The 72,089-nt window shown below is 35.0% G+C and overlaps 1 long non-coding RNA gene across 2 annotated transcripts; it reads right to left on the reverse strand.

The window, feature by feature from the left end:
* Positions 1-12,659: 12,659 nt before the first annotated feature.
* Positions 12,660-46,884, reverse strand: LOC147912257 (uncharacterized). 2 transcript variants are annotated; one of them, XR_015550139.1, is made up of 4 exons: positions 46,727-46,884; positions 18,899-19,034; positions 17,164-17,286; positions 12,660-15,216 (listed from the first exon to the last, which is right to left on the reverse strand). It is a non-coding gene; the product is annotated as an uncharacterized LOC147912257 (long non-coding RNA). The 2 variants fall into 2 exon arrangements; XR_015550140.1 differs by lacking the exon at positions 46,727-46,884 and adding an exon at positions 20,584-20,651.
* Between the last annotated feature and the right edge of the window lie 25,205 nt (positions 46,885-72,089).

Below are 72,089 nucleotides of genomic sequence, written 5' to 3' on the forward strand. Positions count from 1 at the left end.
TAATCAGTCTGCATCTAGATGCTGTCCGGGATGCTCTCCAGGACATAAAAGAGCCAGTGGTCACTTCCTCAACTTTTTTGTCTGGCTCCCTCCAACAATAAAACCTAAGTTGCTGTGCCAGGGTGAGGATTATGGCGACAGCATTTCTCCGACTCTCCTACCTGTTTCAATGTGGGTATTTCCTTAGCCACTCAATGTGTAGGAGTTGCTCAGCTAGTTTCTGAATTTCTCTTAGAGGGAATTTATCTATGTGTAGCTATATATTTGGTACGTCCAAGGAAAAGAGAAAGTCAAGAGCCTCCAATGTAATCATCTTGGTGACATCATTTTTTTTTTTAAGAGTTTAATTTTTTAGAGCAGTTTTAGGTTTAAAAAATTGAGAGAGAGGTACAGAGATTTTCCATATACTCCCTGTTTCCACTCATGCATAGCCTCCCCCAGTATCAACATCACTTACCAGAATAGTATATTTTTTACCAAAGATGAACCTACATTGACATATCACAATTATCCAAAGTCCATAGTTTACTTTAGGCTTCACTTTTGGTGTTGTACATAATATGAGTTTGGACAAATGTATGATGACTTACATCCATCACTGTAATATCATACAGAGTATTTTCACTGGCCTGACATTCCTCTGTGCTTTGCCTATGCATCTGCCCCCGTGCCCTCACAACCACTGATCTTTTTATTGCCTCCACAGTTTTGCCTTTTCCAAATATCATATAGCTAGAATCATACAGTATAATCTTTTTCATATTGGCTTCTTTCCCTTAGTAACATGCATTTAAGTTTCCTCTATGTCTTTTCATGGCTTGAAAGCTCATTTCTTTTCAGCACTGAATAATATTCTGTTGTCTAGATGTACCACAGTGTACTTATCCCTGCTCCTACTGAAGGACATCTTGGTTCCTTCCAAGTTTTATCAATTATGAATAAAGCTACTATAAACATCCTTGTACAGGTTTATGTGTGGACATGGGGTTTCAGCTCATTTGGGTAAATACCAAGGGCTACAATTATTTGATCTTACAGTAAGAATATGTTAAGTTTTGTAAGAAACTGCTAAAATGTCTTCTAAAGTGGCTGTACCATTTTGTATTCCCACCAGCAATGAATGAGACTTCCTGTTGCCCCACATCCTCATCAGCATTTGGTGTTGTCAGTGTCCCAGAGATCGACAACTGTAATAGATGTGTAGTGGTATCACATTGTTTTAATTTTCATTTCTAATGACATGTGATATGGAGCATCATTTTATATGCTCATTTGCCATCTTAATATCTTCTTTGGTGAAGTGTCTATTAATGTCTTTGGTCCATTTTTTAATTGGGTTGTTTGATTTCTTATAGTTGAGTTTTAAGCATTTTTTGCATGTTTTGCATAACTGTTCTTTTTCAGATGTATCTTTGGCAAATATTTTCTCTGAGTCTCTGGCTTGTCTTCTCATTCTCTTGATAATGTCTTTTGAAGGGCAGAAGTTTTTAATTTTAATGAAGTCTAGCTTATCAATTATTTCTTTAATGGATTATATCTTTGGTATTGTATCTAAAATGGCATTATCATACCCAAATCATCTAGATTTTCCCCTATGTTATCTTCTATGAGTTTTATAGTTTTGTATTTTACATTTAGGTCTATGATCCATTTGGAGTTAATTTTTGTGAAGAGTAGAAAGTCTATGTGTGGATTCATTTTTACTTTTTTTCATGAGGATGTCCAGTTGTTTTAGCACTATTTGTTGAGGAACTATCTTTGCTCCATTGTATTCTTTTTGTTCCTTTGTCAAAGGTCAGTTGACTATATTTACAGGGATCTATTTCTGGGCTGTCTATTCTGTTACATTGATCTATTTTTCTATTCTTCTGCCAATACTGTATACCCTTGATTATTATATCTTTATAGTGAGTCTTAAAGTTGAGCAGCATCAGGCCTCCAAGTCTGTTCTTCTCCTTCAATATTATGTTGCCTATTCTAGGTCTTTCACCTCTCCATATAAACTTTAGAATCTGTTTGTTAATATGTAAAAAATAACTTGCTGAAATTTTGATTGGTATTGCATTGAATCTATAGATCAACTGGGGAAGAACTGACATATCGACAATATTGAGTCTTCCTATCCATGAACGTTGGATTGGATATCTCTCTATTTGTTTATTTTTTCTTTGATTTGGTTCATCACAGTTTTGTAATTTTCTTTATATAGATCTGTATATATTTTGTTAGATTTATACCAAAGTATCTCATTTTTTGAGTGCTAATGTAAATGATACTGTGTTTTTAATTTCAAATTCCACTTGTTCATTGTTGGTATATAGAAAAGTAATTGACTTTGTATATTAACCTTGTTTCCTGCTTCCTTGCTATTATCATTTTAGTTCTAGGATTTTTTTTTCTTTTGGTTTTTCAGATCTTCTACATAGACGATCATGTCATTTACGAACAAAGCAATTTTATGCTTTCTTTCCAATTTGTATAACTTTTATTTCCTTTTCTTGCCTTATTGCATTAGCAAGGACTTCCAGAATGATGTTAAAAGGAGTAGTGAGAGGGGACATCCTTGCCTTGTACCTGATCTTAGTGGAAAAGATTTAAGTTTCTCACAGTTAAATATAATGTTAGCTACAGGATTTTTGTAGATAGTCTCTGTCAAGTTTAGAAACTTCCCCTCTATTTCTAGTTTACTGAGAGCTTATATCATGAATGGTTGTTAGATTTTTGTCACTTTTTCTGCATCTATTGATACGATCATGTGATTTTCGTTGTTAATTCTGTTGGTGTAATGGATTACTTTAGTTGATTTTCCAATGTTGAACCAGCTTTGCATACCTGGAATAAAACTCACTTGGTGAGGTATAATTCTTTTTTATGTATTGTTGGATTCAGTGTGCTTATTTTTTTTGAGGATTTTTGCATGTATGTTCATGATAGATGACAAGTCAAAAATCTGTAGGGCAGGCTAGCAGGCTGAATACTCAGACAGGAGTAAATACTGCATTCGTGGAGTATTCTGGGAAATCTTAGTTTTTGCTCTTAAGGCCTTCACTTGATTGGATGAGGCCCACCCCCATTATCAACAGTGATCTCTCTTACTTAAAGTCAACTGATTTTACATGTTAATGGCATATACAAAACACCTTCACAGCAACACCTAGATTAGTGTGTTTGATTAAATAACTGGCTACTATCACCTAGTCAAGTTGACACATTAAACTAATCAACATAGTCTACTATGGCTGTCTTATTCTCTGAGTCTCTATGAAATTTCTGGGTGATCTGTGTTTGGTTTCCTGCCCCAACCAGTATCTTTTCCTCGGGTGACCAGAAATATTGTCATTCTCTGATCATTTTCCACTGAAATCACTATGGTTTTCATCAATACTTCTAGACATGACTTTTTCAAGCTCCCACCAAATCAAATCAGTCCCTTTGAAGGGACAGCTGAAGATCTTCATGGCCTATCCTGCAGTGGTAGACCTGCTGCATAAATGAGCTGGGAGGGCACAGTCTGCAGAATCTCACTGTCCCTACAAAGTTTTCTTGAATAAATGCTTTGCAGTTTGTAATATGCCTTTGGTCAATATCCAGAGTCCTGAGTAGTTATTTTTGAAAATTTTATTTCGTTTAATAATTACTTTAGTAATTATTTAGTAATTACTCCCTATATTGAGGAGATGATTGCTGAGTTCCTCACTCGACCATTTCTGAAGTCCTGCTTCTCTAATATTGTTAATTTAATTTTTATCAAAGTTATATATTCAAATAGACTAAATAATCAAAATAATTCTACAATACTTGTGATGTAAAACAAAAATATCTCTTTCAACTTTCTTTGCAACTTGCATTCTAAAGAGAATGAACGTTTGTCTCTTTTGGCTTATTCTTTTATCCAGTTGCCACTCATTATTCAACTAATGTTCTTTTTCTGTTCCAGGATCCACTTCAAGACACCACAATGCATTTAGTATTCATGCTTCCTTAGTCTCCTCCTACAGCATATAGTTGAGTCTTGTTTTTGTGTCCAACCTGACAATTGATGTGTCTACATTATTCACATCTAAATTAGTTATCAACATAGCTAGATCAAAACCTACCTCTACCATCTGGCTAGCTGTTTTTTATTCTTTGCATTTATTTTTAAATTTTTATTGCCCTCTCTGATTTTAGCTGTATATTTTTATGATTTCATTTTATCTTTCTTATTGATTTATCACTTATACTTTTCTTTATTTTTACTTTTTTAGTGGTTGCCCCAGGATACAAAATATGCATATTTAAATAATCTGAGTCCACTTTCAAATAATATCATATTACTTTATATATATAATGTGGACATTTAACTACCTTCTCAATTCCTCTCCAATCTTTTGTGACATTGCTGTCATACATTTCACTTTTACATACTCCATAAACACACAATATGTTATAACTATTATTACTTTAATCAGTCAGTTGTCTTGAAAAGAATTACAATAATAAGAATAAAAAGTTTTGTTTTACCTTTATTTATTCCATTTTCAGTGTTCTTCCTTTCTTTGTGTATCTTCAGACTTCTGATCTGTATCATATTCCTTCTGCCTGAAGAATTTCCTGTAACATTTCTTATACAGTAGGTCTCCTGGTACTGAGTTTCTTTACGTTTTGTGCCTGAAGAAGTCTTTATTTCTCTTTTTCTTTTGAAAGATATTGTCACTAGGCATGAAACTCTTGTTTTGTTTTCATTTTAATTTTCAGCACCTTAAAGAACCCACTCTATTGTCTTCTCACTTCCATGGTTTCTTGCAAGGAGTCTGTTGAGACTCTTATCCTTGTTTTTTGGAATATAATACGTATTTTCCCCCTCTGGCTACATTCAAAATTTTATGTCTTTGGTTTTCAGCAGCTTGATTATTATATACCAAGTTTTGGTAATTTTTGTATTTATCCTGCTTAATGTTCTCTGATTTCTTTCTATCCGCCATTATGTTTTTAATTTCTAGCATTTTCATTTTATTGTGTCTCACACTTTACATATCTCTGTGCTGAAATCACCTATCTGATCTTGCATGTTCTCTATATTTTTTCCATCCAAGTCTTTAACATATTAAACATAGTTACTTTAAACTATTTTTCTCATATCTCCAGCATATGTGGCATATATATCTGGTTCTCATACTTGCTTTGTTTTCAAGATTATGTTTATTCTTGCCGTTTTTTATGTCTCATAATTTTTTGCTGAAAGTTGGACATGTTGTACAGTCCAGTAGAAACTTGTGTGTATGTACCTTGATTTTGTCTCTGCATTTACCTTTTGTCTTATCTTTGCACTGTTCCTGAGAGAGAATCTGTTTCTTACAGTTCTCTCCTGTTGTATTCCATTATTATTTGGATTTGATGATTTGATACTTGTTAGTATGGTTTTGGGACTTGGGATGGGGGAAATTTCTGATATTCTATTTGAGCCTCAGGCTTATGAAGGCACTGGAAATGTGGGTTTCAGGGGTGTTGGGTCTTCACAGTGTTCTGACTCCTCTTTCAGATGTGAGTCTGGGCCTAGAGTATATTCTTGACCACCCCCCTCTCCAGTATAGTTTTATTTCTTCTTTCTTTGTTTCCCTCATCAAGCAGCAATGTGTTTCTACTACGTCCCTCAGGGTTCAAGTTTTGACGTCCTTCCCCCTACAGATTAGGGGAGATGATAGATGGCTCTGGGTGGAGTTTTGGAGGTGGCTGCTATTCCACTCCTTCAGTCACTATGGAAATATCTTTCTCAGGATTCTCTTTCACCTTCCCTTTGAACACCTGGGGAGGGATGGGGGAGAAGGTCCTGAAAAAAAAAGCCTGCAAGAGGGTATGGACCCTGCTATATCTGTGTGCCCAGTGGCTTTGCACTTTCAGCCTAGTCCATGCTTGACCTTTAGCAATTCATCAACAATTTCCAGTTTAATCTACATGTTGGTTTATATGCAATTCATTGACATTTGTGCCAGGTAAGCAAATGCCTGTTTTTCCCCTCAGTTGCTTCTTGTGGCTCACTTCCCAATTTTAGGTTACTTGCCCTGATGGATGAAATAGAAGCTGTTTATTTGCAGTTGGTCCAGTTGTGTTCATGTTGTAGCTTTATAAGTGAACCTCTTTCCAGCCCACTGTGTCTCTGAGCTAAAAATAGAAGCTGAATTATTATTATTATTATTATCATTTCCCTGTCTCCATTTTTTTCTGATCTATTTTTCTACATTTTACTTCTTGATCAATTATAAAATTTTCCTATCTGTCTTTTCCTGTTTCCTCTTCTCTGTCTATTGCTATGTTTCTGGGAGAATTTTCCAACTTCACCTTCTACAACTTCTATTACCTTTTCATTTGGTAACTGTAAATTTAATTTAAAAGAGATGTTTTTGTTTATTTGCTTATTTCCGGAATGCTCTTTTATTATAATACTTTCATGATTCTCTAAAAATATTACTCACTTTTTATTGCAGTTTCTGTATCCTCCAAGATATTTTTAATCTGTTTGTTTTAAATGCTTTCTTTTATATTAGTTGGTTGCCTCTATTTTCTTATCATCCTTGCCTGTCCACTCATGTTTAAGTGGGTAGAAAAAATAAGCTGAAATTAGATGTTTCAGACCAACCCACTCATTGAGAACAAAGAGAAAAGTTATACAAAACATGAAAATAAATTTGCTTGAAGGCATTTACAACCTAAAATATAATAAAATGTAATTGGTCAGGATTCAGGAAAGAACAAACATTCAGAAAAATGAGCCTAATATTTTTGGCTGATTTTCATTTGAGATATCTAAATGTCTCACAGGGTCATCTTACAACCTGAGAAGCTGAATTTTATTTTGATGTTTTTAAGGCTGGGGAGGGGGGGCAGGAATAAGAGTATAGAGGATACTAAATAGATGAAAATTATGAGCAAATATAAATCTTAAATAGGCAAGTCCTGGCAGAGACGGCAGCTCATATTTGAATCATTTCAGTCCATGAAATGAAACTGAGGCAATCCCAGACTGCTATTCCCTGGCTGAAGTCAAAGAAAATCCTCTCTGGAGGAAAAAAAATCACCCTCATTTGCATTCTAATTCTACAAGTGATTTTGCAAACACAATGACTGGCATAAAATAGAGCATAACCTGGCATATATAGGAAAATAATAACATTAAAGTAGAAATAACAAATTATAGAAACAGATCCTCAGATAATCCCTATTTAAGTTAACTGTAACAGTCTTTTAAGTAACTATACTTACTATGTTCAAGGATATAAGGAAGAAAATGAGAATTTGGGGAAAAAATACTATAGAAAACAATAAAATGGAAGTTATAGACCTAAAAATAACAATACCCAATTAAGAAGTAAATGAATGTACATGATAGAAGATTAGATCACTGAAGGGAAAATAAAGTTAGTACACTGGAAAGTAGGTTGGAAAAAATATACAGAATAAAATAAGAAAGAGGGAAGATAATGGAAAATAGAAAAGAGAAGATAAGAGACATAGAGGATACACCAGAAAAATTTAAATTATGTGTAGTTACAGAACCAGGAGAAAATGATAAATAAAACAGACAGGAGCAAAAACAAATACAGACCATAAAGGACAAATAGAAAGGACTAATATTTTGGTAGATTTAAACCCAAAAACATCAATAACTGCACCAAAGTTAAATGAGCCAAATATTCCAATGAAAAAAAAAGTTGTCAAAATACCTGAAAAGAAAACCCAACTATACACTGCCAAGAACAGATACATTTAATATCTAAAAGAGCAGAAAGATAAAAGTTAAGGGAACTGAAAGTTATACCAAAAGAATAATAATGTAGCTATATCAATATCAGACAAAGTTGATATTAAGAAAAAAATTACAGGGAAAGGAGGGATACTTTATAATTATACAAATTTCCAGTTACAAGGAAAAGATAAAAATTCTAAATTTATAAATTAATGTGCAACTAAGAACATATGCATCACATACAAAAAGCAAAATAATGATTGGAAAAGAAGAAAAAACTATCATTAAAATGTGTGTGCAAAAAATCTAAAGAATATGCATATAAAATTTTAGATAGAATAAGTAATTGCATCAAAATTTCTGAATATAACTCAATAAAAATATTAATTGCATTTCTCCACACTAGAAGCAGTTAGAATGAAAAATTTTTAAATGATATCATTTAAATTACCATTAAAATACTAAACAATTTGGAACAAACGTTCCAAAGATGTGCTTTTTTTCATTTTTCTTTATATGTGTTTTATTTAACAATTTATGGAAAAGGTCTAAACAAAAGTTATCAGAAGCTCTATGGACATAAGTGGAGCTTGTCAAATGTGAACTTTACTATTGTAGTGTGATCTGGATGGGCCATTTCACTGGGGAATTCCTGATGTCAGTGTCTATAGGTTTTAGCTCTTATCTGTTTAGGTTTCCCAATGACGACTTTTCCCATGTTAGATGTTGTAACATCTTAAAATAAATTGCCAAAGTTCTGGGAACTCTGTGAATTAAAACATCTGAGGATCTCATGATTTGGTGTGTAAACTTCACTTAACCACTTTGTTATCAGCACAGTGGCCTTGACTGTAATCTGCCTGTTGACTGGCTGTTTTACCCTCTCCTGCAAAAGAACCTCTAATCAGCTGCCTGGGTACTGTACAGAGCGGTATCTGTATTTTAATGATTAAATTGCTTTTTAATAGACTTTCAATTATTCCGTTTTCAGGATCACTGTTACTTTCAATTCCACTGGTATCTAACACTGACAATTCCTCAGATTTGTGTGAATTATAGAGAGTAACCGAGTTTTAAGCCAGTCCTGGTGGTCTAGGGGCTAAGATTGGCGCTCTCACTGCTGTGGCCCAGGTGTGTTTCCTGGTCAGGGAATCACCCCACCTGTCTGCTGGTTGTCTTACTGTGGTGGCTGCATGTTGCTGTGAATCTGAAAGCTACGCCACTAATATTTCAAATACCAGCAGGGTCACCCATGGCGGGCAGGTTTCAGCGGAGCTTCTGGACTAAGACAGACTAGGAAGAAGGGCCTGGCCACCCACTTCTGAAAAAATTAGCCATGAAAACTCTGTGAATAGCAGAGGAGCATTGTCTGATACAGTGCTGGAAGGTGAGAGGGTGAAAGGATGGTGCAAAAGACCGGTCAGGGTCCCGCTCTGCTGTCCACAGGGGTGCTAGGAATCAGAATTGACTCAATGGTACTAACGAACTGAGTTTTAAAGATTTTGATGTATTTTAGACTAGGAGGATTTTCTCTATCTACTACATAATTTTGCTCTTGTCTAGATGAAGCTTTCTTTATTTTTTTAACATTACCCTTCTTATTTTTATAATTAAAATCACAAAATGCGTTACCCTTGACTTTCGCCACACATTCATTACATATCTCCTTCTAAAGGAATGCTTATCAGCATATTTTTAAATTAATATCAAAAGCAGAAAAACAGTTGATGGAATAAACTGCAATACTAATGCAAGCACATGTGCATGGAAGAATATATCAAAGTTTGTCTCTTGGATTTGCATTTCTTTAATCCTTAGTATTTTAATATCAAATAAAATGTTTATCTAGGTTAGCGGCTCTCAAATTTTTTGTTTGAATTTCTCCAATCTACAAAGCAGAGTGAACATATTATCAGGAATAGTGAAATTTTAGAAGTGGACCACTCCAAGTGAGTAGAACAGCAAATTTTATTCTTATTCCATTATATGTTAATATTGTTGCAACCTAAAATTACATTATTTCCATATTTTTCTAATAGAATTGGTTCTCCATAATACTATGTCATGTCATCGTATATTGTTTCCAGTTTCTGATACCCCAGAACATAAAATTCAGTGAAAGTACTTGCTTTAGAGCATATAACAATACGTATGAGAGAGTGAAGCATTGACTGAATTAACTGAACCGACTTTTGAAGCTTGTGTTTTTAGTCAATCTAGAAGAACTTTGAGAATTTTGATATGGTGAGTCTGTTTCTTCTATAAAGACAGACGTCTCTAATTGTAGCAATTTACCGTTAGAGAGGGAGAGGGGGAGAGAGAGCGCGAGCATGTAAGAGAGAAGAATTGTGGTAGCCAGATTATGACAAAAAATTGCTCAAAAATATGAAATTCAAAATGTCACTGATAAAGTTAGACCAACACAAAGATGCGATAAACTTGCATTTTTAAGAAAATGCTTTGTTGTAAAACAAAGGCCTAATTGTTTAATAATTCTCATGGCCAAGTGGGAATGAAGGTCAGACAAGATTCTGACTGCCTGGGTATCATATTTCATTCGATGTTTGTCTGCCAAAGCTTTTTCTAATCTCAAGGAAACGCTGAAACCTACATAGACGACATTTGTTGGAGTGACCACACCTCACTGAAACACGAGAACCAAATTCCTGGAATTTCAATGGTCAATAATGTATTCCTTCAACCAGTAATTTCAAACTGTAATATCTTATTTATAAAAATGGTAAAGAATACTAAGACAGAAGGCAATGGATAACAAAAGCATGAAATGTACTTGCTTTTTGGATAAAATGGTTAACTTTCAAACCTTTGACATTTTCCTTTTAGAACCGACTGTTTTCTCTAGGTTCTTTGCCCCTTGCTGTTGCACCTTCCTTTTATACATACACACACACACACACACACACACACACACACATATTCTGGTAATCATTTACATTATAAAAATTTGTAGGGCAAGAAATCATTGTCTCTGCATTAAAAAGAGTTTATGTCCTCTTAATTACATATGATTTCCATTAAAGTGCTAGCTTAGCGAGCAATGAGAAGGTCAGTCTCCTGATAGTGGACATGTTAGAGAAAACACAGGGGCAGAAATATGAGAATTGTTGAAATTGTCCTCAGTTATTGTGAAGGTATGACATGAATCAGTCGTTTTTCTTCAAAATTATTTTATACTATAAATCTACTTTTCGGAAGGTATTGATATTGATAGCGATTTTAAACTGTGGGTTTAGACAGAGCTGAAAGGACCGACCAGGACCACTACCTCCCACACTGAGCACTTGACATCTGGTCCGTGATTGAATCTGCGGGGGTTAATGTAAATATCTCCTGTTATTTACAACTTTCCTAAAATCTTTGCCAAAAAAAGAATCATCCCTTTCCTCATAGCTTTGCAGCACGGTTTTCTAAGTATACACTGTGTCTCTACGAATCTTCACTTTAATATCCAATTCTCAAAATATATAAAATAACTGAGTATAAAAGTGTTGACATAGCCAAATATTTTAAATGATTTGGGTAAAGTGATAAAATGATTCACAATTATTATCAGAGCAATAGAAATTGACATTAAAACAATGAAAGGCCAGGGCTGGCCCCACGCTGTGGCAGCGACCCACATACAAAATAGAGGAAGACTGGCACAGACGTTAGCTCAGGGTGAATCTTCCTCAGCAATAAAAAAAAAAACAAAACAAGAAAGGCCAATTGTTTTAGGTATATTGCAGGTCCTTTGTAAAATTAATGTTATTTCCTCAGCAAAGAGAATCTGTCACGTGGATAGCCCTTTGCACAGTAACTCAAACGTAATAAATTCTGACTAAATATTAATTAACTTATGGAACATGGGACATTTGAAATTTAATTACTTAAATATTGGACTTTGACTATATTTCCATAATATACAATGAATCATCTAGAAGGAAGAGGTTTGAATTATTTCCATTAAAAACTTGCCAAAAGCTCTCTCAACATATATCTTAAAAATTTTGCTCTAATATTCTAATTATCAAAGCTTTTTCTTAATCGAATACTTGTGCTTGTATAAGAGACAATGTCTTGTAATTTAGGTCATTCATGACTATTGTAACATTTTTGTCAATAAATGACTGAAGAGAACTATTTGGCATGCCGAGTAGCTTGACGAATGTCACATTTTTGGCTCTATAACAATCTATAGAAAATACATCAAATAAAATTTATTGATCATACCAGAAAATAAAGGGAATAGTTTCAATTATAGTTATAGAATTCAAATAGTCTTTTAATGATTTTATGAAAGAAATCTTAATATATATTTTATACAAGGAAAAGATTGTTTTAGTTTAGTGTAAATGAGACACATTTGTATTTGGGCACATTCTGCAGGCTATACAATTTTCAGGTTAAATTCTAGGTTTCCTAGAATCTCTTGGGAAAAATATTTTGGTCCATGATTGGGAAATTTAGCAGGTCTCATGCTGCCTTCACTCTTGGGGCCTAATTTAACAAAAGTGGTGGAGGTGTAATCAACATTTTTTTTGACTCTATGTTACAACTTGTTTTTCTTTTCATTGTGATTATTTTAATACCAAGGGAATTGTTCATTTGGTCTTTAATTTGATGTTCACGTATTGAATGTCATAAGGTCAAACACTGCCTTTATCATTTCAGCTCTTTTCTGATTTCCTAAATAAAGAATATCCATAATTACACACTTCCTTTTATAGTCACAATGATATCCTAAAGAATACTAAGTAAAAAAAAGTTTGGCCACATGATTGAAATAAAACAAGGAAGTTGAGTCAACTCACTGCTTCTACTATCTATACAGTTGGAAACATCTCCTGGTTTGGTCACTATTCCGTGGAAAGAGAGGAAAAACCAGAACAGTTAAAATGAAAAAAAGAGAGAGAATACTGAGTGTTGACAAAGATATAGATGAATTTTAATATTTATATACAACTAATGACATTGTGAGTTCATGCATCCATTTTAAACTCTTTAGTGTGTCAAAAAATGGAAATGCACATTTTATCCAGCATTTCCATATATAAGCTTTCCAAATATAAGCATATATAACTTCACAAAGGACAAATATAAGAATGTTCATAGTGCCACTATCTTTAACATTCCCAAACTGGAAAACAACTATTGACATAAAATAAATAAATAATTTGTGTTATATTCACTCAATGGAACACTATATAGTAGTGAAAATAAATAAATTACAACCATACACAATGACCTAGATGAATCACACAAATAAAATATTGAGTGAAAGAAACAAGACCCTCCAAAGTACATACTGCATTATTTCAACTATATAAAATTCAAAACCAGACAAAGCTAACCTGTGAAGTTAGAAGGCAGCGTAGTGGTTACCATTAGGTTGGTGAATAACTGGAAAGGAACAAGATAGGGCTTAAGGAGTTATTTTGTTTCTTGCCTGGATGCTGATTCCCCAGGTGTGTGCAGAGTATGACAATTCATCAAACTGTATGTTTATTATTTGTGCACTTTAGTTTACATATAATATACTTAGTAAAAGTTTTATATAAAAAGAGACATTGAAATGAGCCTCATTGTAACAAAGCATATGTGTATCACTCTAAGATAATATAAAAATAGTTATTAAAATTTGCTAAAATATATGCATGGTTATGGGTATATTAAAATACACCCATAAAGTACCCTACAGCCTAATAAAGACTTTGATTATTTAATAATTGTGTTTCTACAGAAGACAACATCTTGTAATTTGGGTCAATCATGAATATCATAATTTATTCTCCAGTAAATCACAGAAGTTTCCCATTATAATCAATTGATACACACGTCTAATTATATTGTTACAGTGAAGATTATATTGGAACCATAAGTTATTTTCTTCAAAATTTCTGCTTGAATAAAAGAAGTTATAGGAAATATAGCATTTCTCAAACTGAATAACATACTTCTCTGGAATGAATACCAGTAAAAGATTACCTTTACATAATTAGGGTCAGAATTGACTCTCTTTGTAAAAGTGTTTGAGGATTAACATTAGTTAACAAAAAGAAGTTGGAATTTGAGAATATTTGACACTATGGACAAAATTCACTGAGTTACAAATATTTATTGCATGAGAAATCTAACTTCCTTCATGGTAAAGAGGCACCTAGTGACTCAGCAGTGTTCATCCTTGATATACTTCCTCAAAGAGAGATAAGGAATACATACACTGAAAATGTCTGTGCAAGGAAAAAAAAAAAATCATTAGGCAATGTTTTGTGATAAAAACAACAACAACATCAAAAAAAGAAGAAAAAAAACAACCGAACTCTTGGGATAAAGAAACTAGAAATTCAGGATTTAGTTCTAGCTCTACCTACAGAACTTAGAATTTACACGTCATACCTAGCTATTTATTCATCAGTTCAACATGTATATGTTTATCAAATACATACTGCATGCTAGGCATTTCTAGGTCTGAGAATTTAAAACAGAATTATTATTCATTTCCTTTCTCATAGACTCATGGGCATGGAAATAAATGATTAAATGCAGTGGGATAACAGTGAAGGGTATGGAGAACCATGAGCACAAATGTAAGAGAAAAACAATGGAGTGAAGGTCAAACCCCACCACGGTTCTTCAGTCCTTCTAGATCACTTGTCTCACTGTTTTCTGATGCATGCTAGTCATCTAAACAACAGGCTACCTGAAATATTCTTAAGGAAGAACCTGATTTTGTCTGTACTATATCCAAAGATTGTTCATACTGCTTGCAAATATTCCTGATTTATAGACTTGATAAGATTATGGCTTATGCTTTAAAAGGACTGAATAGATAGCTTATTCCCAGAAAGTTCACAAATGAACAGCATATTTGCTTCCCAAAATTCATTTTGCAATTATATTCTAAAACAAATATATTTAAAAAGTTGGTATTACAAATTTTAAGCAAAGAAACGACGACGTCTAGGAAGAAGTTTCAATTAAAACCCAATCTCTGTGTGTGTGTGTATGTGAGTGTGTTTACTTTTTTTTAAACTGCATCATTTCAACAAATTTTAATTAACTAACAGAATCTTTTCCAAACATTTGTCTCCAAATTCCAAAACAGTACAAAATACCTACCTGATTTCTGAGATATACATCAGGGATCAGTCATTATCTTTATAAATTATGATTCATTGACTAATTTTTCTGTTTCTGATCCCATCCAGAAGTACAGTATTTAGTTGTCCCGTATCTGACCAGTGTCTGTCAGCAAATGAAACTGTTAGCGTAACTGGAACGAGAAGCTACAATACAGCAAATGTGGCTTCGAAACAAGATTTCAAAAGTCTCTTTTTATGTTCTTTCTTCTTTGCCTTCTTCCTCTCTGCTGTCCTCCATTCTTATTCCTCTCTTCTGATATTGAGACATACACAGAACATCATTTCAAGAACGGAGAATTCAGTCATGTACCATGTTTGCACATAGCTTTCATGTGATTGTCTATGATTCTGTAGGCAAACATAAGGACACTGAATTGCACACAAATTCTGTAGTCATATCATCTGTGGCTACAGATGGAAAACAGCCTGCACAAACAGAAGGTATTGCTAACCAGGTGGATTTCCAGTTTCAATATGTTTGAACAAATCTTTGGGTAACAAACACAAAGACATTAGCAACTGGGCAAGGCTGAAGAGGTGTCAGGAGAAAGCCCTCTCAAGTGCAATCCGAGACTTTTCATAAAATCCAAGAATTATTGATAGCATCTTAGTATATCTGAGCCACCTCTCTAGACCACAGCAGCAGCGTAAATACTGCCAATCACCCCTCCTCTTGACTTCTGCATTTCCTGTGACATGACCAGTAACTCAAAGAAACAAAACGCAATCTAAGTTAGCTGGATGCTCTCAACCTCTAGAGAGTTTAGAATCAGAAAACATTACTATTTATGCCTGTCCTTATATCTCACTTGCCTTTATTTTCTTAAAACAACATTCTGACTTTTGCACATTCAATGCCAAAGATGGGCCATTTGGGAAAGGAGAGATTTTCCTGTAACTGTTTGCCTTTCTCCACCATTTCTCATCTATGTGACCACAGTCATCCCTGGTGCTCTTCCATAACAAAGCTACTCTGTGGTGGCCTGGTATCCACCGTGGCTGCCTAACACACACAGCCTGGTCCCGTTTCTGAGGCGTTCCCGTCCTCGCAGGAGCCCGTTAACGCACAACATTCAATAGAACACCCAGGCTCAGTTTCCACCTTCAGGACCAGTTCCCTCCTTAGTGACTCATTCAGCAGGAAAGGGAAATCTGTGTTGGGGTGTGGAGTTTTCCCCTCAGATTAAAATGCTTCTGGCTGCTGGCAAAATTAGAAAAACAGCTTCAAGGATAAAATAGTTTTACTTTATTTAACGCTACCAGTAGGGGAAATTTTTAACATCGACACCCAGCAACCTGCCCCTTTAGGCTTCAGAAGTCACCCCCCTCCTTATATAATACATACAGCACTTTACCTCTGAAAATGATTTCTGACGATGACCCGGATATCAAAATTAGGAAACAGCCAGAAAGCATTTCCTTTCTTTTATGTTTCCTGTCAGTTGCCCTCCCTGAGTCTTTTCATTTATCCTGGCAGAGTTTTGTCTCTTTGCCTTTAAAAGTTAAATCCACCTTCATCGCACAATGTAGAAAGAAGTGAAATTAAAGTGCAGTGTGTTCCAGAGGAGAAAATCTATTTTATTCATCTCTCAGCCCTACTTTAACTTACACTAACCTAATTACAGCCCACACCAGGAGAGGCGGGAGAGCCGAAGGAGCGCTTCTGCCACCTAGTGGTCAGTGCCCTGCACTGTGCACAGAGACCTCCACGTTTTAGCTGTATTTTTGAAACGTCTGGCACACAAGTGCAAATGACCTTCTCTAGTGTCCGCATGCATGCTGAGAATATGCATCACACGCTTCTCTGTTCCTTTGGAGATTCCAAATGTAATGGTCTTCTAAAGGAGTCTATTTAGAGAAGGTTGAATTAATGGCTCTTAAGATGAACTATAGCTTGAAAACTCTATTAAGACTCTATGACATTTCATAAAAGTTAAATTGAAAATGATAATGCAAATATTAATAGCCATTAAAACAATCCTTTAAAAATTACGTATTGAATTTAATATTTAGGGATGTTAGCACCGGCCCCACTAAATCAATTATCCTTCCTTGTAGCAACTGCACGATTTAGCTAGCTGAATGATTTCTCCAGCGCAGCAACTGGCTTGTTTATTTGTTTGCTTTCGGGGGTGGTGGTGGACGTTTAAGAATGCTTCGTTCTCTTTTTCTGGCTTCATTAACGAGTTATTGATCAGTGACTTGAAAGAAAAACTTGGATGAAAAATGTAGTCGGCCTCAAATCACCAATGCTAATTAAAACCAGGACAAGGAAGGAAAATGAAAAGTACTTACAATGCCCACATCTCAGGGCAGCCGATCTCCCCCTTCGCGAAAGCGTTAAGGCAGCAGCCATGAGCTCGGCCTGGCATTCCTGCCTGTACCACAGAGCAGGGAAACGCCCCCGCACACAAGTCCCTGTGGATAGCAAAGGAAGGAAGCAGCTGTGTACAGAGTGGGGAATCAATTCTGGAATCATTAGGGTAAAGTAATGGTCAGGGTCGCATTTACACTCCTTTCAACAAAGCGTTCAAAGTGGTGTGATAATTTTCAGTGGTAGCGTATATTAGGATGCTCTTCAACATGATGGCTCAAGATTGCTTATCATATTAAATCTAAAGAGAAAATTAGTAAAGAATTGTTATCATTATCCATAAGGTCTGTTAAGTACCTACTGCTTTCAAGATCTTGTTTAGAATCGTGGTGATACAAGAGAGCATCTATCTGTTTTATGGCTTAACCAGACCTGTTTTCTTTTATGAAAACTTAAGAATGTGTTAAAAGCGACTTTTATTTATCAAATGTTTATTGGAGTGTGAACTATGAGCCAGTCCCTGTAATAGACACAAGGTTCACACATTACAAGTAAAAACCAACATGACTGGGCTCTCATGGAGGTTAATATGATTTTTCCTCTAGTCTTTGTGCCCTGTAGACTAAAATAAGAAATGAGATATATGTATTGCAGAGTATCTAAAAATCAGCCCACTCTTTTCAATTCTGCTGCCCAGTCTTAAGTCATCTCTTTATTTTTAGCCTAGATTATTTCAGTGGATTCCCAACAGGTCTACCTATGTTCAGTTTCTGTTTGTGTCCCCCCAAAATTCACATGTTGAAATCCTAACCCCCCATGTGATGGTATTGGGAAGTGGGACCTTTGGGAGGTGATTAGATCATGAGGCTGGAGCCCTCATGAATGGGATTAGTGCTTTTATAAAAGAGACCCTGGAGAGCTCTCTCACCCTCCTTCTGCCACATGAGGCCACAGCCCGGTCTGGACAGTCTGTAATCCAGAAGAGGGCCCTCACAGAATCCAACCATGCTGACACCCTGATTTTGGACTTCCAGCATCTAGAACTGTGAATAATAATTTCTGTGGTGTATAAGCCACCTAGTCTATGGTACTTTGTAATGGTGGCCTGAGTAGACTAAGACAGACAGCTTCTTCACAGTTTGAATTAATTACAGGAATGAGACTCATAGATATCTGGGGAAGAGCGTTGCAGACATAGAGAACTACCAGTGTGGGCGTTGAAGTTGGACCTTGGTTGGTGTGGTCTATAGGTAGCTAGGTAGACATGAGCGGGGATCATGGCTGGAGACCTTGCTGCATCAGTGAAACATCTTGCTGGCATCCTACAAGATGCAGATAAAGGAGAACTGAGACCCCCCTGGTGTCACCGCCAGAGTCTAAGGCCATCAACCGAGACGTTAAAAGTAACGGGTACACAAATAGCAGGTCTGTTATACACCTCTAGAGGACATTGACCTTTCTTTAATTTACATACAAATTCCATATGCATTAGCCCCCCTTCCGCAGGGGGTGACTGCCATGACAGTTCTGGAGACTCCTCTAGAAGGTCAAGAACTCCCCCTCCCGAGGTGTGGGTGAAGAAAAGACCATTATTGGTGGATAACCAGATAATGCTAATTCCCTTCTAAACAACCCAAATAAAAATACAACTAACCCAAGACACGGGGCAGATGCATTCTCTAGCACTGCCCACTCTTTACTTGGAGTATATCTGACCTTTCCTCTAATAAATCTTTGCTTGCTTGCTGTTGCTGTTGTGTGGGTGTCTGAATTCTTCTCTTAACGCTGACCAAGAACCAGAGCAATCGGGCTCTCCAGTCCGGTGACGTAGGGGCTTAGGAGGCCGGTGAGGCTGGAAGAGAGTGAAAAAGAGATAAAGTAGTAGAAGTTGAAGCAAGAGCATTAACATGCTTCATATCATGTAAGGTTTTGTTGGCTTTTATAAAACTGGCTTATACTCTTAGGGAATTAAAGTGCCTTTGGAAGATTTTGATCAGGGGTGTGACATTATCCTGATAAAACAAGATCACTGAAGCTACTGTGTTAAGAATTGACTTTTTGTGGACAGAAATTTGGAAGCTACTGGGGAAATACAGGTAGGGTACAATCATGGCTTAGACCAAGATAATATCATGAGAAGTAGTTGGATTCTAGATATATTTGATGATCCATGAGTATTTCCTGAAGAAATGGATTTGGAATGTAGGAAGAAGACCGAAGTGAAGGAAGTGACTCCAAGAGTTCTGGTATTTAAAGCTTGGAAGGAAGGAGTTGCCCTTAGCAGTAAAGGGGAAGACTGAGGGAGGAGCAAGTTTCTGAGAAAAAATCAGGACATATTAGGTTTGAGATATCTATTTAATATGCAGATGGAGATGGGCCGGCAGTAGTACATCTGTGTCTATAATTTAGGGCAAGAGATCTGGAGATATATTTGAACTTGTCGGAACACAAATGGTATTTCAAGCCATGAGACTGTATGAGGTCCCCAAGAGAGAAGACAGATAGCAAAGAGCAGAGTTTTAAAGACATTCTCAATTCTGGAATATTCCATCATTAATAAATCAAGAAGAAAAGGGGAAACCTACAAAGGAGATGAAAAAGTGTGGCCACTGAGATAGTCAAAAACCAAGAGAGTTTGGTTTGGGAAGTCCAATGAAAAGTTCTTATAAGAGGAAGAAGCAGTCTATATGTCAGTGCTGCTTATAAGTCAAGTAAGGTGAAACATTAGCTGACCATTGGATTTGTCAACATGGAGATTGTTAATGACTTTGACAAGAGCAGTACTGGTAGAGTATGAGGATGATAGCATGAGTGGAGGGGATTCAAGAGAGAACAGGAGGAGGAGAGGAAAGGAAGAAAGTAAATACATAGTATAAACAAGTATACCAGGATAGAGCATTCAATATTATTTGTGTTCACATCATTGCAAGCATTTAACAAATCCGTCATGATTACTATGAACCTCCAAAGCATAATTAATTCTTCAGCCTCTTCAGAATTAAGCAGATAATGAATTAACAGAATCTGACGAGATGCAAAAATATTATGTACGAAAATGCTTCTATTGTTATTACTATTATTGTCCTTTATATTCTTTTATTCTTCCAACTGCAAAATTAGACATAGCTTTTCACAAGTTATCATTTGTACGGGAATCACCACTGAATGGACCATATATACAAAGATGTCTTGTAACTTGCAAGGTAATTACTATTAAAGTGAGAAAAATATACAATGTGCATATTGCTTTTAAAGAAAACAATTGAGTTCCAAAAATAATTTAATACGAAAGACTTAGTTTTCTTTCATTTGATAAATTGATAGATATTTAATAAAATTTACTGTGTTAAAAGACAATCTAAAGCGAAACAAAGAAATTTAGACCTTGATTTATCATTTACCTGGGATCAGTATCCTTAGAAAGTCTTGTCTTCAGAGATTATACTCAACAGAATAGAAAACAATTCCTAACTAAAGAGAGGAGAATATTAGGCAGGAAAAATGAATATGCAATTTTAGAAGCAATTTGCAAACTAAAAACATAAATAATAAAAACACAAATCATGTATTAACTTTACTGGGTCTAAAGTATTGAGGCCAAAAGAGTAAAGGCAGAAATAGTCAACAAAATCACAGAGGGCCACCGAAATGGACAGCAGGCCCCTGATAGCTGGATCTGTCCCCCAAAGCAGGTATTATAGAAGAGCCCTCTATGTAGTCCAAGTAAGTTTGCCTAGAAACAAATTATTTCATGATCTTATTGTGAAATATCATTTAGATTTTGGCCAGATACTTTATAGACTTTTGCTTGAAATTGATTCCGTTTCAGAGCACGAATTTGAGTCTAGCAAAGGGAAATGAGGATTTTGCATGAGTATCTTAATCCTTAAAAGCAAGAAAGCTTTCGACTGAAGAAGGAGAGCATTTGAGGACATGACTTTCCTGGTCTTTGGCCTATAAATATATTAGATCCTCTTTTAAATCCTCCTTTCATTTAGTCTTAAAGTCTGTGAAGCTGGGATTTACCATTTTACCTATACGGAAAAAAACATGTGTCCACCTTAAGGTTTTTGTGAGTTATAAATAGACTCTGTTGAAATAAATTTTAAACATTAGCACAGAGTCTTGGCAGGATGGACACACACACACACAAACATACACACACACACATTGAAAAAAGAAATAAAATAGAACGTTTGTTTAATATTAAAATTTATTAGTATATTTGTAGGCATAAAATATATTCCTAAGCTGTTTTAAATATTTAATCAAAAGATGTTACTACCAAATAAATTCATTAAAGAGTAATCTTATATTGATGGGTTTTTTTCTTTAATAAATATGCCAGGTTTAATTATCCCAATCTAAATAGTATAGAAGGTAGTGAACAGTAAATCCGCTGTAATGTTATTTTTATGTGTCTTACCTTCATTGATATCAGTTTAATTAAAGTATGCATTGGCAAGGATCAAAATGACTTAATTGTTTAAAACAAAGCTTTTCTTAGTCATTGCCACAGCTGAAAATTAAGCACTTCCAAATGACCCTTTCTTTAATGTTTCCTACAAAACTATTCCATGGAAATAAATTTGTAAAAACCGTAATTAGGGTGTTTTATTGTTTTTACCCAATAAATAGAAAATTAAAATCACAATTTCAGAAAAATACTCTGTTTTTAGATGGACAAACAATAAAGTTCTAAATGGATATGTAAGGAAACTTTGTTTTCCACAATTCTATTTAGGCTTCGTGTATTAATAACAAACTTTTTTTCAGCTACAATATTTGCATTCATTTGTCTTTTGTTTGATTTGCTTTTAAATAGAAACACAAAAATATGGATGGTGAGACTTGCACTCTTTACAGGTGAGGCATGCATATATATATCTACACATTTTTGTATTCTTTGATTATAGTTGATTCCCTGAAACTTAGTGAACAATAAACATTTATTGAATATATGTGTGTTTGAGTGGCTTGGATGGTTTTGAATGGATGGTTTCCATTTCATTCCATCCTTGGATGGTTTCCAATGGTTTGGAAAATGAATGAATGAATGAAACATCACTACTTCTACCGTTTTAAAGTTGAAGACATTCAGCCTTAGAAATGTTAAGTAACTGGTTTAAAGAATTATTAATGGAAATACTGAAGATCCTGTTGCCAAGCTGAGAACTCTTCACTATAACATTCTTCTCTTAGCATCAGTCGTAATACTATGTAAGCAAGAGTGGGGGTGGTATTGTGGGGAGTGACCATTGCTGTAGAAAGACAAGAGAGTTGTCAGTAGTATCCTGATATCTGCTTAGACACTGACTAAAATGAGCCAGGAGCCAAGAGACACGCAAGCCATGAATGAAATGATTATGACATGAATTAGTATGATAGATGAAAGAAAATAATATTTTAGATACCTCATAAAAGAAATCTATAAAACCTGGACTCTAAATGGAAGAATGAGATAAGAGTGCTGAGAAATCAAAGGAACCCCCCACAATTATTTGTCTGGGGGATCTGGAGAATGATGCCTTCATTTTGATTAAGGAGGAAAAAGGTGACATGTTGAGGAGAATATGATGATTCCAAGTTTCAAAATCCTAGGTTTTGAAGAGATTGAAGATAACAAAATAAACATCTTGTAGGAATTAAAAGCAGAAAATTAAAAAAACAACAAAACACGTTAAAATGGTGAGTCTGGTAATGAAGCGTCCATCTTTAACCACAGAAATCTTTGAAGTACCCAAGTGAATGAATGAATATTATGCTGAGTTTCTTCTTGTTCCTCAAGGATGTCAAGATCTTTTTTATCTTTGGGCCTTTATATTGCTGTATCTTCTGTCTAGAATGTTCTTCCACATATCTCCTTAGCTGATTTTGTTTTGTCATTCAACTATCAGCTGAAATATCATCTCCTCAAAGTGGCCTTTGCTGAACTTAGTACTTATCATATGCAAAGCACTGTTTCATGCATTTACATATATTAACTCATTTAATCCTGATAGAAGTCCTATGAACTAGGTACCATCATAATTATATTTCACTTGGAGAAAATGGAGACAAAGAAAGTATAAGAAATTTGTAATGACAGCTAAAAAGTGGTCAAATTAGTAAGTGGAGAAAAATGAGATTTGAGCCAAGGTAGTTTGTATCTATCATGTGTTAACACTCAATCAATGCTGCCTAGGTACTTGTTAATCTTTATTGATGATGTCTTGGAATGTATAACACTCAGAAATCATTGCAACCATTTATCTCCTAGTATATTTTCTGCTCGTTCCAGAGAGCCTGTGTCCATAAAGACAAAATGCTGAAGGCCCATACCTTTAATGTAAATGTAGAATGAGATAAACCTGCCTCAGCAAAGCAGGGAGGTTGAGAATTGTCTTAGATCATATTCATTTACATATTCACACTCTTTGTACCATGGGATTTGGGAGCCCCTCCCACTAAAGAGCTGGAATATATTCTCTGCCCCTTGGCTTTGTATTTAGCCCTGTGATGTGCTTTGGCCAAGCGTATATTAATGGCAGTTACTTAACCAAAGGCTGGAGAAGCATGTATGCAACATCTCTGCTTTTACCAGGACAAGAACATGGTCTGGCTAGTTTGCTGGTTCCGGAAACGGATCGAGCTGAGATGAGCCTACTGCCCCAGCTTATCTGCAAACTCACAAGCTGAGTAACGATTCTTAGCTTTTGTGGTTTGTAGTAAAGAGCTGATTGATTCAGAAATTGGTACCAGAAAAGGGGTACTGCCATTATAAAAACCTACATTATCTGGCATTGCCTCTGCAACAAGGAGCAGGCCCTGAGGAGACAGTTAGAAGAGGCTAGGAAAATGTCAAGGGAACAGTTTTAGGAGGATGAGAAATTGGAGACGTGTTTTGTAATGATGAAATATTTGGTAAAACTCTCACGTGAGGTTACTTAGAAGATTGAAAGTGTATCTAATGAATTTCTGGAATTGCACAAGAAGAACTCCAGGGCAAATAGAATGTTGACAGCTTGGGCTGTGCTCTCTTAGCTGCAAAAAATAAAAACTTAAAAGTAAGAAATGAGCTCAAAAATAAGTTGGTAAGCAGAATTTTGAGGGCACGTACGATCCAGAACTTGCTAGATTGGAAAATACAACTTTTTCTCATGTCTATCACCTTAATCAACCAAATATTCTCAAAATAAGAAACAGGCTTGAGGTAAAGAGCCTTTCTATTTAATTTTATGTTCATGTACGCCAATAAAATACACATACACAGTCCTGTCAGGTACTAAAATTACAGCTTTATTGGGGTGCAATTGCTATACAAAAGAACTGTACATATTTGGTGTATGCAATTTGATGAGTTAGAACATATGCATGCACCTGTGATACCATCACCATAATCAAGGTAATAAACCTATCCACCAACTCCAAAAGTTTTCTTGAGTCCTTTTGCTTTTTTTTTGGTAAGAACACAACATGAGATCTACACTCTTAACAAAATTTTAAGTGTACAATACCATATTGTTAACTATAGGAACTATATTGTACAGTGGATCTCTAGAACCTATTCATCTGTATAACTGTAACTTTATACCAATTCCTTGACTCCCCCTCCCCCATCCTCTGTCAAACCACCATTCTACTTTCTGCTTCTGTAAGTTTGACTATTAGATATCTCATATAAGGGGAATCATACAGTATGTGTTCTTCTGCGACTGACTTATTTCACTTAGCATCATAAAGTCTTCCAGGTCCATCTATGTTGTCACAAATGGTAGGATCTTTCTTTTTTAAGGCAGAATAAGATCCTACTTTCAATCCTTTTGAATATATACTCAGAAGTGAGATTGAGTTATTTTAAATGTATAGTACTGTTGTGAAAATGAGTAGATTAACGGAATATAACAGGAACAATAATAAGACATGTGTTGGAGGAATCCCAAGCACTGTTCTAGGTGGTTGAGAATCCGCAGTTAAAAAAGACAGATGCTCTGCCATCAAGGAGTTGAGGAAGACTGGTGAACTTAATATGGCCACAAATCTTTTGCTATTCTTGTTAATGGGAGGCAGAAGGTAACTCCACTCCCTTTGAATTTGGTCTTGATGACTTGTATGATCAATGGAAAGAGATGGTGACTTGAGCAATGAATGGAATGTGGCTGAACTCCCAACTGACAAACAACTTCTCCAGCCTTGTGAGTGAGCCATCTTGGGCATACACCCAAGGGAGACTTCAGATAACTGCATTTGGTGAGAAACCCCAAGGAAGTACCACACCACTGAGCCCAGTCAACCCACAGAAATGTGAGCTAAACTAAGAAATTGTGGTTTGAGCTACTAATTTTGGGGTGCTGTGTTACAAAGTGGTAAATAACTAGAAAGAGGCAGATAATGGAGGCCTAAAAATGAAAGAAAGAAAATAAATTCAGGCAATAATAAATGCTATGAAGGAGGGAAATAAGGTAATGAGTTCAGGATATATACATGCATTGATTGATTTAATCTTCACAATAGTATAATTTTACAGTTGGTAAAAGCTGGAACCAAGAATTTAGTGTGAATACCCTGGGGCCAGAATTAAATTACTATGAATGGCTTATAAATAAACAATTTGGGGATAAGTGGGCAACTAGAAATTAATACTGTATACCCTCAAGTATCAAAAGAAATGGCATATGAAATAGTCAAATGTAAAACATTCCCTATTAAGGAGAAAAAAGTAGGTGAAAGAAATATGTGACTTGCCAAAAATATTTATAGAATAAATGTGAAAATATCAGATTATTTAATATGTAAGGGGCTCCTAAAAATCAATCATAGATGAGTAAACATTTTAATTTTAAAATGCACAATATAAACCAGTGAATAAATAAATTTATAAAATAAACATAAATTGCAAAGAAAAATATAAAAACATATTCAACCTCATAAATATTAGTAAAATGCAAATTTAAATAATTTATATATTTTACATTTTTTGTCCTTGATAAATTAATATTTAAAAAATAAATTAGGCCATTTGTTGTCGGAAAATGAGTATCTAGTATCTGCTACTAAGCATGTATATAATCAGAGTACTTTTTGAGCACACTACAGCATTATCACAAAATTGAACATGACTCAAACACTTTTGCATCTTAAATAAATGTATTAAAGTAAATTATCATCAATATATGAAAAAGTAAGTATATTAAAATAGTCACTGCTGTTATTCACAATAATATAATTAAGAAACAATATCAATAACAAATAAGGATATAGTAAATAAGTAACAATCTTTAAATATAAGTTTCAGGATAATATTGTCATGACAAATATTTTTGAAATATTTTTTGAAATATGTTTTTGAAACATTTTCAAATGTTTTTGAAATATTGCCTCATGGGAAATTCAAATAAGAGAGAAACAGTATAGCTGCATTTTTGCAGCTAGATACAGAGTAAGAAGTAGATATAGAAATTGAAATCAAGATAGAGGTGGAGACAGAGATAAAGATGATAGAGACGGGAATCCCAATATAGTAAAAATAACAAAAGAAGCTTCACTAAAATGTTAATGGAATCTAATGGGTAGTAAGCTTAGGTGGAATTTTTATAATCAACTTTGTTGAGTTATAATTTATGTAAAATAAAATGCACTCATTTTAAGTGTAGTTAGATGAATTTTGACAGAGATATACACCCATTAACCACTCTTACTTTCAAAATATGGAAATATTCCAGTTACCCCCCAAATATCTCTTCCTGATCCTTTAGTCGTTTTACTGAGTGTATAGCGGAAACCCATCGATTTTTTAACCAACTTTATTGATGTGTGATTTACGCACAGTAATATGCAATTATTTATAGCATAGGTAAACTCGATTAAGGTCCTAATCACTAGGTTTATCCACTATCACAACATTATTTTTTCATTTGTTGTCAATAAGTATTTTGTAGGAGGAAACTTTGAAACCCTGTAAAGTGTTCTTCCTCATCAAATTTTCACAAACTAGTTTTAGTATCATTGTTTTATGTTTGTTTGGGCTAAATTAATTATTAATATGATGGTTGCAAAATGTTGATTTTCTAACCCATTCTTTATTGTACATTTAACAAGTTCTCTACCACTCTAAGGGAAAGATTTCTATATCTGTTTTTCTATACACACATACAAAAAGAGAGAGAGTGAATCTTGTTATTTTCCACAATTTACATTAAGTTTTAATCTGGGCTTTTAGTTCATAGAAGAAATTACACCATTTAACTTACAGAATTTATAAACCATACAAGAAAAATAATTCTAAGATGGCAATAAAATTAAGAGTATAATAATGTGGAAGTATTTTTTTCAGATTTTCTTTTAAATATTTATATAATGCTTCCAAAATAATCTTTCTATGAAATTATTTTCAGATTTTCTCTTTTATTCTTGAAAAAGAGAGTATTATACTTTCAAATTCAAAAAAAATTCTTTGCCTCTTCGAGTTCTATAAGTCTTTAAAATTCCAATAAATTTAACTGTGAAATTCACAGTTATATTTTTTTAAATCAATTAAGTTTTATCTCTTAATAATGAGTGATGATGGGTTAACAAAGCAATGGTCCTTGGCATAGAGAGAAGCTGAGATAAATAAAAACTTACTTCCTATAAGAATTTAATCCTAATGCGTAAGAGGTCAGGTTATAAGTTTCCTCATTTATAAAGTGGAGTTTATAATAATAGTGCCTATTTTATACAATAGGTGTGATGATTAAATGAGGGAATTAAAGGAGAAAAAGCAATAAAGTATGTAGAACAGTACCTAACATATAATGAATCATTTAAAATCTACCCTTATTATTAGATGGTATTGCTATATCGTTAATAGTAAATATTCCCTATTAGTTAAAGGAAAGTAAAAGATTCGTATGGATATTAGGTATAGTGAAAATATCTTGAATTTTAATATTCATCATTTTGTATTTGAATCCTGGCTGTATTACTTAACAGTGATGTTATGTGCTTGCTACGTGAACTTACAGGAAATTATGTAACTATTCTGCACTGTTCAGTCCCTTTAACCATGAAATGGAGATAATGATGATGATGATTATAATACTTTTTTAGCCCTATGTGAGGACTCCTTTGAATTCACTTATTTAATGAAATTTATAATATAAAATATTCCAGAATCAGAAAAATGTAACACACATCCATATACTTATATAGATTTAGCAAATATTAACATCTTGACAGATCTGTTTAAGATTTTTTCTTTTAAATGTATTGTAATAGACACTCATAAACCACCCTGTGCTTTCCTACAGGGGATAAGAATTACTCTGAAATTGGCATATATCTTTCCTATTGGCATTTTCTATTGGCATGATTCATTTACATACTATATAAACGAGGTGTGTCATTTTATATACTTGTAAAGATGCATAAATGACATTATTTCATACATGGTTTACCAAACAGTTTGTTATTCAAATTTACAGAGACTGATAAATCTAAGTCAGTCATTTATTTTAATCTCCATGAATCTTGTGTAGTTATTATTTTTATTATTATTGTTATTGTTATTACTTCCTAACATATGTAGGTATTATGCTAATTTTCTCTAATGTAAGATCAATTCTTTGGCAATTTTTGTTGTTGTTCTTTTTGGTGAGGAAGATCAGCCCTGAGCTAACATCTGTTGCCAATCCTCCTCTTTTTGCTGAGGAAGATTGGCCTTGGGCTAACATCCATGACCATCCTCCTCCACTTTATATGTGGGACGCCTGCCACAGCATGGCTTGAAAAGTGGTGCATAGGTCTGCACCCAGGATCCGAACCTGGGAACCCCCAGCCACTGAAGCAGAGCACGCAAACTTAATCACTACGCCACCAGGCCGGCTCCTTCTTTGGCATTTTTAAGACGTCTATTGTAACCTAACAAGTGCTCAATTTTTGGAAATGACCCTTGTATACTTGAAAAGAACGTATACTTTAAATACATGTTGCAGGCTCCGTCCAGTCAGAGCAAATATTTTCTTGTTATTCAAAAATTTTAAACCACACTAATGTTTGCAACCTATTCTATCAAATTCTGAGCTATTGTGTTATAATCTCCCAAAGGGTTTCTGATTTTGTTTACTATTCCTTGTATTTGGTGAACTTTTATTTGAAATATTTTGAGTCTCTTTACTAGATACATATTTCTGATTTTGTTTACTATTCCTTGTATTTGGTGAACTTTTATTTGAAATATTTTGAGTCTCTTTACTAGATACATAGAGATCAAGGATTATTTTATATTTCTCATATATGATTTATTTTAGCATCAAACAATGATCCTAGCATCCAATTACCATCAGTTTGTCTGCTATTAATCTCACAATGGTGGCTTCATTTGCTTGGTGTTTCTGTTGTTATTATTATCTCAGAATGTCTATTTCCTGCTTTTGCCTTCAGCTTGTCTGTGACATATTTTAGATCTGTCTCTCAAATGTAACCTCAAAATACTTTTCACCATGTGATATTAATCTGTATAAATATATTGATTGCTAAAATGTTTGAATTAATGTCTACTATCTTGTTATTTGTTGTTTATCTCTTTGTTTCTTTTTCTCTCTTTTCAGATTTTCCATGGGATTTTTAAAGCTCAAAAGCTTTTCCCATACATGCACATTTTAAAAAATTCTAATTTTTCACCAACTAATAGATTGGAAATAGTACATTTCTTTTAACAAAATATAGTCATATATTAAAAAGAAACTTCTTTTTAAGAATATTAATATGGCCTTTTTGTTATTGTATCTGAGAACTGAAGAATGTCTCTTAACAAGTTTTACCAATTTACAGCTTTTGCTCATCTCCAGAAAATTACAAGAAGCTTAAAAATTTTAACTTTTACATTATATCTGTTTTCCACCTTGTTGCAATAAAATATTTTATTTGTAATGTTTTTAAACCTCATATTATTATTTATTAGATTTATCAAGATATTTATTTACCATTGCATTGTCCATTCCTTTTTTCTCTGTTTAGTTGTCTTTTTTTGTGTGTGTGTGAGGAAGACTGGCTCTGAGCTAACATCCATTGCCAATCCTCCTCTTTTTGCTGATGAAGATTGTCCCTAAGCTAACATCTGTGCCCATCTTTGTCTGTTTTGCATGCGGGATGCCGCCACAGCAGGGCTTCATTAGCGGTGCATAAGTCCGTGCCTGGGATCTGAACCTGCGAACCCTGGGGCCACCAAAGTGGAGCGTGGTTACCATGATGCCCTTGGGCCAGCCCTGTTTAGCTTTCTTTTTAATAAACATATCTAACACTAGTTCTTCAATAGACATCTCTAACTGGTGATTTTTTTCTATGCATTACACTGTCTTTATTTTATCCTCATTTTGACCAATAATGAGCAACATATTCTAGGCTGATAATTATTTTCCCTCAGTATTTTGCGTGTATTATTTCTGTCTTCTGTCCTACATTTTTTCTGATATGTCTGCTCTTAAGCCTGTCATTCCTGTGTACATAGTCTCCTGTGTAGATAGTCTCCCTTTTATCTCTGGTTGATTTTGAAATTTATTTTTTACTTTTTGGTACTCGCTCCAATATTTGTAAGGATTAATCATATTTAATAATCTTAATAAACATTATGTTTCTTGAATCTAAATATTTCTTCTTTTTAATTCTGAAAAATTTGCATCTCTTATCTTTGTGAATATTACCTCTTCCCTTTCTCTCTAATCTTATCTTCTTCATTCCTATTAGGGATAATTTGGTCAATAATTGCTCTCTCACATTTCCCTTCTCTTTATCTATTTTACATACTTTCCTCTGATTCATATTAAACTTTAACATTAAATTGTCTCTTTTTAGCTATGTTTAATCTTATGCTTCAACTGTTCAACTGTCGACTCATTATTTAATATTAATGACATATAGTTATAGGCATGGATATATGGATATAAGATACAGATATAAATACAGATGTAGATATGGGTATTTTTCTAAAAGATTTAGGTAATTCTTATTAAATACTTTTGCTCTTTTTGTTCCTATAATTTTTATTCATTTCACTATAAATTTCATTTTCACTATAATTTCCACTATAACTCTATTTCTTTTTTCATTCCTTTAAACATTTCATTTTATTTCATTTCATACTTATTTTAACATATTTAAAAATTATTTCATTATATCAATTGTGGGGGTGCTAATTCTTCTGTTTGTAATTTCTATTGACTCCTTAGCGTGAATTGTTAAGTCTTCTGATGGCAAAGTTTTAAACGTGAGCTGTTCTTCAGCCAAGGCTTAGTTTTGGGTTTGTTTCTCTCTCTGAGTCATATGTAAGCAGCTTTGTGGACATGCTTCCACAGAGTGGTTTAAGTTAACGTCTCCTGGTGTCCAGAGCTTCCACTGGCACTGTTTTTATTTTAATTACAGTCATGGATTACTGCACATCTTGGATAATATAATATAAATTTGGACATTTGGACCCCACATCTTCATGTGGCTTTAGGTTGGAGTTTAATTACCTCATTGGATCCCTGCCCCCGATGCCTAGTCCCCAAACCTCTCTTCAGAGTCCAGAGAACGCTAGCGAGTTTCTTCCCTCCTTCCTTATATTGAGTAGAGTTTCCGTAGTTATTTTCTTTTAATGAGGAGCATTCCTTTATGTAGGGGTTTCAGCTTCAGCTCTGAAGGGATAAGACTGAATGCATATTTCCTTATATAAAACATAATTTCTTACTGGTAGGGTAATTCTAATTTTATTCCTTTGTCCAGTTCACTTCCTAGTTAAATCACGAGTTCTCCATTCCCATTTTGAGTTTACCCTTCATATCCAGCATCTAGGGTTTTCTTGTTTTCTCTTGAGCTTAACTCTGATTTTAACATGGATGATTCTATTTTACCCAGTGTTTTTGTATATTTCAAGCAAGACATTTTTGATCAGGTCAGTCATGCGTGTTGCTGGAAGACATTTCCATTTATTTTTTACTTTGTCAATTACTATTATGAGAAAAGAGCTGCACTAGCAAGATTAGAAGCAGTGGAATCACCAGAGTGAGAGATTTCAACACTTTTGCAAAATGGAATATGAAAACATGTTCAAATTTGATTCAGGGAATGGTCTTGAGCACCACCAAGACCTTTCCAGCTTTACAACATCATAACTCTAAGAATTCACTTGACTTTATTGAACCTGTAATGAAGTAACAAATAGCAGCACAAAATGTGTCTTGCTTTCAAGTTTTTACAAAATTAAGCAATGAAAATATTATAGGAAGGAGCCTTAGAAATTTTCTAACCCAATGTCCTAATTTAACAAGTGAAGAAATCAACAAAACATGAGTAACCCATAGTGTCAAGTTTGGGTCTAGGAACTGATTTCTTTTTTCGACACCAGTGTCCTTTCCAGTTTGTGGCTCCTTTAATCTCATTTAGAAAACTCAAAGTTCTTAGGAATAACTATATTCCAATCTACCCTGGAAGCAACTTTCGATTTGGGTAAATTTACTGAGAGCTAGATTCCATCCATTTACTGCTCAAGTTCATCCATTCATAGTAAGCAATTGGTAAGCAAAACAGTAAGCATTATATCTTCAAAAATTATAGTTTTCCTAAGAAATTAAATGTGTTTTTTTCAAATTTTGTGTTATGATTCAGAGAATTTACTTCTAGCTCCTAAATCCTAATGTGTGTGTGATAACCCCATGAAACAACACATAGCTTTTATTGCTTAAACAAAACAAAAACAAAGATAAGATAGTTTATGACCAATAATTCTTCTTAAAGTTGAACGAATTGTGCTGGAGGCAGAAAATCATGAAGAGAGCTATAGCCATTCTAAATGTCAGATATGAAGACATAGTGCTAATATATGGAAAACAAATCTAAGCAGAAGAAAACTTGTGAAACACTGTATATGGACGTTAACATTTTTTTTCTGTGTGTGTGAGGAGGACTAGCCCTGAGCTAACATCCGATGCCAATCCTCCCTTTTTTTTTTTCTTGAGGAAGAGTGGCCCTAAGCTAATATCCATGCCCATCTTCCTCTACTTTATATGGCACGCTGCCACAGCATGGCTTACCAAGCGGTGCATCAGTGCACGCCCGGGATCCGAACCGTCGAACCCCGGGCCGCCGAAGCGGAGCGCGCGCACTTAACCGCTTGCGCGACTGTGCCGGCCCCTGGACTTTAACATTTTTAATATTTTATGATTATTCTTAAGATTCACTTACTGTTTCCATCATCTCCAAATTACGCTGTGACCCTCACCCTCACCCTCTAAAAGTGGAGTAAATTTGTTTTCCAAAGAAAATCATGGACATCATAAGATTTTGAAAAGTACAAGTGTTACTACATAGAGGCAAAAATTTTACCACGTTCATTTACTATACCTAAATAAGAAATTATGTGAGTGTGTGTGTGTGTGTGTAAGAGCAATTTATAAATATGACTATAAAAGACATATTTGGAACAACTGGGTAATTTTGATATGGACTGTAGCGTATTAGGTAACAGTAAAGTACCAGTGTTACATTTCATGAATAATGTGACAATTATGATTCTGTAATAAAATATGTTCTTAGAGGATGCACGCTGAAGATTTAGGGCTGAAGTGTCATGATATCCGTGTGTGTGTGCTTGTGCAAACTTGTGTGTGTGTGGAAAGAGAGAGAGAGAGAAGGGAAATGACAAATTTTTAACAATTGGTGGATCTAGGTAAAGGGTGCATGGATGTTCTTTTCACTCATTAGACAAATTTCGTAGGCATCTCAAAGTGGACATATGTATTGAGTTTCCTAAATCTCAATAAATGATTTCATCTTTCACTCATTTATCAAATTCAGAAACACTGCTTTCTTTTTCGACACATGTATTTAATCATTCTCAATTACTGCTGCTTTTAGCTCTTGAAATTATTCAAATATATCTGCTCCTCTCTAAACTTATACCATTTTTTATACTAACATAATCTTTGAAATTTTGTACACTATGATCAATTTTCCTTATAAATGTCAGAATAATTTTGCCAAAATATCAAATATGATAATGTCATCACCCCTTAAATGCTTTCTGTGGCTTCCTGCTGCCTTCGGGACAAATCCCATAAGGAAATTTCAACAGCTCTGCTCTGTACCTTTGGGCTTCAGCTGGATGTTGGCTCTTGGCTGTTGCTCAAGCTCTTTACTCTGAAATTATTTTCCCATCAACTTCACCTGCAAGTTCTTGTATTTTCTTCAGGTCTCGGGTGAGATGTCACTTCCTTCAAAAATTCTTCTATGAGCCCCAAGACTGTCCTGTGTATTCGTACAGGCATTCCCACAAGCCCCGTACTCACTCATCACCCAAAGTTATAATTGCGGGCTACGCTTTATATCCTTTGGCAGATATTATATCTTTCTTAACTTTGTACACTAGCATCTGGCAGAGTGTTTAAAACATGCCACACACTCAATACGTAATTGTCAAATGACTGTTGTGTGGGCTATATAGTGAAACCAATTTGCAATTGAGTATTTATTAATTCAATCGCTGTGTTACAATACGACCACACGAAGCTGCTAGATGAACAGAGGGAAAGAAGTAAGCATTCAGTAATTTCTAAGGAAAAGAAAAAAATATATAGTTTAGACTATTTGGACCTCGGATACAACTTTGATTGGTTTCTTTATCATTGGAAGAGGGTCTTACTAGGTAAGAGTAAATAAGATGAAAAAAATATGAAGAAAATCTATAGGGACAGAAAGCACATCAATGGTTGCCTGGGCTGGGGAGGAGGGTGGAATTACTGATACAGTCACAGAGGTAATAGAATTGTTCTATTTCTTGGTTGTGTGGTTCTTACATGGGTGTATAAATTTGTCAAAACTCATCAAAATGTATACTTAAAAGTCGTGCCTTATACCTCAATTAAGTTGATTTTTTTTTTAAATGCCTCAGTAATTTAAGCAGCTTCTCAATAACATTTCCAGCAGAGAAAGTGTTCAACAGTTTGGTTATTGGAAGAAAATGCTATGAGATAATATTACTTAAAATTTCTAAATAGTAGTAATAATGCTGAAATCAATTTAAAGAGGCTTTTTATGGTGGTTGGTATATAAAAGGAAATTAATGGGTCTCACACTAATTTTATTCCGTGATTAAATCACCAAACTACGGATCTTTCTCTTGTTTATTCATAGACCATCAGGTAATCAGGACTGTCTCTACTATATCATCTGCCAGCTGTGAGGAGAATGAGAACAATAGTTATTCAGCTCAGTGGCATCATTATCATTCATATAGGAAAACAGGACCTTTGCAACTGTTAAAAACAGGGCTAGATATATTTCTTCTCTTTTTCCTCCGCTCATTGAATAAAAAGCCGTGAACCAACTGGTGGCTTAGATGTCTATGTGTATTTGAAATTAATTAAATCAAATTTATTTAATAGAACCACTTATTATTGTAGCACTGGGAGTAATTTTAAGGAATAAAGATTAAAAACACTCAAATAGGCATGAGTTTTAATACCTAGATATCTTATAGAAATTCCTTTCTTAACATACATCCATCTTTATCTGGAAAATTCACATCAAGAGTCTAATAAGTACCATGCAAATTGAGTAAAGCACAGAGAATTGTCTTAGTTCATTTGCATGTTATAACAAAATACCACAGACTGGGTGGCTTATAAACAACAGAAATTTATTTCTCACAGTCTGGAGGCTGGAAGGGTGAGATCAGGGCGCCAGCGTGGCCAGGTTCTGGTGAGGGTCCTCTTCCAGGTTGCAGACCGCCCACTTCTCGCTGTGTCCTCGCACGGCGGCAGGGGCTAACAATCTCTCTGGAGCCTCCTTTATAAGGCACTAATCCCATTCACGAGAGTTCTACTCTTATAATTTAAGCACTTCCTAAAGGTTCCACTTCCTAATATCCTCACCTTTGGGGGTAGAATTTCAACATATGAACTTAGGGAGGACACAAACATTCAGATCATAGCAAGAATCAAGCAGTTTTGGATTTCTTATACTAGAGTGTTCTTACCTTCACTGCCTCAACATCAACTCTATTGAAAACACACACACACACACACACACACAACACACTATGACACACACCTTGAGAAATATTAATGGAAAAATAAAGTATAAGAATATTAGTAATTATGAGACAAATAAATCATGGTACATAATGACAGAAAGTGAGGTGGAATTGACTAAAAAACAACCTTTCTCTTATTTAAGGTATAATTTATATAAAATAAAATGGAAGGATCTTAGGGTTCCAGCCAATGAGTTTTAATAGTTGAACAAACATATGCATCTTCCACCCAAAAGATGATGAAGCACATTCCCATCATCTCAGAAAATTCCAGTAAATTGTGCCAATTCCCAGTAAATTCTTCACTCAGAGGTGACCACTTTCTGATTACTATCACCATAGATTAGTTTTGCCTATCCTTAGATTCTGTATAAATGCAATCACACAGCCAGTATATTTTTGTGTCTGGCTTCTTTAACCCAACAAAATGTGTTTGAGATTTATAGTATGTTATGGTTGTATCCTTTTATCTTCTTTTTAATGTCTATAGCATCTTTAAATCATGATATTTGTATTTTTTACTCTTGACGTCATGAACAGTCTTACCATGGGCTTGTTAATTTTATTAATTTCAACAATGTCAATGTTTAATTTGATTTTTAAAAATTGTTTCTACATTTTTTATGTTCCTGATTTTCATCCCTATTTTTATGATGGCCTCTCTTTATGTTTAATTTGCTTTTCTGTCTCTAGTTTCTTATTTTGGAAGCTTAGGTAATTATTTCTTTTCTAATATAAGGCATTTACATTAAAAGTTAGTTCTTAATACTATAAATTTTCATTAATCACTGCTTAACTTCAACCTACAGATAAATGTTCTATTTCCCTTATCATTCAGGTCAAAATATTTTCTGAATTCTCTCATAAATTTTTGAGTCATGATTTATTACACACATGTTTTTAAATTTTCCCATATTTATGGTTTTTATCAATACTTTATTATAAATGACTTCTAATTTAATACCATCATCAAAACAGAACATATGTTGGATGTTTTCAGTTCTTTGGTATTTGATTGAGCCTTTTTTCATTGTCCAGTCTATTGGCTATTTTGGTAAATATTTCCATGTGTAATTAGAAAGAATATGTATTCTGCATTTGGGGGAAGCACTCTATCACCACACCAACTTGGGGGATAATGTTGATCAAGTGTTCTAGATTATTACTTAGTTTGTGTCTACTTGTTTTATAAAATACCAAGATAATAAAATATTCAGATATGATTCTAGATTTCCCTATATTTCTTTCTTTTTGTTCTTTTGCCAAGTTTTAATCCACATGTTTTGAATATCTGTAAATAGGTGACAATATCGTATGGATTGTTATGTTTTCTTGATAAATTATCTAATATTTCGTAATATCACTGTGAAATATTCAATTTATCTCTGATAATACTCTGATTTAAAATTTACTTTATCTGGTATTTATACAGCTTCATCATTTTTTTATGCTCACTATTTGCATAGCATATCTTTTCCGGGCTCTTATCTCCATCCGTGTCATACACACACACACACACACACTCATGCACACACACAAACACACATATATTTATTTTCTAGTGCACTTCATTTCTTCTTGCAGATCTAAGCTTTCATGTAGTATCACTTCCAATCAATCTCAAGAATTTCTTTTCGCACACCTTTTGTGGCTGGTCTACCAGAGACTAATTCATACAGCTCTCTTTTGTATTAAAATGTTTTAATTTTCCCTTCATTTTCTTGAATTTATTAAAATTAATAAAGCAGTTTTAACTTTGCAGAAAGAATGAATGGAAAGTACAGATTCCCATATACCCCCTACCTGTCCTCCCCCAGCACACGCAGTTCCCTCTTTTATTAAGATATTGCATTAATGTTGTACATTTGTTACAATCGATGAGCCAGTATTAACACGTCATTATTATCTAAGGTCCATAGTTTATGTTGTACATACTATGGGCTTTGACAAATGTAGAATGACGTGTGTCCACCATCACAGTATCATGGAGAATAGCTGTCACTGTCCTAAAATTTATCAAGAAAACATAACAATCCATACGATATTGTCATCTATTTACAGATATTCAAAACATGTGAATTAAAACTTGGCAAAAAAACAAAAAGAAAGAAATATAGGGAAATCTAGAATCATATCTGGATATTTTATTATCTTGGTATTTTATAAAACAAGTAGACACAAACTCAGTAATAATCTAGAACACTTGATCAACACTATCCCCCAAGTTGGTGGCCCAACTCAGATATATCCTGTTAAACTGGATTGTTGCTTGTTTTAGTAATTTTGCATTGTAGTTGCAGGTGGGTGGATAATGGCATAGTATATAGCCAGGCTGCATTTTCTTTCAAGTGTCTATCATGGTAATAGATACTCCAAGATTCTATTGCTTTATAAGAAGATAAAATATAGTTTTTACTTGAGGAAAATATTTTAAAAATATCTTCTGCTTTCCAGATGGGTGATGCTGTGATGAGCCTTCCTGGATGGAAAAATACTTCAGAATGCATTGCTGTTCTATAAATAAGTAAAGAAAACACCAAGTCCCACTTCTAACCAAAAACTAAACAAAAATTTTTGAGCAAAAAATACCAAGCTGGGAAAACAGCATTTACTCTATTAAAGCATTATTCTTTAAAATGAAGGTTTTTATACTGGCTGCTCCCTGAACCCCCATAATTTTACAATATGTAGATTTATCCATCTGTTTATTTTTAATTTCTATTTTTCTGTCATTGTAAAATAAAAATACAGAGAAATTATCGGGGAGGTATATAGACTGCACACCTCTATAGCAGAGCAGAGATTAACTTCAGAGATGGACATCCACAACATTTAACTTTCTGAAATATAGGGAGAAACATTTCAATAGAGTGGTTGGGGGAGACCTGCCTGTGATATTTTTATAGGGATATAAAATAGGTGATATTTTAATAGGGATTTTCTCTGTTTTGTTTATTAGTGTATTATTTATGTACAATCAATTTCGCCAATTTCAAATGTGCGGTTTGAGAAATGTTGGTAATTGTGTTTCATCAACTACCACAAAGATCAAAATATAGAACAGTTCCCTCTCCCTAAAACATTTTCTGGTGTGCCTTTGCATTCAACCCTCTCCCCACAACCACAGCCCCAGACAACAGCTGATCTGTTTGCTTTCACAGAGCTATGCCTTTTCTAGAATTTCATATAAGTGGAATCACACATCATGGTTTCAGTTTGACTTCTTTAACTTAGCATGATGCTATGGAAATTGATTCATGTTGCTGTGTTATGCCTGAGTATTATTTTATGGTATGGATATACATAATATGTTTATCCATTCACAGGTGGATGGACATTTGGGTTGCCTCCAGATTTTGACAACGTGCATAATGCTGCTATGAACATTTATGTACATGTATTTCTGTGGACATATATTTCCATTTCTCTTTGACACATACCTAGGAGTGAAGTTGCTATGTCATGGTAAATATATGTTTAATTTTATGAGATAATGCTATACTATTTTCTAAGGTGAATGCACTATTTTGCATTCCCACCAACAATGTATGTATTCCAGTTGCTCCAAATCTTGCAACTCTAGATGTCTGGTTGTCTTTTTGAATTTAGTCACTTTAGTGGGTGTGTAATGATATCCATTTGTGGTAACAATTTGCATCTTTCTGATGTATGAAATCATTGGTACATTTTCACTCGGATTCTCTTATTTCTTATTATTGATTGTAGGTATTATTTACATATTCTATACTTAATAAGCACTTTGTTGGAATATATTCTTTGTAAAGATGTTCTCCCAGTCTGACTTGCCTTTTTCTTTTCTTAAGTATGTCTTTTCCTAGTAAATATATTTATCTTTCTGAAGCCGATTTTATTAACTTGATTTCTGTCTGTGTACCTAGTGGCCTGTTTAACAAATACATTGCTAATTAAATCTCATGAAGATTTTCTTCTGTGTTTTCACCTAAAATGTTAATAGTTTTAGCTCATAGAGTTAGACCTATGAGACTTGTTAAGATCATTTTTATGTATAACATAAGATATGAGATGAGGTTTTCTCCCCCCAACGCAGATACCCAGTTTTCAAGCATCATTTTTTGAAAAGATCTTTTCTTCATTGAATCACTTTGGCATCTTTCTCAAAAATCAATTGACTATTGATTGTAGGTCTATTTATGGACTTTGTATTGTGTTCCATTAATCTATATAATGATAATTATGACTATACTACATTGTCTTGAATCCTGTAGCTTTTATAATAAATCTTGAAATTAGACAAAGTATTCTAATTTTGCTCTTTTTGTTCAAAAGTGTTTTAGTTAATCTAGTTCCTTTGCATTTCCATGTAAATTTTAAAATCGGTTTGTAAATATCTTCAAAAAAACCCTGTTAGGGTTTGGTAGTATTTTTTAAGAATTTTTTCCATATAATCTGGGGTATCCAATTGATTGGCATAGAGTTGTTTATACTATCCCCACATTATCTTTTTAAATTTTGAACTGTCTATAATAATGTCATCTCTTTCATCTCTGATATAGGTCTTTGTGTTTCGCTCTCTCTCACTCTGTCTCCATCTCTCTTTTTACTTGATTCTTGAATAGTGAGGCTAGATGTTTATCAATGTTATCAACTTTTTAAAAAAAGAGCCAGCTTTTAATGTCGTTGATTTTTTTCTATTGCTTTTCTATTTCATTGATTTCTGCTCTTATCTTTACTATATCCTTCTTTCTGTTTGCTTTGGGTCTAATTTGCTGTTTTTTTCTAGTTTCTTACAGTTTAAGTATACTTCATCAAATTTGAGAACTTTTTTCTTTTCTAATATAGGATTTAAAGTTATATTTTCCTATAAGCACTGCTGTAGTATCATATCATAACTTTGCTTATGCAGTATTTTCATCATCATTCACTTCAAAACATTCTCAAGTTTCTCTTGTGATATTTTCTTTGAACTAATAAATTTTTAGAAGTGTGTTATTTAATTTCCAAGTGTTAAGGGATTTCCTTTTGTTATTAACATCTAATTTTATTTCACTGCAATCAGAGAAAACTGTTTCTCATGTTTTTATTATAATTTTGTTAAATACTCAATAATTTCCATATTTATTTTTTATTTGATCCATGGATTATTTAAAATTCTGTTACTGAGTTTCCAAATATTTAAAGATTTTTGATTTTTATTTTATTTACTTCTAATTTCATTACCTATTGATCAGAGAGTATATTTTGCATAACTTGAATCCTTTTAAATTTATTAGACTGAATTTATTACTCAGAATATTACCTATCTTGGTAAATATTCTGCATGCACTTGAAAGGAAGGTGAATTCCATTGTTTCTAGGTGGAGTCTTCTATCAATATCAATTAGTACAGGTTGGGTGATATTGTTATCCAACTCCTCCATACACTTTCTGATTTTCTGTCTTGCTGTCATTAATTATTGGGAGGAAGTTGTTGAAATCATCTATTATAATTGTGAATTTGTCTATTTCTCCTCTCAATTCCATCAGTTTTGCCATATATATTCTGAAGTTTGGTTATTAGGTACATGAAATTATAAGATTGTAATATCTTCTAGAAGAATTGAACTCATTATGAAGTGACACTCTCTGAACCCTGATATAAACCTTTGTTCTAAAATCTACTTCACGTGATATTTGTATAGTCACTCCAGCTTTTTTTGTTTTTGTTTAATGTTATCATGGTATACCTTTTCCAATTGTTTTCATTTTTAACTCATTTGTATCTTTATATTTTTAATGAGTATCTTTTGGGCAGCATAGAGTTGGATTTTTTTAATTATAACCTAAATATCCGCCTTTTAATTAGGTTTTTAGACCACTTATATTTAATATGATCACATGGTTGTGTTTAAATCTGCCATCTTTATGTTGCCTAGGAAACATTATGTTTTCAGCTTGCCTATATACTATATTCAATAAGTCTAAAACTAATGAACAAAATTATCCTATGTACACCTCAAAACACTGTTGATATTTAATCCCCTCATATTTGTGAATATCTACTTTACCTATTTTAATATCAACATTGTTTACCTAAATTGATAATTATCTTGCTTGTATGTATATACTATTTTGCCAATTAATTATATTTGTAATTGAAAGAAGGCAATACATATTAGTCATATTTGTATTCCTCTTAGCACTCAAACCTAGTGGTTATCACAAACTGTACTCTTTGGCCTTTTATGACAAACAAAGCAACTTTAATATCAATGACCGAAATTCACTGTAGATCATTTAGTGGGGCACTAGTCTCCAAACAGTGATTATTGTAGCAAAAAAGTCATAAATGAAATAAATCTTTGTGTGGCTTTGTCTATATACCTAAGCATATAACTTTTCTAGGAATAAAGCATTGAAGTATTAACTCATGTTTAAAATCCATTTAAAATTGGCAATTTCTTAATATAAATGTTTTAAGTACAATACTAAGTTTAAGTTGCTCAAACCAAAAACCTAGATGTAATTTTTGATTATTCTTTTTTCTCTCACTGCCAAAATAAACACACATGTAATCTATCCCTTTTTCTATAGATCAGTTACTCCATCTTGCTTTAAATTCCCATCATCTCTTACATGAACTTTTGCAATAGCCTCCTAGTTTCTCTGCTTGCTCTCTTTGTCTCCTTTAAATCTGGCTGAGACTTTTAAATGGCTTCCTACAAAGTTTGGAATAAAATTCAAAATCCCTACATTAACCTGTAAGTGGCTACAGATATTCAGGTTCCCATGTATCCTATATTATCCTTACAGATTCTATCTACCTCCTATTTTCTCATTCTGCAATCCTTCTACCTCATAGTGACTCCACCTCACTGTTCTTCCTATTCCTGGACAATAGTAATCTTTTTTCCATCTTAAAACTATTTCACTAGCCATTTGCCCTTGTTTTCTAGCTGTTTACTCAGTCACATCCTTTGCAAGAGCTTTCCTGCTACTCGATCTAAAGTAACTTCCACCCAACCCTATTCGTTCGCTTTCAATTTACCTTCTTTATTTTCTTCAAGTCGCTTATAATTTTTGAATTGTCTTGTTTATTAAGTTATTACTTCTAGTGGAATGACACTAAGTTCTATCAAGAAAAAGAATATCTCCTCTTGTCTTCACTCTTTTTTAGGCAGGACCACTAAGGAAATTTCACTTTGTGTTACAAAACTTAGATCATATCTGTCCATGTATCTACTGAATCATCTATCTGTATAATTTAAATAACGAAAACATGTAAGTTTAACATGCAGTTTAAATTGTTTTCCCATACATTACTTAAGGTAATTATAACAAAGTTCTATGAAGTAGACAATGCTTTTGCTAATTATTTTGCAGATGAGAAAACTGAGGCCCCTGAAAAAATATATGACTGCATCAAGTTCACATAGATGCAAAAATAGGGCTCACACTTAAACCCCAGGCTCTGATACTAAATCATGTATTCATTTTATCACCTTATTATCATGTGTATCATAGGAATTAACTTTTATATTTGGTTAGTTTTCAATACTTTTAAAAATACCAATTTGATAGGAGGTTAGATAAAAGTAAATATTATACTCAAATTAAGTTTTCCTCTACATATAAAAGTGTTAAGACTTTAATTAGCTTGGCACGTGTTAAATTATCGAAGGATTCACTGCTTGGAAAAAAGATAGGAATTTAAAGATACATATATGCACAAGACCTGATTTGAATTCCACTAAAATAGAATCTATAGTTTAGAAATGACTGGTCCAATAACAAAACTACAAATGAAATATTTAAGAAAGAGAAAACCTAATCTCTAACTTCATAATAATTTTCATGTGATCATGAAAATATAAGGGCCAAAAAATCAAACATCTTAAGATGTTCAGGTACATATCTACAACAAAGACAGTCCACAACCACAACCTGTTTGAGGAGGCTGTCTAAGCAAACGTAACCCCAGTCTAAACAATCGTACAGACTCAGTAACGCTGATATTTTAAGGGTTATTTTAGTCTTCCAGTTTTTATCCCCCTTAAAAGAATTTTCCATTTGATCATAGATTGAAAGTAAACAAAAATACACCTATGACACACACACACACACAACTGGAGGAGACAATGTTAGAGGCAAAGCCTTGGCTAGCAGCCATATATTCAATAAACTTGCTAGATTCATTTGTCCAAAAATGGCTACATTTTATCAAGTACATTTTAGGGATAATCTTCACCATAATGAGATTTAGGTTTTAAGATTTGGCCAGAAAATAGAAAAAAGAGAGAATCAGGAAGAAGAAAAAAAGTGGGATATGAGTTGATCTCCAATGTTATTACTCCAGTCCTCTAAATGCCACTTTTGAGGCTGAAAATCTGCAACATGGTTTCTTAAACTGAGACTTTACTCCCTGGATGTCAACAAACCACGGGGGGCATCTGGTTCTATATTTTATTTTAAAAAAGTATGCAAGAAGGTAGTATTATCATATCTTGATTTGTTGGCAATTTTATATTGATGAAAATTAAACGGGACCATAATTGAAAAGTGATCGCTATCCCTGTATTTGATTACTTTGTGCAATACTAATGTGTAGGAGGTGGTTGGTTAAATTTACAACTGTCCTTTACTACACAGGAAAGGGGAATTTGGATGCCAAGCAAATCAGAGGGCTGGTGTCCCAGTTTGAAGTCAGAAAAATGTTGGGTCAAACTGTAAAAATAGAAAATGCCTTAGGACAATAATGAAAGCATCCAACATTGTCTCTCAAGGTGACCAGAATCTCTGTTTCTAAATACAGGATCTTATGAGAGAATGATGTTAAACGAACTACTTGGATGAGGAATTTATCTCTCATGCTCATGACTCATTCAGTTCCTTTTTCAATTTCAAAGGGAACAACAGGCATCAGTTAACCTTTACTGGCAATACAAGGTTATCATTAAAAATAGTCACAGTGTAATAAATTATTATAATTCAGAATAACAGGGATTGAAACAAAGTATTCTGTAGGCACTGGTGGAAATTCTATTCATTCACAATTATGGAAAATATTGGAAGTTATATTTTAATCTTCATTTATCTTCCCAGGCTCTGTAAATCTCCCCAATTCCTCTTCTTTTTCTTGTTTATTTGTCCTCTAAATAATTTTAATGGTATTAATGTATCAACGTAGCCTAGTACTGTAATTTTTTAAAAAGGTAATTCATGAACAGTATAAAAAAAATAATGAAGCTCACAGATGCAAAGAGATATAAAGAGTGTTGCCCTCATCCTTATAACAAGAAAAAGCTAGAGAAACTGCAAAGTAATGATATTTTCAAACTCATCAGAGAACTTAGGTCTCAGGGCAGTCATGTACAGTAGTTCCCACTAATTTGTGAGAGATACGTTCCAAGACCCCCAGTGGATTCCTGAAACCGTGGACAGTACAGAACTCTATATATACTATGTTTTTCCCTATACATACATATTTGAGGTGTGACCCCAAACCTAGCATGAATTTCTTTTTCCTTCTTCACAATTTCATGGGGAGAAGATTCATTCTTATCGTAAATCTTAGCAACCTCAGCATATGATTTTTTTCTTCCCTAATTAAGCAGAGAACTTTCACCTTTTCACTTAAAGGGAGCATTTTACAGCTTCTCTTTGGCATATTTGAATTGCCAGCATCACTACTCTTATGCTTTGGGGCCATTATTAAGTAAAACAAGGGTTACTTGAGCAAAAGCACTGTGATACCGTGACAGTCGATCTGATAACTGAGACGGCTACTGTGTGACTAATGAGTGGGTAGTGTACACAGCATGGCTACTCTGGACAAAAAGATGATTCACATCCGGTGTGGAATGGAGAGGGATGGTGTGAGATTTCATCAAGCTACTCAGAATGGCATGCAATTTAAAACTTATGAATTGTTTATTTCTGGAATTTTCCATTTAATATTTTTGGACTGTGGTTGACCATGGGTCTAAAACCACAAAAAGCAAAACTGTGGATAAGGGGGATCTGCTGTAATCACAAATTTAAGGAAAGACAGGGGGGCGGAGTCAAGATGGCGGCGTAGGCAGACTCTGAACTCACCTCCTCCCGTGGACACAGCCAATTTACAACTACTCGTGGAAAAATTACCCCTGAGACAGAACTGAAAACTGGATAAGAGGAACTCCTGCAACAACGGACAATCCTAACTGGGGTAGAAGAGGCAGAGACTCCCTTCTGGAGAGGAAAAACGCCGCCTTCACAAGCCGCCAGCTTCACGGCCGCCGGGAGCAGCGCACAGGGACGCAGCCTCCCTGGAGGCGCGGGGCCCTGAGCCGGGGAGCGCCCCCGCTGTGGGCATTTTGTGGACCCAGCACAATCGACACCAGCAGCATAATATCTGACTTTGCCTGCTACTAAAGCATTGGGTAGCACCCCCAGAAAACCCGGTTCACAAAGAAACTAAAACTGGCTCTTAAAGGGCCCGCGCACAAACTCACCCGTTCCAGAAAGCAACCTAAAATCACCAGAAAGAAAGGTGCACAGTGCTTCGGTGACAAAAGACTCACCTAATAGGCCCTGAGTGCATCTCGGTGAGGGGTGAGACCTCTCCAGGGACTGGGACATTGGCGGCGGCCATTGTTGTGACCTGGTGTGAGCATGCTGACACAGACGCCATTGGAGTTCTCCCTGAGACCTGCTAGCCCAGGGTCTGCTCCACCCGCTAGAGCACCGATTTAATCCAGCTCAGCCAGGGCAGGCAGCCCACCCTAGAGACTAGCCCCACCCAACAACAAGCCCTCAGGCAACGTGTGGGCCTGCATAGATTGGTGACTGGATTCTCTGCAGCCTGGCAACTGAGCTGACTTGAGTGGGGCAGGGTGTGCACAAGGAGCGGGTGGAGAGTGTGGGGCGGTGGCAGAGTGCGTGGGGCTCCTGCCGTGGAGAGACTGGGTCCACTTGGGAAGGTCGGGGCGCTCACACGGGGCAGGACTGTGTTGACTGTGTGTGTGGACCTGTGGGCGGCAGGGCTTCTCAGCCACAGAAGACTTGTACTTCTCAAAGACCCACATAGGAGGTTTGCTCCACCTTCCAAAGCCTGAAACAATTGGGTGCTCCTGTGCCTGAGGCCAGCCCCACCCAGCTGCAATCCTCAGAGAGCTGACAAGAGACCTAATAGGCTAGAGGCTTACAGCAATTGTAAGGCCCTGAGCCTAACAACCTGCCACGGTGGGGGCCTACTCACTTAAAAGAAATACTGCAACACAAATGTGGTATTAGAACTTGCAGCCAACTGTGCTGGGGCTCCCCACAGCTGATAAAGAGACTGAAGGGCCCACAACAACTACAAGCAGCTGAGCATTACAACAGCTGGCCAGGAGCATAACTCAGCCTCCCTGGGCACCTACAGGGAGAGCAAACAGGCCACAGCAGAAGGATGCACGTAGCCCACATAGGGGTCATCCCTGGAACATTGAGAACTGAGGGAAGCACACTGGAAGCCTCCTAAGCCATCACTTACATAAGGTCACCTATCCAAGAGCAGGAGACGTAGCTGACCTACCTAATACGTAGACACAAGCACAGGGAAAGAGGCAAAATGAAGAGGCAAAAGAATACATTCCAAGTAAGGGAACAGGACAAAACCCCAGAAAAGGAACTTAGTGAAACAGAAATGAGCAACCTACCCGACAGAGAGTTCAAACTAAGAGTGTTAAGGATGCTCACTGATCTGGGGAGAAGAATAGATGGACTCAGTGAGAATGTCAACAAAGAAATGGAAGATATAAAAAAGAACCAATCAGAAATGAAGAATACAATACTGGAAATGAAAAACTCATTAGAGGGACTCAAAAGCAGAGTAGAGGATACAGAAGAACGGATCTGTGAGCTGGAAGAAAGACTAGAAGAAATTACCCAAGGTGAACAGGTAAAAGAGAAAAGAATTAAAAAGAGTGAGGACAGTCTAAGGGACCTCTGGGACAACATCAAGCGCACTAACATCCGTGTTATAGGTGTCCCGGAAGGAGAAGAACGAGACAAGGGGGCAGAGAATCTATTTCAAGAAATAATAGATGAAAACTTCCCTAACCTAAGGAAGGAAACAGACATCCAGGTACAGGAGGCACAGAGAGCCCCAAACAAGATAAACCCAAAGAGGCCCACACCAAGACACATCATAATCAAAATGTCCAGAATTAAAGATAAAGAGAGAATCCTAAAAGCCGCAAGAGAATGTCAAGTTACATACAAAGGAAACCCCATAAGGCTATCAGCTGACTTCTCAGCAGAAACCTTACAGGCTAGAAGAGAATGGCATGATATATTTAAAGTGCTAAAAGGAAAAAACTTACAGCCAAGAATACTCTACCCAGCAAGGTTATCGTTCAAAATGGAAGGAGAGATCAAAATTTTCCCAGATAAGCAAAAATTAAAGGAGTTTGTCACCAAGAAACCAGTGTTACAAGAAATGTTAAAGGGACTGATTTAAGGGGAAAAGAGAAGACCACAAATAGGAAAAATTATCTATTTCCACGATTAGAACGTAATGGATACAAATGCACAAAAAAGAGGTTGGATATGATATCAAAAACATAAAAGGAGGGAGGAGGGTAGTTAAAGAGTACAGCTTTCAGACAGAGGTCAAACTAAAGTGAACATCAATTCTGTATAGAAGAAGTAAGGAACAGAGAAGGACTACTAAAACACTGAGGGAAAAAAAAAAAAAAAGTTAAAAAATGGCAGTAAGTACATACTTATCAATAGCTACTTTAAACGTCAATGGACTAAATGCTCCAATTAAAAGGCATAGGGTGGCTGACTGGATAAAAAAACAAGACCCATATATATGCTGCATACAAGAGACACACTTCAGACCTAGAGACACTCACAAACTGCAAGTGAAGGGATGGAAAAAGATACTCCACGCAAATGGCAATGAAAAGAAAGCTGGGGTAGCAGTACTCATATCAGACAAAATAGACTTTAAAACAAAAACTGTAAAACGAGACAAAGAAGGGCATTACATAATGATCAAGGGAACAATCCAACAAGAGGATATAACACTTGTAAATATCTACGCACCCAATGTAGGTGCACCTAAATATATAAAGCAATTATTAACAGACATAAAAACAGAAATAGACAGTAACACAATAATAGTAGGGGACTTTAACACTCCACTTACACCAACGGATAGATCATCCAAACAGAAGATCAATAAGGAAACATTGGCCTTAAATGACACACTAGAACAGATGGACCTAGTAGATATATACAGAGCATTCCATCCAAAAACCGAAGAATACACGTTCTTTTCAAATGCACATGGAACGTTCTCCAGGATTGATCACATATTAGGCCACAAAACAAGTCTCCATAAATTTAAGAAGATTGAAATAATACCAAGCATCTTTTCTGACCACAAAGGTATGAAACTAGAAATCAACTATAGGAAGAAAATCAGAAAAGCCACAAATACATGGAGATTAAACAAAATGCTACTGAACAACGACTGGGTTAATGAAGAAATCAAAGAAGAAATCAAAAAATACCTGGAGACAAATGAAAATGAAAATACGACATGCCAGAATTTATGGGATACAGCAAAAGCGGTTCTAAGAGGGAAGTTTATAGCAATACAGGCCTATCTCAACAAACAAGAAAAATCTCAAATAAACAATCTAACAATGCACCTAAAGGAACTGGAAAAAGAAGAACAAACAAAGCCCAAAATCAGTAGAAGAAGGGAAATAATAAAAATCAGAGCAGAAATAAATGAAATAGAGACCAAAAAAACAATAGAAAAAATTAATAAAACCAAGAGCTGGTTCTTTGAAAAGATCAACAAAATAGACAAACCTTTAGCTAGACTCACCAAGAAAAAAAGAGAGAAGGCACAAATAAGTAAAATCAGAAATGAAAGAGGAGTGGTTACAACAGACACCTCAGAAATACAAAAGATTATAAGAGAATACTATGAAAAACTATATGCCAACCAATTCGACAATCTGGAAGAAATGGATAAATTCTTAGAATCATACAACCTTCCAAAACTGGATCAAGAAGAAGTAGAGAATTTGAATAGACCAATCACCAGTAAGGAGATCGAAACAGTAATCAAAAACCTCCCCAAAAATAAAAGTCCAGGACCAGACGGCTTCCCTGGTGAATTCTACCAAACATTCAAAGAAGACTTAATACCTATCCTTCTCAAACTCTTCCAAAAATTGAGGAGGGGGGGAAGCTCCCTAACTCATTCTACGAAGCTGACATTACCCTGATACCAAAACCAGACAAGGACAACACAAAAAAAGAAAATTACAGGCCAATATCACTGATGAACATCGATGCGAAAATCCTCAACAAAATACTAGCAAATCGCATACAACAATACGTTAACAAGATTATCCACCATGATCAGGTGGGATTTATTCCAGGTATGCAGGGATGGTTTAACATTCGCAAATCAATCAACGTAATACACCACATTAATAAAATGAAGAACAAAAATCACATGATCATCTCAATAGATGCAGAGAAAGCATTTGACAAGATACAGCATCCATTTATGATAAAAACTCTGAATAAAATGGGTATAGAAGGAAAGTACCTCAACATAATAAAGACCATATATGAGAAACCCACAGCTAATATCATCCTCAATGGTGAAAAACTGAAAGCTATCCCTCTAAGAACAGGAACCAGACAAGGATGCCCACTGTCACCACTCCTATTTAACATAGTATTGGAAGTCCTAGCCAGAGCAATCAGGCAAGAGAAAGAAATAAAAGGGATCCAAATTGGAAAGGAAGAAGTGAAACTGTCACTATTTGCAGATGACATGATTTTATATATAGAAAACCCTAAAGAATCCACCAGAAAACTTTTAGAAGTAATAAACGAATATGGGAAAGTTGCAGGATACAAAATCAACATACAAAAATCAGTTGCATTTCTGTACACTAACAAGGAAGTAGCAGAAAGAGAAATTAAGAATACCATCCCATTTACAATTGCAAAAAAAGAATAAAATACCTAGGAATAAACTTAACCAAAGAGGTGAAAGATCTGTACACGAAAACTATAAAACATTTCTGAAAGAAATTGAAGAAGACACAAAGAAATGGAAAGATATTCCGTGCTCTTGGATTGGAAGAATTAACATAGTTAAGATGTCCATACTTCCTAAAGCCATCTATAGATTCAATGCAATCCCTATCAAAGTTCCAACAACATTTTTCACAGAAATAGAACAAAGAATCCTAAAATTTATATGGAACAACAAAAGACCCCGAATAGCTAAAGGAAACCTGAGAAAAAAGAACAAAGCTGGAGGTATCACACTCCCTGATTTCAAAATATACTACAAAGCTATAGTAACCAAAACAGCATGGTACTGGCACAAAAACAGACACACAGATCAATGGAATAGAATCGAAAGCCCAGAAATAAACCCACACATCTATGGACAGCTAATCTTTGACAAAGGAGCCAAGAACATACAATGGGGAAAAGAAATTCTCTTCAACAAATGGTGTTGGGAAAACTGGATAGCCATATGCAAAAAAATGAAAGTAGACTCTTACCTTACACCATACACAAAAATTAACTCCAAATGGATTAAAGACTTGAATGTAAGACCTGAAACTGTGAAAGTTCTAGAAGAAAACATAGGCAGTACGCTCTTCGACATCAGTCTTAGCAACATCTTTTCAAACACCACATCTGACCGGGCAAGAGAAACAATAGAAAAAATAAACAAATGGGACTACATCAAACTAAAAAGCTTCTGCACAGCAAAGGAAACCATCAACAAAACGAAAAGACAACCTAACAATTGGGAGAAGATATTTGCAAACCATACATCTGATAAGGGCTTAATCTCCAAAATATATAAAGAACTCATGCATCTCAACAACAAGAAAACTACCAACCCAATTAAACATGGGCAAAAGACCTGAACAGACATTTCTCCAAAGAAGATATACAGATGGCCAACAGACACATGAAAAGATGTTCAAAATCACTAACTATCAGGGAAATGCAAATCAAAACTACAATGAGATATCACCTCACGCCCGTCAGAATGGCTATAATTAACAAGACAGGAAACAACATGTGTTGGAGAGGTTGTGGAGAGAAGGGAACTCTCATACACTGCTGGTGGGAGTGCAAACTGGTGCAGCCACTATGGAAAACAGTATGGACATTCCTCAAAAAATCAACGATAGAACTACCATATGATCCAGCTATTCCACTGTTGGGTATTTATCCAAAGAACTTGAAAACACCAATTTGCAAAGGTACATGCACCCCTGTGTTCATTGCAGCCTTATTCACGATAGCCAAGACTTGGAAGCAACCTAAGTGCCCATCAAGGGACGAATGGATAAAAAAGCTGTGGTATATATACACAATGGAATACTACTCAGCCATAAGAAACGATGAAATCCAGCCATTTGTGACAACATGGATGGACATTGAGGGCATGATGCAAAGTGAAATAAGTCAGAGGGAGAAGGTCAAATACCGTATGATTTCCTTCATTAAGTAGTAGATAATAACAACAATAAACAAACACATAGGGACAGAGATTGGATTGGTGGTTACCAGAGGGGAAGAGGGGAGGGAGGAGGGTAAAAGGGATAATTGGGTACATGTGTGTGGTGATGGGTTGTAATTAGTATTTTGGTGGTGAACATGATGTAATCTATGCAGAAATAGAAGTACAATGATGTACACCTGAAATTTTTACAATGTTATAAACCAATGTTACTGCAATAAACAAAAAATTAAAAAAAAAAAAATACATTTCTGTGAGAAGCCAGGCAATAAAATAATAAAATCACCTAAAAGGATTAAAAAAAAAAAAAAAAAAAAAAAAAAAGACATCTGCCTACAGAGAGAAACAGGCCCTGCCCATTTGCTTAAACAAGGCAGGCATCACTGGACTACACATAAGCCAATAAGAGGATACAGCTGAATCTTCTGGATTAAGCACGCAATGTAAAGCCTCTGGAGGCCTCAGATGGAAGGGAGTCTATGCTCTTACAGGACTTTTCCCCATCAACCCCACCTGGTACTCACAGGGAATATCAGGGTGAATCTTTAGAGAGCTTTTCTTGTGGGGTTAGTTGAGAGAGCAGAACAGCAATCAGTAACAATACCCCAAACAGACCTGTCTCCTCTATTTCACCTGTGGACCACACACTTTCATCTGCAGGGGAAGAAAAACAAAAAAAAAGCCATTTTAGGGCACTGGTAGAAATCTTGCAGTTGGAGAAGGAAAGTGGAAAAAAAAAAGTCACTAACCAGGGAAAGGGGCAGAAATATCTACTCTGCCCAGCACTACAGTGGGAGGAGGGGCATGTGTGAAAGTGCCCTGATCCCGAGACACAGTGCCTAAGACTGAGGCTTAACTAGAACATGGGAGCACACGCTCTGCCCAAGCCCCCTCTGTCAGGCTAACAAGAATTGGGTAAAAATAATAACAGAATACAGCTAGGACAGATGAACGAGACAGATTGTCTCTGGAGACCAGCACAAAGGAAAGACTCAAACCCAGGAGGGGAGCAGACATTGAGAAAATGACCCCTGGAAAACCAGGTCCCTCCCTAATCATAAGGTATCACTAGGGGAACCTGAGTCCTGTGGTGCACCGGGGATATTCATAACACCACACCTCAATTCAGCCCGCTACTAAAGGCTTGGCAAAAGGAATGGAGCACTCATCTCTAAACATAAGAAACATTTACATCATCATCTACTTTCTTACACAATATTTCCAGCTTTCAATTAAGAGTTATGAGGCATAAAATCAACAAGAAAAAGCACACTCTGAAGAGATAAGGCATTCATCAGAACCAGACTCAGATATGATTCAAATAGTGGAACAATGAGAAAGGCAATTTAAAATAATTACAATTGTGGACTTAGATTAGCTGTAAATATATATCGCAAACTCTAGGTCAACCACTCAGAAAAGTAAAAAATGTATAACCACGGTGTTAAGAAAGGAGAGTAAATGGAACCATATAAAATACTCAGAACCACAAAGGGCAGAAAATAATGGAAGACAAAGATAGAAAAAAGAACAAAAGCAAAAAATTGAAAGCAACATCAAATATGGTGGATATTAATTCAACTATATCAATAAGCACTTTGAACATCAATGGTCTATATGCACCAATTCAAAGAGATTGTCAGAGTGGGTCAAAAAGCAACTATATGGTGCCTACAAAACTACAAAACACTACAAAAACACTTTAAATATAAAGACACATGTAGATTAAAAGTAAATGGATGGAGAAAAATATACCATGCTAACACAAATCAAAAGAAAGCAGGTGTAGCTATATTAATTTCAGACAGAACGGATTTCAAAGGAGAGAAGGTTATCAGGGATAAAGAAGGGCATTACACAATAATAAAGGGGTCAATTCTTCAAGAAGACATAATCCTTAATGTGTATGTGCCTAACAACGGAATGTCAAACTGTGTGATGCAGAAACTAATAGAACTCTAAGGAGAAATAGATGAATCCACTATTACAGTTGGAGACTACAACACCCCTCTATCAGAAATGGACAGATCCAGTAGGCAGAAAATTAATAAGGACATAGTTGAACTCTACATACCATCAATCAACTGGATATAATTGACATCTATAGACTACTTCATCCAACAATAGAAGAATATACATTCTTCTCAAGCTCACATGGAGCACTCACCAACATAGATCACATTCTGGGCCATAAAACACACTTTAACAAATTAAAAAGGAAAAGAAAGAATTTAGGTTTTCCAATTGAGTGGCTCTGGTTCACTGTAAGATCTGGCCTACAGAGAAGAGTGATCAAGGAGCTCTTCAAAGATGGTGGGGCTTCCTCACAAATTTATTTCTCAAGTATTAGTGAGAGGTATATCTTCTGACCCTCCCAGTGAGGATGAGTGGGTCTTAAATGACAAATCCACTTTAATATTCCAATCTCCCTGAGCCTCTGAATCCCTTCCTCTATATTAAACCAGGGAGATCTGGCGTTTCCTATTCACTTATGACAGGAAACTTTTGGTCCATCTTTCAGCCAACCAAGCAAACTACTCAAGCTGCAACATTAAATGCAGAATCTCTGCTTGGTGTGCCTATTTTAATAAATTTGGCCTGATCCAATTTTATGTTCCTTCCACTCTTACCCCATACCCACAGTATCCATTCTCACACACGTTCCCCAAAATTATGCTGTATAAATTAGAAAACTCAAGTAGTTATTTCGGAGTGTAGCACACTTCCTTGTACCTCAGCTTTAGGTACAAAAGTTTGCACAGGAATGTTTTACTTTTGGATAGCAGGGGAAACCTGTATTAGAAGAGAAGAAAGATCTAAAATCAATAAAATAAGTTTCCACCTTAGGAAACTAGAGAAAGAAGAGTAAATTAAATCCAAAGTGAGCAGAAGAAAAGAAATAATAAAAATTAGAGCAGAAATCACTGAAATTGAAAACAGGAAATCAAGAGAGAAAGTCAATAAAACCAAAAGCTGGTTCTTTGAAAAGATCAATAAAATTGATAAGCCTTTGGCCAGGCTAAGAGAAAAAGAAAAAGGACACAAATTACTAATATCAGAAATGAAAGAGGGAGCAGCACTACAGATCCCATGGCCATTAAAACAATAAAAAAGGAATACTATGAAAAACCCTGCCCAGAAATTTAGTAGCCTAGATGAAATGGACCAATTCCTTGAAAGACACAATTGGCCAAAACTCACACAAAAAGAAATATACAATCTGAATAGGCCTATTTCTATTAAAGAAATTGAATCAATAATTAATTACTTTCCAAAATAGAAAGCATTAAGCCCAGATGTATTTGTTGGTGAATTCTACCAAACATTTAAGGAAGATATGATCATTTCTTGGCCTTTTGGCTGAGATCAATTGTAAGGAAGAAATGCTACCAATTCTATACAATCTCTTTCAGGGAACAGACACAGAGGGAATACTTCCCAATTCATTCAATGAGATCAGCATTACCCTAATACCAAAATCAGATACAGACATTATAAGAAAAGTAAACTACAGACCAATATCTCTCATGAACACACATGCAAAAATTCTCAACAAAATATTAGCAAATCTAATCCAAAAATGTATAAAAAGAATTGTATATGAAGACTAAGTGGGATTTATCCTAGGAATGCAAGGCTGCTTCAATATTTCAAAATAAATTTATGTAATCTATCACATCAACAGGCTAAAAAAGAAAAATCACATGATCGTATCAACAGATGCAGAAAAGGCATTTGACAAAGTCCAGCACACATTCGTGATAAAAACTTCAGTAAACTATGAATAGATGTGAGCTTTCTCAACCTCATAAAGAACATCTACAAAAACCTACAACTGACATCATACTCAATGGTGGGAAATTTGAAGCTTTCTCACTAAGATCAGACACAAGGCAAGGATGTCTTCCACTCACCATTACTTTTCAACATCATACTAGAAGTTATAGTTAATGCAATAAGATAAGAAAAGGAAATAAAAGGTGCACAGATTGGGAAGGAAGATATAAAATTGCTTTGTTTGCAGATGACATGATTGTCTATGTAGAAAATCTGAAAAAACTGACAAAAAAACTCCTGGAACTCATAAGTGATAGTAGCAAAGTTGCAGGATACAAGGCTAACATACAAAAATAAATTGCTTTCCTATATGCAAGCAATGAACAAGTGGAATTTGAAATTAAAGACATAATGCTATTGGGGCCAGCCCAGTGGCGTGGTGGTTAAGTTCACGTGTTCCACTTTGGTGGCCCGGGGTTTGCAGGTTTGGATCTTGGGTATGGACTGATGCATGGCTTATCAAGCCATGCTGTGGTGGCGTCCCACATATAAAGTAGAGGAAGATGGGTATGGATGTTAGCCCAGGGCCAATCTTCCTCAGCGAAAAGAGAAGGATTGACAACAGATGTTAGCTCAGGGCTAATATTCCTCACAAAAAAAAAAAAAAAGACAAGCACATGAAAAGATACACATCATTAGTTATTTGAAATTTAAATAAAATCACAATGATATAGCAATACAAACACAATAGAATAACAAATAAGTACTAAAAATACTAAATTGTGGCAATGATGTGGAGCGACTGGACATTACATAAATTGCTGGTGGGAATACAAATTGATAGAGCCACTTTGGAAAATAGTTACAGCAATATCTTATAAAGTAAAACGTACACTTGCCATAAGACCCAGCAATCCCATTTCCTGATGCTACAAAACTTTGAAATTATATGTCTAAACAAAGAAATGTTCAAATCATCAAGATACATAATAGTCTAAAACTAGAAGCAACGCAAATGTCCATAAATGGTAAATATATAAATAAATTGAGGTATACCTATACAGTAGAATACTACTCAACAATAAAAAGGACAACTACAGATATACACAATACCATGGATAAACCTTAAAACTGTTATTCTAAGGGAAAGAAGCCATATGCAAAACACAGCGTACAGTCTAACGAAAATAGCTGGGGCAAATTGTCTCAAGCAGAGGGAATGACAGATTAAAGCCCATGAATCAGGAAATATGTTTGCTTGTTGGAATCCCAGAAATAATACTATGGTTATAGCCACATGAACAGGAAAGGAATCATGTCATAAAAGATTAGAATGATGTGTAATTTGGAGTCAGACAATGTAGGCCTTTGTAATACTTGTTACAGAGTTTGGATTTAATAATAAAACAATTTCAAGATCTTGGAAACAAGATTATATGGGGGACAATAGTGAAAGAAGAAAGGCAAATTAGGAGGCTACTCAGGTAGTCTGGGAAATCGACAATGATATCTTCAACTAGGATTCTGCCAGTGTATATTTTTAAAGTGAGCACATTTTGAATATATTTAAAACAGTATATGGTCAGGCTTGCTCCTGGAATAAATATTGAAGCCTTGTTAAAAAAAAACAGAAGGCTTGAGGTGGGTCTCATTGAATAGATTGTGAATGCCACTTATCCAATGAAGTATACTTGAAATAAGCAACTGTGTATGTTTTTGAAAGGGAGAAATAGAATTCACTTTAGATTACGTTGATGTTCAGATCCTACAATACATTAAAATGAAGTGTCAAACAGCAATTGGATTGACAAGCCGAGGGGAGAAGCAAGGCTGGAAACATAATTGGAAGACTTATCAATATAAAATTTAGAGTCTTTCTGAGGAAAAGCAGCTAGCAAAAGAGAATGAGAAAGAGTAGCCCAGTAAGTAGAAGGAAAGCATGTCACAGAATCCAGGGAGGAAGAGAGCTCTGGATGGAAACAGTGATCCACTCACTGGGCTGTGTGCTGCTAAGAGGTCAAGTCAAGTGAAGATAAAACCAGTTAGATTTGATAGCATATTTGTCACGTTAACATATATGTGACAACAGTGGATGGTGGCGACAAAACGTCTAAGAGTAAGTGAACGATAGGAAGGTGATGGAGGCAGTTAATGGAGACAAACTTATCATTGTTTCTATGAAAAGAATTAAAGAAATGTGATATTGATGTGGAGTCAAAGATAGTATTGCTAATTTTACTGTTTGGTTGTTCTTGTGAAACTGGATTTTCTTTTCCAGGTTATAGAAGGGATCCAGCCAGCAGTGGAGAGAACTTGGTAATGCAAGGAGAGAGGTATAACGCCAAAGCCTTATCTTTGAAAACGTCAAAGGGGGTGGAAGTCAGAGTATGTGTGGAAAAGCCCAACCATAACAGGAACAGGGCCAAATTCTCCATTTTAACAGGAGAGAAGATGGAGAAAACACATGGAGAGGCGGGTAGGTTTGCTGCTTCTGAGGGGGAAAGATGAGTGAATTCTGTCTGAGTGTTTCTACTTGTAGAATGAAGCAGCAGAAATGAAAGAAGTAAGTCCAGAAAGTGTAAAGAGAAAGATCGTTTAAATTGCTGCTAATGAAAATTAATAGAAAAAATTTTATTCAGAGATTAGAAGTATCAAAAAGAGTGGTAATATTGCTCGTTAATAGTGTGTAACCATTTGATGTCTGAGGTAATTAATTTAAAGATGTCATACTTACAATTTAGCATCAAGAAATCTCTCTTCTAAATGAGTACTGGAATCCATAATCCAACTAAATCAGAATGACTTGAAAGTAGAGAAATCAAGAGGCAGGAATTCATATTATAGGAAAACTGGCTATAAATATTGAAACTAAAAACACTGTTAAATTTTTAACAACTGAGTTATAAAGTTGAAATATCAAAACAGAAACTTTTCTGCAAACATCATAGAATGTTAAAATAAAAGGTTACTAATGCTAGTCTTAAATAAGAACATCAAATGATGTTAAGATCAAGTAATACACAAAAATGTTGGAGATAAAATTGTTCTATATTATTCTTTAATAAAGATATCATTTCATCTTTATGTCTGTATCTATTTGGTTATATTATTGCATGTATATTTTATTTTTCAAAAATGGAGAATAAAAAATTAAATAAAAATCACCCACATTCCCAACTCCCAGAAATAATTCTTATTAATATATTATATTTTTCCTATTTTAGGAAATATAAAATGAAAAGCATACACACACATACATACACATATTGTATCATTTATATAAACTACTGGAAGGAAACCCCACCAAATAGTAGTCTGAAGGGCTGACTGGCCTGGTGGTGTAGTGGTTAAGTTTGCGTGCTCCACTTCGGCAGCCCGGGGTTCTCAGGTTCAGATCCCAGGTGTGGACATGCGCACTGCTAATCAAGCCATGCTGTGGTGGCGTCCTGCATAATAAAGTAGAGGAAGATGGGCATGGATGTTAGCTCAGGGCCAATCTTCCTCAGCAAAAAGACGAGGATTGGCAACAGATGTTAGCTCAGGGCTAATCTTCCTCACCAAAAAAAAATAGTAGTCAATATCCAAGTGGTGGTATTACAGATAATTTTTTGCCAACTTTTTCTCAAATAAGCACATTATTCTTGTATAATAAGAAAAATATAAATATGTGCTATTTCGAAACAGATCATTCCATGTTTATATTATTTACTTAATTGTTTTTTATTAAAATATTTTATCAAAAAGTAGGTTTTCATGATATTGTATATTGAAATTGTAAATGATTTTTCTTTTCGATTTTGGTAATACTATAATGCATGACCTTTTAATGCACCTGCTTTATTTCCTTAGGATACGTTTCTAGAATTTGAATTACTGCATAAATGAGCCTGAAGTCATTCCAGGTCTGTGATGCACATTGCCAAATTATCTTCTTACTAATATACATCTTTCCTTGTATTTGATAATGTAATGAGCTGTTTTTTTCCAGTTTTGTTGAGAAACAGTTGACATCCATCACTGTATAAGGTTGAAGGGATACACCATGATGGTTTGATTTACATATATTGTGAAATGATTACCATAATAGTTTTAGTTAGCATCCATCATCTCATATAGATACAATAAAAAGAAAAGAAAAAGAATTTCTCCTTGTGGTGAGAACTCTTAGGACCTACTCTCTTAACAACTTTCCTGTACTTCATACATCAGTGTCAGCTGTAGTAACCATGCTGTACATCACATCCCTGGTACTTATTATAACTGGAAGTTGGGACCTTTTGGTCACCTTCTTTCAATTCTCACTCCCCTCACTCCTTGCCTCTGGTAATCACAAATCTGATCTCTTTTTCTGTGAGTTTGGTGGAGTTTTTTGTTTTGTTTTTTTTAGATTCCACATATAAGTGAGATCATACAGTATTTGTCTTTCTCTGTCAGACTCATTTCACTTAGCATAATGCCTTCAAGGTCAATCCATGTTGTCACAAATAGTAGGATTTCCTTGATTTTTATGGCTGAATAGTATTCCATTATATATGTATACAACTTCTTTATCCATTCATCCATCAATGGGTACTTAGGTTGTTTCCATGTCTTGAATATTGTTTGTAATATGCTTTTACAAAGCATATTACAAACACTCATTTTACATGTGTATTCCAATGAGATTTTTTTTTTTTTTTGTGAGGAAGATCAGCCCTGAGCTAACATCCGTGCCAATCCTCTTCTTTTTGCTGAGGAAGACCGGCTCTGAGCTAACATCTATTGCCAATCCTCCTCCTTTGTTTTCCCCCAAAGCCCCAGTAGATAGTTGTATGTCATAGTTGCACATCCTTCTAGTTGCTGTATGTGGGACGCGGCCTCAGCATGGCCGGAGAAGCGGTACGTCAGTGCGCGCCCGGGATCGGAACCCAGGCCGCCAGCAGCAGAGCACACACACTCAACCACTAAGCCATGGGGCCGGCCCTCCAATGAGTTTTGACAAATTTAGATACTTTGGTAATCACCATCACAATCAAGATATACAACATCTTCATTACCTCAAAATGTGCCTTAATGCCACATTTTGGCTCCAGGCGACCACTGATCTGCTCTCTTTCACTATAGATTGGATTTGTCTTTTCAAAAATTTCATGTAAAAATTTTTTTGTTCTTACTTCTTTTCTTCAGTCTGATATGTTTAAGACTCAACCATGTTTCATGTATCTAATAAAACTATCAAAACTACTTTATTGTTTTAATTATAAGTAGCATTTCATTCATGACGATATCACAATTTATTTGTCCATCTCCTGTTGGTGAAGAATTGAATAGTTTCCAGTCTTGGCTGTTATGAATAAAGTGGCAATGAGCATTTGTGTAAAATTCTTTATGTTGAGTATATTTTCATTTCTGGTAGGGAAATTTCTAGTAGTGGAATTGTTAGGTTCTCTGGAACGGTAATGCTAAAATTTGTAAGGAACAAAAAGGTTGCACTCCAAAGGGTTTGTGTTGTGTTACCAGCAATTTATGAGTATTCCAATGGCTCCAAATCTTTGCCAATACTTTATTTGGTCAGTCTGTATTTTTTTAACCATTATAATGGGTGTGTTATGTTACCTCATTATGGTTTTAATTCGCCTTCCCCTCATGACTAGTGCTCTTGAGTATTTTTTCATGTGCAGAGTGGCCACACATATCTGCTCTTTTATAAAGTGCCTCTTCAATCTTTTGCCCATATTTATAGTGTTGTTTTCTTTTTATTATTGCATTGTAAGAGTCATTTAAATATTGTGTATATAAGAATATTTTCAGATATATTTATTATATTCTGGATACAGGGATATTTTCAGACTCATTTATTATAATATTTTCTCCTAATCTGTGGCCTGAATTTTCACCTTCTTTATAGTGACTTCCAATAAGCAGAAGTTTTTGATTTTGATAAAGTTCAGTTTATTATTTTCTTCTTTTTTGATTTATGATTTCTTTGTCCTGAGAACTAAGGTCAATTATAACAAAAATTTTCTACCAAATATTTTTTGTGTCTGTTTTACAAATTTTACAATTTTAGATTTTATATGTGTGTCTGTGATCCATATTGAGTTAAATTATTGTGTACAACATCAACATTCACCTTTTGAAATATATATAGATCCAGTTGTTTCTGTACCAGTTATTGAAAAGACCATTTCTCTTTTGTAAATGCCTCACCATTTTTGTTGAAAATTGATTGACACAAATGTGCCTCAGTTATTGTAAGTGTAATAAATTTTTTTAAATAATTGATTTTACTATTCTAAGACATTTTCATTGTTACATACATTTTAGAATAGCTTATCAATTTCTACAAAGAAACAAATCTTGCTAGATATTGATTTGAATTGTATTGGATCTATAGATCAATTTGGATCAAATTTTCATTTTAAAAATGTTGACTTATCCAGTACAGGAACATGGTAAAAATAGCCATTTACTTAGGCCGTCTTTAATTGCTCTCAGTAGTGTTTTATAGTTTTGTTTTTTGTTTTTTGTTTTTTTGAGGAAGATTGGCCCTGTGCTAACATTTGTTGCCAATCTTCCTCTTTTTATTTTTTTTCCCCAAAGCCCCAGTACATAGTTGTGTATCATAGTTGTAGAGCTGTAGCTCTTCTATGTGGGACGCCACCTCAGCATGGCTTGATGAGCAGTGAGCAGGTCCATGCCCAGGATCTGAAACAGTGAACCCTGGGCAGCCGAAGCGGAACATAGAAACTTAACCACCACACCACCAGGTCGACCCCTATAGTTTTTGGTTGTAAAATTATTAAACATACTTTACTAAACATATCCAAAAACTCTTCATGTTTTCAGGCTTAGAATAATTTTATTGTTCATTTTTTAAAGTTATGTCTATTGCTGATACATAGGCATACAGACGATTTTTTTCAATCAACCCTGTTCTGGGGTCTTGCAAAAGCCAGTTATTAGTTCCAGTAGCTTTTATTAGATTCTTTACAATTTCTAAATACATAATAATTATGTCTTCTGCAAATAAAGGCAGTTTAATTCTCTCTTTCCAAGCTGTATGCCTAGATTTCTTTTTTTTGCTTTATGGCACTAGCAAAATGTTTGGTTCAATATTGAATAGAAATAATGAGAGTGAAAATCTTTGATTTTTGCTAATAATTGAGAAGAAGAATTCAGTTAGTTCTTTCTTGTATATTCCATTTCTCTCTTTTCTATGTTCATGTTTTCATTTAAATATTCGTACAAAAGTATAATAAATAGCTCTTTTAAAATTCTTGCTACTTCCATCATCTTTGACATTTTTGGGTCTATTTCTATTGACTTAAAAAAATTGCCTGATTTTGAGTCACATTTTCCTGCTTGTTGATATGTTTAGAGATTTTTGATTGGGTGCTGAACCTTGTGAAAATTGCATTGTTGGGTATATATTTTTATGTCTTTCTATATAGAATGTTAAGCATTGTTTGGCAGGCAGTTATTGGCTGATTAGTTAGATTCTTTTCAGGTGTATTTTTTTAAAGCATTTCTAGGGAATGCTTGGAGTAGCCTCCACTACAGAGACATTTCAGCTCTGCTGCTAAGATTTGACCCACTTAGAGTCCCTTCTAAATTCCAGAAGATCAGTGAGGATTCTCTACTCTGGCTGATTGGAACCCAAACAGCTCCTTAACAGTGCGAGCTCTAAGATAGTGAATTTACAACTCCCTGATGAGTTGTTGCTGGCTTTCTAAACTTTCACTTTACACATGTAAGAACTCATATTCAAGAAGGACTCAAGAAGATACCTACTCTGTTTCTGAGGCTCAGTTTTCTACATAGCTTTTTTTTTTTTAATTTTTTGTTTATTGCAGTAACAGTGGTTTATAACATTGTAAATATTTCAGGTGTACATCATTATACTTCTATTTCTGCATAGATTATATCATGTTCACCACCCAAATACTAATTACAACCCATCACCACACACGTGCCGAATTATCCCTTTCACCCTCCTCCCTCCCCCCTTCCCCTCTGGTAACCACCAATCCAATCTCTGTCTCTATGTGTTTGTTTGTTGTTGTTATTATCTACTACTTAATGAAGGACATCATACGGTATTTGGCCTTCTCCCTCTGACTTATTTCACTTTGCATAATACCCTCAATGTCCATCCATGTTGTCACAAACGGCTGGATTTCATCATTTCTTATGGTTGAGTAGTATTCCATTGTGTATATATACCACATCTTCTTTATCTGTTCGTCCCTTGATGGGCACTTAGGTTGCTTCCAAGTCTTGGCTATTGTGAATAACGCTGCAATGAACACAGGGGTGCATGTATCTTTATGCATTGGTGTTTTCAAGTTCTTTGGATAAATACCCAGCAGTGGAATAGCTGGATCATATGGTAGTTCTATCCTCGATTTTTTGAGGAATCTCCATACTGTTTTCCATAGTGGCTGCACCAGTTTGCACTCCCACCAGCAGTGTATGAAAGTTCCTTTCTCTCCACATCCTCTCCAACACATCTTGTTTCCTGTCTTGTTAATTATAGCCATTCTGACAGAAGTGAGGTTTGTTCTGCCATACTGCCCTATAAATGCTGCTGTCTCAACTCCTTCAAACTTTATAATCTTCACCTCTTCACTTCAATAAGGTCATACAGCGCTGTTTGGGTTCCTTCTTCATGTACCTGGGGTCTAGAATCGCCTCCAGGCAAAAAAGTGGGAAAATCTTAGGAAATCAAACCCCATCTGTTTTCCTTCTCTCAGGGACCACAGTCCTGTGCTGCGTGTTTTTCAATGTTTTTTTTTCATGTATTTTTTCCTAACTTTTTACTTATTTACAGTAGAGATTATATCTAGTCTTTATTACTCTATCATAGCTGGAAGTAAAATTGAACAATCTGCATTTTTTTTCAATAAACTTTAAAAATAGATATTTTAGAATAATTTTAGATTTACAGAAACATTGCAAGAATATTACAGAAAATTTGCACATATCCCACACTTAGTTTCTTCCCCTATTGTTAACATTTTACGGTACATTTCTCACAACTAATGAACCAATATTACTACATTCTTATTAATTAAAGTCCATACTTTATTCAGATTTCATTAATTTTTCCTAGCATCCTTTTTCTCTTCCAAGATCCAATCTATGACACCACGTTACCTTTATTCAACATCTCTCTTTAGGCTACTCTAGACTGTAACAGTTTCTCAGCTTCTCTCCCTGGTTTTGATGACCTCAACAATTTGCTTTTAATTTCTTTTCTGCTTTCCCTAAACTTTGTTAAAAATTTTTGTGTATTAATGAAAGAGAGTAATGATACCATTTTACGTACCAAATTAATTTAAAAATTATAGAATTTAATTTTGATGATTCCAGTATACCACTTATATATTGCTTGACCCCCTTTAGGGTAGCTTATATCTGTACTTTAAATGCTCCAAACATACCTGAATTACTTTATTGCATTTATCGTCAGCTTTACATCTTATTTCATAAGAATTTTCTAGGGGAAAAATAAAGCTCATTATTCAGATCTCAAAAAGAGTGGCAGCCATCACAGATGGAGAAAACAGGCAAAGTGGTGAAATATACGACGCTCATTTAGCCACAAGAATGAAGATAATCAAGTTTCAAAGGAATCCGATGAGGTAGAGGTAAAGGTCCTGTGGCAGCCCCACTGCACGAGGCCCAGTCAGAAGATCCCAGCAGTACAGGCCATGCCTGAAAGCAATGGCACTTTATTAACAAAAATCCCATCTGTGATAGTTAATTTTGTGTGTCTTCTTGGCTAGGCTATGGCGCCCAGTTCTTTTGTCAAACACTGGTCTAGATGTTGCTGTGAACATATTTTTTTAGACGTGATTAACATTTACAACCGGGAGCTTTAAGTAAGCAGATTACCCTCCATAATGTGGGTGAGACTCATCCAGTTGAAGGCTCTAAGAGCAAAGAGTGAGGTCCCCCAGGAGGAAGGAATTCTGCTTCCAGACTGTCTTCGGACGCAAGACTGCAGCATCAACTCTTGCCAGAATTTTCAAGCTGCTGGCTTGCCCTGCAGATTTTGGACTTGCAAGGCCCCACAATCATGTGGGCCAATTCCTTAAAATAATCTCTCTCTCTCTCCCTCTCTCTCTTTATATGTATGTAAAGAATCTCCTTGGGTTTTGTTCCCTGGACAACCCTGACTAATAGACTATCTAGTGAAATTACTGGCGGGTCTACAAATGGAGAGGAGTTGTGTCGAGACAGAGAAGAAGTGTCCCCAAGAAGAAGCCTACCACTTATGTAGAAAAGTGTGAGCCTGTGATCTTGGGGGACTGCCTGGCTTCTGCTGCCCTGTGGCTTCTCTCACTTATTCCATTCAAGTTATGTGTGAACAATAACATATAGAGTCACGTATCCTTGTTTCTTTAGTTCTACTCATCATGAAATCCTGCTGGAATTCTAGCAACAGCAGCCCTGGACCTGGCAGGTGTCCAGGTTCCTGTTGCCTTGGGCCAACCCTGAAGGAGGAATGAGGAATTAAATAGTGTCAACAACAACGACAACAACAAAACAGAAAGGGAGATATAAATATCAGACAAAATGCAATCTAAGGTTAAAAAGATAAATCAGTAAACAGGATAAAGACAATCACTATTATTGATGAAGCCTGCAATTGGCATTAAAGCTAAAACTGCCTTGACTTTTCTCTTAATATGCTTTGAAATTACACATTGTGGCAGTACCATTTTAAGCTTTTTACATGTATTAATTAATTTACTCCCAAGCTAACTCTACAAATTAGGTGTTTATAAAATCCATTTTTGATTGAACAAAGACAGACAGAAGGAGACAAAGTAATTTCTTCAAAGTTCCAGATTTGGTAAGTAGAAGGGCTGGGTTTGATCTCAGACAGTCTATAGCCACAGGCCATTTTCTAAAACATAATGTAGTATTGCTTCTTCACTGTTCATTGTACCCTTAAATGTATGAAGAAAAATTATAAAAACTACAAAGATGATTTGAGAGATATGTTATAGTTGTTTGATATTATTATCAATTTTTCTCATTTCTAGAAGAAATAAGAACCCCAAACAACCAAATTCACCAGCTGAAGTATACAATCAGAAACTATATTTCTCTAGCTATCCTAATCAACTAAAATTAGAGTGCAAATATATAAATCTGGGAATGAGAACAAGCACATAATCAAAATACAGAGAAAAAATAATCATTGGATACGTTATATAATCTTACACCAATACATTAAAATCTAGACAAAATAGCTGATTTTTACAGAGAGTATATAAGAGCATAACCACATAAGATTTAGCTAATATAAACAGAACAATAATTGTGGAAGAAATTGTTGAAATTTTCAAAAAAATACTTACAAAAGGTCTCAGGCTTACACCGTGTCTCGGGCTGTTTCAACTTTGAAGGTATTCACAATTCTTTTGTGATTTAAAGTTTTGCAAAGCATAGAGAAAGAACAATTCTCATTTTGTAAAACTAGGATAATAGGATAAGCTTGGTATAAAAACCATAAACTAGTGTACTTTAAGAGAAAAAAATGCAGATAAATCTTTCGTTAACATAAACCTATGAATATAAACCATAAATCCTAAATATGAAATACTAGCAAAATTAATATTGAGGTGCAGTTATAGAATAATACACCGTGATTAATACATAATTATCCTACAAATATTAGCCTGTCTCAACATAATAAATCTATTATTAGTCTTTTCATACCAACAGGACGAAAGCAAAGAATATGTAGAGTGGAAAACTTGCAAAATTATACCATAGGCATAAAAAAGTAATCAAATTCAAAATTCATACCTGATTTTTAAAAATAAAATCCTTATTAAGATAAATATAGAAAAAAAATTGTTTTAAATGAAAAAACATATCAAACTCAAATAAACATCTCTCATTTAGAAGTGAAAAGCAGAAGTGCCATAATGTTGCTGCTATTTTGTAACACTGTTCTAAAAGTTTTAGCTCAGTTTCCCGTGGTCAGAGAAACGAAATGAGAACTATAAGTACTTGAAAGTAGGAGGCAAACTCATAATTGCTTATAGATAAAATGGTTGCAGATCCCCTAGTAAGGGGCCATCCTTCCCATCTTCCTTGCACAAAAGGCCAATATTCTTCGAAAAGAGATCTCCCCTCCCAGATACAAGGAATGAACTTTGATTCTCCTAAGCCTGCCCCAGTGACGCCATTCATTCCCACTGCTAGTAATGGATTTAGACTTGGCGGGTGACATGGCCCTGGCAGGATTCAGAGTGCCTAGTGTGTGCTCGGAGGGCTGCTAGTCCCTGCAGTTCACAGAAGACGAGTTCATTTAGCTTGGATGCAGACTGCTTCAACATTCTTTGGCAGATTCACAGGACCAGAATCCTTGACACGCTGTGAACTGAACATTACCAGTCACCGGAATCTCACAGAATCACCTCTATAAATATCTCGAAAAGCAAATCTTGAAAGATACATGTCTTCCTCCACGTAAAGGGACTATCCGTCTTTACATTTGATTCTCTCTCAATTTTATTGCTCTTTCCAATCCAAAGAACTTCTGTTCTCCGTGCCACTCAGTAATCCTCTGGGACACATAGGAAGCTAGTTATGATGTCTTTGTCCCTCCGTTCCTGCCTTCCTTAGAGGGGAAAGGATTGCGAGATAATTTCCCACCCACTCATTTCCCTCAAATACAATCTTAAAATCATCAGAAAATATCGACAGCAATTAATACTCATTTCTAGAACTCTGATTGGCTAATTCATGCTTAGGTTTCTTCATTACATATTTTATAAACCATTTTATTACTTTAGAAGCACTTATTTCTACATTACTATTATCTATATAAAAAAGATAATAAAAACACACTATAGTTCCTGATCCATCCTCCTGAGGCAACCACTCTCAACTATTCCAGTTGTTTTTGAAGGGGAGGAATCTGGTATCTACATTCGTATTTCTGAAGAATTTACTTATGAAGTTTCTTCTTGATTATTAACCTTTAGATATTGACTATTTACATCCTACTGTGGAAAATTAGAATTTAACATTCTCAGAACTTGATCCTCTCCTGAACATCCCCTACCTCTAACCCAAAAAAACATGTGCACATGTCCTTTTCTCTCACTATGATCCATTCTATCCCCATTGTGGCGCTGTTTCTGTTTCCTCTGTGTCTCTCTTGTTCTCTGCTGGTTTGGTCTTCATATTACATTTTAGATTATTTCCTCAATTTTTGATAACCCTTCCCTCTCTGTTCATAGACACTAAATTGCTGATTAGAGCCTGTGGGAGCCTTGTTTGTTTAGTGGTCTCCATAAAGGATACTTCCAAGAGGAGTTGGCTACATTATTTGTGGATTTCCAAATGGGAGAATTGATGGATTTCCGAATGCGAGAATTCGTAAAACTTTTCTCTTGGGCCAATCTGTTTTTTCTCAGAATCCTTCAAACTCTCCAATTTCTTGCCTGGGAGGAAAAGGCTGGACCCCGTGGAGTAATGGAACCTATGCTCTCCATTCAGCATCCAGAATTTCAATGAATCCACCTGTTTTCAGTAAAGATTCCTAACCCAACCTTAGCTCTGCATGATGAGGGAGGGGGTGGGGAGTGTATGGTGTTTGCCTTTTTAGGGTCGGAGATGGCCTCTCTGTTGTCAATCATTTCATTATTATTTTAACAGAAATAATGCTTAACATAGGATACAAAAGTGACAAAAGGACAAATAATTACAAAAAATGAGAACTTTTTTTTCAATATTTAAGTCACTTTATCAATTAGCCTTTAGGAAGACTATTTAAGTAGGCTTCTTGCTAAATATCAACGTACATAATAAAAATTCCTAAAACAAACTTCTGTTAAAACAACTCCCAAAATGAATCACCCATCTTAAGTTTAAAAATTGAGGAAATGCCCACAATCATTGTTAATTTCACCAAACTACTAAATTCAAGCAAATACACAGCCTTGCTAAGACCAGAGATTTTGTTACACAGACTAAGTGTTAATCTAAAACCTGCATTTGCTGCAAAGATTAAAGCTTAAGTCCTATAGTTACTGAATAATGATTCACTACCGTGAAGTGCATTGTGTGTTTTGAAGATTTTAAAAATTATCTGACAGTAGTAACTAAATAAAAATATGATTTTTTTCAACTCTTGCTTTTTTTGGTAGGAATAGCAAGTTCATTATTTGCCAGTAAATGGAATAATCGGCTAATTAGCAGCGCTTGTTATGTGATGAATATTCAATTACCAGAATAGAAAAAAGATGCATCATACCTTAGTAAATTAATTCCTTTTTGTAGAGTGAATTTGCATCCACCTGGCAGAAAACATAAACAATCTCTTAGTGAAAGCCTTGGGAGGGTTGCCAAAATCGAGAAATTAAGGGGTGTTTAACCCCTTCACTCTTTGTCAGAATATGATTGTCCCTCACAGATGTTTTCTTTATAATACCATTGAAATTAATCACATGTCTAAATCTAGTATATTTTACAATGCTAAGAATGTTAATTAAGTGTATTTCCTGTCATATTCAAAGATTCCTGTATTTCTTATAAAGGAAAACTGTAAAGAAATTGTAAAAGCTATATAATTGAACACATGCAAGAGTAGGTGATATTTAACACTCAATGATGATGATTTTTTAAAATATTATGAAGCCTGTTACTACTCAGGGCATTTTCAGACAGTTGTCAATTTTTCTTTTTTCTTCCAACTACAACTTCTGCTTTCCTTTTTCTGGGTATTTATTTTTTCCCCACATTGAATGACTTCTCCTCAAAATTTTGGATTCTAAAAACTGAGATGTTGATCTCCTGTTGATTTACCAAGACATCTGTGGAAAGTATGTTGTTTCAGGTTCCAAACCTTCTTATAGTTGTTAGTAGGAGAAAAGACTAGTAGCTCAAGACCTTATCTCAGTCTTGTTGACATTGCTATCTTTCACAGTATTCTGTAGAAAGTAAAGCAATTGTGTCTCTACATCACCCAACGCTAAGTCAGTGTCAAAGGAGAGCTTGCTCGGTTGTGTTGAATAAACAGGAGGGGTAACTTGTGAGCCAGTTAAACGCATTAATTTATGTGCATTGAATGATGCACTGCTAAAACGACAAAGTGGGAGTCAGGAAATATGATTTTTGCCTCAGCTCAACTGCTCAGTCTTTAGTCTTAGGCAAACTACAGTATTTAGGGACCTACTACTCACTTGCAAAATGTGGGCCTTCCATTCAGAGATTCTAAGGATATTGGCAGATCTAATCTTCTAGAATTATGTTTCCTGAATGGGGAATTACAAGTCTCAATTTGATCATAAAATGAAGTGGTACCATTTAGCTTCTTATTCTGATTTTCCTGGGTTGTCTGATCTGTAATCATAAAACAATATTGCAGCTACCGAACTCGAGTGGTGACAGCTTATAAAATCATTCCTTTTACAATGAGCTCTCTCCATTGTAGTGAAATTTGGAAACAGGAATCTTTAAATGTATCCAATCCTCATACTGAATTTCATCAGGAAATTTGATCTCATGATACAAGTAAAAATCAGGAGTATTTAATACTATTTTCATTAACTAATGATCCAATTTAGGAATGATTAAGG

Source organism: Ceratotherium simum, chromosome 38 (assembly GCF_057802395.1).
Source record: "Ceratotherium simum simum isolate JZ-2026a chromosome 38, ASM5780239v1, whole genome shotgun sequence".
Classification (NCBI taxonomy): domain Eukaryota; kingdom Metazoa; phylum Chordata; class Mammalia; order Perissodactyla; family Rhinocerotidae; genus Ceratotherium; species Ceratotherium simum.